General features: G+C 39.7%; 1 non-coding gene and 3 pseudogenes across 1 annotated transcript; 1 reads left to right on the plus strand and 3 right to left on the minus strand.

The window, feature by feature from the left end:
* Nucleotides 1-1962, minus strand: part of LOC145657966 (voltage-dependent L-type calcium channel subunit alpha-1D-like) — a 4138-nt pseudogene extending 2176 nt beyond the window's left edge.
* Nucleotides 1963-5678: 3716 nt separating this feature from the next.
* On the minus strand, nt 5679-6316 carry LOC145657967 (polyadenylate-binding protein 1A pseudogene; annotated as a pseudogene).
* A 12335-nt stretch (nt 6317-18651) lies between these two features.
* Nucleotides 18652-52157, plus strand: LOC145657968 (eukaryotic translation initiation factor 4 gamma 3-like; annotated as a pseudogene).
* On the minus strand, nt 19101-19174 carry trnai-aau (transfer RNA isoleucine (anticodon AAU)). Its single transcript has one exon. It is a non-coding gene; the product is annotated as a tRNA-Ile (tRNA).
* Nucleotides 52158-72089: the final 19932 nt, after the last annotated feature.

The following is a 72089-nucleotide window of genomic DNA, read 5'->3' on the forward strand; positions in this document are numbered from 1 at the left end:
TCCTCTGTTGACATTCATTAGCAACCTCATGCCACCAGCTGCACAACTTGCAGCTTCAGGGTCAGGGCCATGTCATCACAGACATGTATGTTGCAGTGAGGGCTTTTAAAACAAAATTGTGCCTGTGGCCAATTTTATGGCCAAACCATAAAAATGCAGAGCTCTACTGCCATGTTCCCAAGTGCACAGTTTGCTGAAAAACTCAAGTTACTCAGTGCCGAGTGACCTGGCAATTTGCTGACTTTGATGCCCAGAAATGTAGGTTTTAACTGCTTAGTAATCCTTTTGCAGTTGATATGGAAAGCCCACCAACTAACCTCCAAATGGAGCTGCTTGAACTCCAGTATAGTGACACGCTGAAGTCAAAGTATGACGCTGTGGGCGCTGCACAGTTTCCACATTACATCCATGACACAATGCCCCAGCTGCTCCAATGCTCTCTATGTTAGGCAGCACATATCTGTGTGAGCAACTATTCTCCTTGATGAAGATGAGAAAAACATCACACAGGAGTCGTCTCACTGATGAACACCTTCACTCAATCCTGAGGATTTTCTCAGCTCAGAGCCTGACCCCAAACATTGATGAGCTAGCATCCAAGAAGAGATGTCAGGTATCTGGCTTGGACCAGTGTGCATCAGAGTAGATCAGAGAGTAGCAAACTGAGCTTGAATGAATGTTTTCTTTATGCACTTTTCCTCGCTACTCCAAAGCATGGACTTGAATGGGTGGATTTTCATTGAAGGAAATTATTATTATTATTATTATTATTATTATTATTATTATTATTGTTAGCCTGTGAAAAAAAAGGTTACCATTGAAATTTAACTCATAAGGCTACAAATAAAGAAAGAGGCATAAGATTTTTAAAAACATTTATTTAAAAAATGAATGCCACAGATGTCTTTGATTTGACATTTGATTTCACGTGTGTCTATAGTATTAAACTTTGCTTGTTCCAGATTCAATGTTTAAGCAAAACATTGTCCAAGTTTTTAATTTTTGCCCACTGTGTATTTGAGTTTGACTCCCCTGGCATAGGACAATAAATAAATAAATACAATGACAATGTTCCCCAACTCTGATGATTTTTTATTTATTTTTTTCAACAGGACAATGCTCCATGTCACACAGCCAGGTCAATCAAAGTGTGGATGAGGGACCACCAGACCCTTTCATAGCCAGCCCAATCTCCAGACCTGAGCCCCAATGAAAACCTTTGCAATGTAATCAAGAGGAAGATGGATGGTCACAAGCCATCAAACAAAGCCGAGCTCCTGGAATTTCTGTGCCAGGAGTGGCATAAAATTACCCAACAGCAATGTGAAAGACTGGTGGAAAGCATACCAAGATGCATGACAGCTGTGATTAAAAATCAGGGTTATTCCACCAAATATTGATTCTTGACTCATCCAAAGTAGAAATATTAGTACCGTGTTGTTTGTAAATGCTTGTTTTCTTTGCATTATTTGTGGTCTGAAATTTCTGTAACTGTTTTGTTATTTTGACCATTAGTCATTTTCATAAAGAACATGCTCTAAAATACAATATTTTTATCTGGAATTTGGAAGACATGTTGCCAGTAGTTTATGGGATAAAACAAAACTACTCAGCCTGGTCAAACTCATACACATCAATTGTAAAACTAGAGAAACTGATCATTTTGTAGTGGTCTCTCATTTTTTTCCAGAGCTGTAAATACATTTAAGTGCTCTGGGGAGCCAATTGGTGGCCACTTGGAGACCTAAGCAGGCGTTCATTTCGCTTATATGGCGGGACAAGTGTTCTGTTGTTATCCAACCTATCGCAGTCCTACAAAGAGTTAATGCACTTATGATTTCTGATGTTTATTTTAGATGCATTTTGGGTTGTACATGTAACCGGGTGATTATCGGTTGTGCCTACACAAAGCTGGTGGAACAAATAGGTCGTGGTACCTTTAAAACCACCAGGTGGTGCCATCGCGATAACAAGCGGGATTAACATGTTTATCAATAAACGAACAAGGAACATTTTGCTCCTGTGAGTTGCCTTTTTGTGAGTTTTAAGAAAAAGGTGAAAAAACCTTGGATTATTCCCTTACCAACACAGTAAAGATTTAAGATTTGTTTTAGCCGTCTAACAAAAGGGTTGTTGAATGATTTTGTGGGTGTGTGCGTGCATGAGTTGTAAGATAAAGGTTGGAGTTTTCCATCAGTGTTGCAGGTTCACCTTCCATGAACCTTTCTATCTGTTTAGGACCAACCGGAAGGCAGTTGTTTTGGGACTTTATTTTAGTTTAGTTTGTTGACGCTTCTGTAATAAGGGACATAGAAAATAATTGTATACGGTCAGTGGAAAAGTGAATATGTTCTTTTCTGTTTAGTTAGTTTGTGTAGCTACTGTGAGTGAGCGCAGATAAGTTCCAGTGTTTAGCCTACGTGTGTTGTGGAGTTTAGCACATGTTAACAAAGTAAGTACAGGCACAACAGGTCAGCGATCATTTTAGAAGATGCTTTCTAATTGTAATCCTTCACACTACAGTGTGGAAGCATAGTTTGTTTTTTTGTTTTTTTTTTAAATTTCCAAACAGCCACTGACATATTATGTGTACACTAGCTTGTGTGTACTACAGGAAGTTTAAAAAAGAGAAATACATATATTTTCAATTGATGTGCCTGGTTTCCTCTTACTCTCATGTATGTATAGGAAAGGAATGTCCCATTGGGTCTCAAATATTCACAGGCCATAAAACTTGCTACCAGGAGTGGAGTATTCCAAGTAGCTAAGAGGAACTAAAGGGTTTTTTTTTTATGTGCAAGTATAGAGTGAAGTACCTAATGCGGTAGTGCTGAAGAGCAGGTTGGCATTTAGTGGGAGACCGAGTGGTGTTCTGGTGTCTGGTTACAACTGTTTTGATACCACGTCAGAGCTACAGAGATCATCGTTGTGACGCAACAGGACAACGACAGGAACTTTAGGCCAGAGGGACTGTGCCAGCCAACTCATCATCAACTCCTATCCTTCACCAAGCTCGTAGTAGGGACTGTAAAGACTGAAGTTTGTACAGTATCACAGTCAGGTGAACAAGAATCACAGTTGCAAGAACAAATTAGGGAGTTGCATACTAAACATGAGGAAGCTATGGCTACGATAGATTTTATGTTTATGTTCCCATGGAGAAGCATATTCCCCCATTTTGTGGCGAGCTTGAGAAAGATGGTAGGCCTGTCGATGATTTCACTGAAGATGTCGACCAGATGATAGGAATCAGTCTGACCATGACCAGTATGATTTTATGTCCCTGCTAAGAGGTCTGGCTCTAGAAGAGGCATGTATGTGCAGCAGTGCTGACCTTGATAATGCTAGTGACTAGTTAACCTACCTCAGAGAAGCATTTTCAGACAATCACAGTGTACCCCAACTGTTGCATTGTTTTTACAGCTGTAAACAGCAGGAGGGTGAAGACATAAGAGAATTTTCACATGCCTTGGCGCAAGCCCTTAGCTTGCTACTGAAGTGGTGTCGTAGTTGATGAGAGATTGGCACTAAGGGATCAGTTCATAGAGGGAGTCAGATTCTTCTCTTAGGAGAGAGCTTTGCAGATATGTGCAAAACAACCCAGAATCCTCTGTGATGGAGGTGCGGGAGGAGGCTTATTTGTGGTTTCTAGAGGAGTCCTTAGTTAAAGCCAAAGCTGTAAAGTTGAGAGGTGGTAGTAGTACTAGTCGAGCACAGTGTGCAGCTCATAAAGTGCAAGAACTAATGTCAGTCACTCTGGAGGACGTCCTTAAAGTGATAGCAGAGCCGTGCCATAGTTGAATTAACTAAAGCAGCTAAAGACCTCACAGTACAGAAAAGTAGTACTGCTAGCAGACCGAATTCACAGCCAAAGTATCCGTTGGATGTGCAACCAGTCTGTTTCAAATGTGAGGTTCCAAGGCATATTGCAAAGAACTGCCCACAGAAGTGAAGCATAAGAAATGCAAACCCAGTGTTCTCTAGCTCCCAGGGAAACGAGACCCCCCAGTTGTTGTTCCCCCAGATTGCCTGACTCACCCCATTTACTCAGCTAGTACACAACCCTCCTGTGATCAATTATTGCAGTGTGTTATTGGAACATGTCCTCTAGTAGAGCTCAAGATTTGCAATGTTGTTACTCCTTACCTGTTGGAGAATAATAATCAAGTGAGTACTCTTACGGAGCAATTTTTCTGAATGCATTTATATGGGGAAGATGAGGATATGTTGCCCACTATAGGTTGTGTTAAATTGACAGCCACTAATGGGCTCAATACACCATACCCTGGGTATCTCGAGCTGGAGGTTGAGGCAATGGGCCTAAAAATTCTATTTGTAATCCTTTACACTACAGTGTTGGCGGCATTTGTATTCTGTATAGCTACAGCACCTCTACTTAACACTCATGTTGTAATCTGATCTAGAAAGTTGCCAGCCCTTTTAAAATATTAGGTTTATAGTATAATAGTTGAATTAAACAGACACAGCTTTAATCGCAATTATTTTCATGACGATTAATCTTAAACCAAAAAATGAGCTCACTGAGAGCTGTAGTTCTTTTTACAGACACACCCAGTAAAACTGCTTGATCAATTCTTGATAGCCACTGACCTATAGGATCAATAGACTAGTACAACCAAATAACCTTTAATGTGTTGCTTTACTGCAATGCATTTTAGAATTGAGATGTTAGTGTGTTCTGTTCTTGAAAAGGTTACAAAAGCAGCTGGATAAAGCTTTGATTGACATGCTAGTCATGGACTAGAATCTAATATGGTTATAATAAATTAATTCAGGACAAGTGCAGCATAATACATTTTTTAAATTAACATTAGTATAAAAATGTGGGTTCTTTGTTTTATTCTTAGACATATGATGGTGCCTCAATAATGCTTAACATTAACCTGCAATAAAGAACAGGACCAGCTATTCTCTTGTACTAATTCTGAAGTTTGCATCTTTATTTTATATTTGAATGTTTAACAGCTGACTGGGGATTTAGGAACAACACCCTCCCAGGGCAAGGCCTTCACCAAAGGCATGACCATGGCCAGTGACTTGGGCAGGTCGGCGGTGTTCTACACGACGCTTGGGGCAGACACTTGGGACTGAGCGGTCTGCATGTGGACGAGTCTAAGTCCTGCACAGTCACGCAGGTGATGACGTTTGCCTATTGGCTCACGCCGCAGCTGGAAGGTGGGGCTAAGGAAGGGGAGGAAGGATTAAACCACAAGATGAGCAACAGCAGGGAAACTGTTAGGAAGGATTTCATAATGGATTTAAAAAGACTTGAGTTGCAGTGGAGCAGCAGGTGGAACAGCAGGGGTGTGAGAGGTCACGGCAAGGGCACCTGGTGGGCGGGACCTAGGCATCGGTGTCGTCCTCGTCCTCTTGAGTCGCTGGGGATGGTGATGTTGCTGACAGCCAGGCCGGGCGTGAGATGATGATCGGCTGTGACAGGTCGCCGATGCCTTGCATGGCGGAGGAAACAGGCCTGGGACAAAGGGGCACGTCAACACTCAACACACACCGCACACTCGAGTGAACACACAGCCTATCACCAAATTGTGATGCCAAAGAGCCATCCAGCACTTGTTAGAACAGTTGTACCCACTATGCAGACCGACATACTAGACCAGTAGGTCTCAGTTCCAGTTCTAGGGTTTCCTTGCGTTGTATTAGTGTGGGGTTTTAGCCTTAATGCTAACCATGTCGTCCATGTCCTCTCTAAGGTTCTTGATGTACGCACTGGGGAACTCCTTGGCCCTGGCTCCCATCTCAGCCTCACACTCCTTGCGAGACCTGAAGCAGCCAATGAACACTTTGCGGTCATTGAGCATCATGCCATTAAGTTTCTCAATGGCTCTCTCCGAAGCCTCGCCGCTCTCAAAGTGTACAAAGCCGTAGCCCTTAGAGCCGTTCTCATCACAAATCACCTTGCAGGAAAGGAATGGCAAAGTTGCAGAATGTGTCATAAAGGGCTCCGCAGTCAATAGACTTGTCCAGGTTTTTGAGGAAGATGTTGCCAATTCTGCTCTTCCTCAGAAAGGGGTCTTTCTGGGACCACATAATGCGCATAGGCCTGCCTTTGATGACGTTAAAGTTCATCATATCCAAAGCACGCTCAGCATGGCTGCTGAAGGTTCACATATGCATATCCAGGTGAGCAACTGGTCATCATGTCCCCACACACTCGGATGGAGACAATTAGACCAGCAGGGCTCAGTTTCTCGAATAGCATGGCCTCCGTAACGTCTGAATGAAGATCACCTACGTACAACAAGGCCATCGGAGCACTTGGAGCACTCGGATTCATCTTTGTGAGGGACGTCGTTGAACCTTTCTGGAAATCGTAGGTGAAAGTAGTAAATGAACAAAATAAAATATTAAACGACTTAACCAAATAATCTAAATACACAAATTATACAACAGTTTTCCAAAAAGCAACAACAATTCAACAGAGCCAGGGAAGTGTCGATTGACCAAAGCGATCAAAGGAACACTTTAGCTTTAGAATTCAGATGACAGATGACAACTTAGTTGTTACGTAAGAGTTATTTTATGTAAATGTTTATTTTTTAATATTATCCAAATGCCATTTATTTATTTATTTTTATCGTTAATGATTAATTATTCAATTATTTAAACTGATAGCCTTAATAACATGAATGAGAGGCTTGTTTCTCTACTAGCCTATTAACTGTACTAGACTTTAACAATGCCTTACATTTCAAAATATTACCCAGTTAAAGTATTTTCCAAAAATCGTCCATATGCTGGTCACACTGGATCATTTACCACATGGCTCAAAATAAATTCTTTTACATTGATAAGCACAGCAACATTCATGGCAACAAAAATCTATCACATTAAAGATAGTTAATGGGATTAAATCAGTTTGCCTTGAAGAAGGCATTTGTTCTTTGACGTTAAAAATACTCGCCTGGAATTAAACCTAGTAGAGTTCCACAACGAGGTGCAATTTGTAAAAGGACGTCTTTTTCTCTCAGAGTAAGAAATCTGCAGAAATAAATACATCAGTTAAATTTTTAAATATATAGGTTAAAAATCCAAGTATAAAGAGCAGATATATTATCTGTGCTAATTAATGAATGTATTTAAAGTATACATTTAGTAGGCCTAAAAATATAACTGGTATGTAAATCATATCTAAATATATTTATTTAGAGTAAATTACATGCGACATATTGAAGATTTTGATTTTTTTGGCCCGCTACCACCATACCGCCTCATCGGGAACTGTTACACTTTATTTTTTATTTTTTTTTATTTATATCTTAAAAATAATCACCTGGAATGTAAACCTAGCCGAGGTCCACAACGAGGTGCAATTTGTAAAAGGATGTTTTTTTTTTCTCTCAGAGTTAGAAATCTGGAGAAATAAATATTTTAATTTATTACCCCCCCATCAGAGGACCTTTAGAGCTTTATTATTAAAAATAAGACAGACAGATGAACAGACAAACGCAAAATGTATATATAATATTTTTAAGTATTCGCCATCTGCACCATTACAGGAATAGTGTGTGTGTGTGTGTGTGTGTGTGTGTGTGTGTGTGTGTGTGTGTGTGTGTGTGTGTGTGTGTGTGTGTGTGTGAGTGTGAATGTGAATGTATGTATATGGTTATGTGCGAGTACATGTATGTTGGATTGTATATGTACACGTATTAGAGTGTGATATTTAGCGTTTATGGATTGGCTCTGTATGGATTTTATCAAAGGTGTCCAGTCTAGATTATTGGTTCTGTTATTGATTAATTCTGAGAATTATTCTATTGATATATAGTCTATTAATAGATTTTTCTATTGGGTGACACTAACATTATTTTTTGTTTTCCAGTTCATGAGTATGTTTTTTTGTTTGTTGTTTTTTTGCAATAATATTTTTATTATATCAATATAATAATGTTATACATAGTATCCTGTCCTATTGGTTGATGATCTGTCTCCTAGGAGACATAAAGATGGTGTTGGATGGATATGGTTATTTAAAGCATGGGATATGTTGGTGATGACAACTTGCCAAAATTGCTTGATAGATGTGCTCTGCCGAGTGGTATGAATGTAATCGTCAGATGTGTTTTGAGTAAAGTATGTACAGATTGCTGAGCTTGTGAAACCAATTTTAAACATCCAATGTGTAGTATAATGTACTCTGTATTATTTTGTACTGAATGCATTGTAGGTTAGTGTTCCTGTCATGTGGTAATGATTATTACACATTTTAATCCAAACTGCGGCATCGGGGGCTGGTAATAAATCTTCCTCCCATTGTCTCGATGGGAGAGTAACTGTGATATTTGATTTCACTATTATTTTGTATATCTTGGATAATAGGTTTTTTGTATTAGGAATGTTTATAAATTCTGATATGGATGTAGGTATCGGAATTGATTTTTGAACACATAGGTGATCTTAGCTGATGGTATTGTAGGAATTGGGGGCTTTCTATACCATATTTTGGGGCTAGTTGTGGGCATGACATGAAAGAAGTCTTATGATAAATATGTTTAAGGTGTGTAATGCCTTTTTCTATCCAAGATGTAAAGTTTAATATTTTTGTTCATGGTAAATTCTGGATTTTTCCAAATGGGAGAATGACTAGTTTGTGTGAGTGTGGAGTTTGATATCTTGTGGAATTTCCACCAGACTGTTAGTGTCATGGCCACCTTCAAACTGTTGAAACATGGATATTTTTGAATATGAGTCTGGGCACATTTGAAACACCTGCCGCAAACATTACTGACATTATATCTTGTTTATGTGATTGGCTGTGTTTCTCTAGCCACAAGTACTTTTTGATTTATTTATTTTTTAATTTGGTAATTTTATATATAACAGCAACAAATGACATCTTAAGTTTTATGACAAAATGTGCAAACAAGCTGGCCTGAGAGGTGTGTAGCGGGATATGACTCAGTGCATCTCTGGTGCTGCTTTTGATGAGTACAGTGTCATGAGTGTGTCTGTCCAGCAGTGCAAAGAGGAGATACAGCTTCTTCTCCCAGAGGTTTCCGATAAATATGTAGATATGTTAGTATGTAATAGAAAGACAGCTGCCCATCCTCATAGTCTAGGTACATGCCCACATTCCTGGGCAATTGTGTCAGGGGCAGAGGGGTCTCAGGCTTGGTGCAGGTGTACAACTTCTGGATGCTCCTCCAGAGCACCCAGAAACCCTCACAGTGGGTTTCTCAACTTGCTCAGACTCAAATCTGAATATCGGCGTCCGAAAGGTCTTAGAGAGGAACAAAAAACACAACTCATTTGATTAAATTGTTCCAGTATAAATATGGTTATCAAACATGCTTTTAAAAATACACTTCCATGGAGATGGTGCCCTACAGGGTAGTGTTGGAACAGTGTGTACAGGCTTAGTGTCATGTTGTGGCCCCGCCCCCTCCTCAAACATCTTGGTGTGTGTGTGTTCGTCTGTGTTGCCACACCCTCTCGTGTCGTTCACCTGTTCTCTGTTATGTGTAATCGGCTTGGGTGTATATATGTCTCGTGTGTCATAGTACGTGTGTTGGTGTTTGAGATGTGCATAGTGTTTGAGCTTTGTTGTATGTTTTGCATGTTTGCAAAAATAAAAGTGCGTTTCATCGTGCCTCGTCCCCGCATCCTGCTTATCCTCGCAACGTCACAACTAGACCACTTTAGATGTAACTTAGAACCTCCAGTGACCTCTGTATGTGTTTCTTTAGTTGTATGAGCTCCACTGGAGGACTCTGAATAGTTGACAATGGAAGAGGGGTATATCAGATTCACCCCTTCTGCCTCGGTGTGACAGATTAACACACTGCATTAACATTTAGAAATAAAAACATATGGTAAACACAGTCTAGAAAATATTACCATGTAACAATTCATTCAGTATATGAACTGTTTTCTGTGTCCTTATGTCTATAAATTAAAAGTAATAAAACATTTAAATGATAAATAAATTACATAAAATGTATAAATGTTCACAAATAAGAAACTACATTGGTCTGCAATTTTCTCCACAGATTCAAGGAACTCATGAAAGTTGGAAGCTATAGAAACATAATACAGAATTATAGACTGACTGATGTGTGAGCAGAAAGATCACTGTGATGTTCTCATATCTAAAGCACTCAAAGCATTGATGTTATGTAAATGAACTTTGATCTGATTGGTTTAAGGAAATAGATTCACCTACTTTGAAGTTCAAGTTTTTATCAAAAGGTTAGAACTGGTTGACTATACTTTGTCTGTTCTGCAACAGGAAATTTAAACATTTATATCCAAAGTATTACACGATAGAAATCAATTCAAGACTAACCGTTATTGACCGCTAGATGGCGGAAGATACGAAGAAATAAATGAGTCCAGATCCTCCTGCCCGACTTTACGGTGAGACTCTGCTTTTACGTCATTAAAACGCTAAAGAAAAAAGGCCGCCATATTTGTAGTTCCACAACGTGAAAAGGCGTCATTTTGTATGCCAACGAATGAATAAACACCATGCCATGCCTTGAAGACGACGAAATTGCAATCTATTTAGCTAGCCATAAGAATAAGAATAGCTGTTTGATTTACATACTCACAAATATATTGCATGTACATACATCTACATTTCAGTCGATCAAAATGTTTCACGTACTTAGAACCGCAACTTTATGTTACAGTGGTCATATCAGAGATATAATATAAAATATAAAACGCAATAGGTGTCGTGTTCTGTAATAGAACATTTTAACATTTATATCCATATTACACTGCAGAAATCAATTCAAGACTGTAGAGTCGTCGTACCAAATGACGTAAACTCAATATAAACCGCTGACTTAATTTAATGAACAGTATTAAGATAATGAGTGAGTACAGCGAGTCTCATCTTACTGATGCCTGTTCTAACTGAACATAGGCAGACTCCTGCATGCTGACTGGTCTAGTCACCAAACACCTGCAGCTATGGCAGCTCGTAGCAGGCAAACAGGACAGTCATTTATTCAAATGATTTACACTGACAACAGTTCTGGAATGTTACCCCTGCTGACATCAGAATTAATAAGATTCAAGTTCAGCAAATGTTAGCGCATTTGACAATGGGACAGAGACGGAGCAGGACGAAAATCCACCCTCTGCCGACTGAACAAGAGCAGCAGAGGATGAGCAATGACTGGCCCATTAGACCAATCTTGAAGCGTGTGGAATTCTGTATAGAAAGTGCGTTATAAGTATAAAGTGTTACAGTAAGTGTTTTGGCCCCTGACTGCCATTAGGACAAGCCAAGACAACCGCTCACTACGTTAGCTTATCTACTTGTTAAATCAGCCTGAAATTAAGATACAGATAAAAGTGTTGATTTTTATACTAACATTTTAACAACTTGAGCCAAAGTATTCAGAATGTAAATGTTTGGTCTAGCAGGTATGGCCCACAACTGATGCAGAGAGTGCATGACATGGCAGAGGGGATTCATGTTGGCAAAATGCCCTCCTACGAATTAGTCTCAAATACTGAAGCAAAAAAGAGGCCGAATTCACCTGATGGAAGTAAGTCTAAAAGGGCTTCTTGATGATGTTACCCTGGTGACTTGCATACTTTCCAGATGCTCAACAACCATTAAAAGTAGTGCATTGCTAAAAACTACTACTTGTTGTGCTGGAGGTGTTGAAAATATGGTTTCCTTGTCATTGTCAGTTTGATTTTATAAGGTTCTACCTGGGTATCGATAGGAGCTGAAACTGTGCATTTGTTGCCCCTCTGAGGAGATGAGCCAATGAGGAAGATGCCCGTGTTCAAATTTGGCTCTAGACCACGCTTTGAGCCGGTGCACTTTGTCAACGGTTGAAGTTGCAGCAGCATTGGCGGAGTGGGACGCAATGGTGAGAAGGAGAACGAGAAGGATCTCAGGAGTGAGAAGCTGAACAGCGGCAAGCAGCGAGAGGCTGGAGACAAAGCCTCTCCTCTCCCTTCTCTGACACAAACACAGTCACGTGTTATATACTCACATAATCCAAAATCCAGCATCTTTTATTTGCTGTTAGCTGGCAAAGAGTAATCAGTATAGTCAGATTCCTTTAATGTAAACACTTGGGAAAATTCCTGCCATGAGATCACTTTGGACACAGGGAAGATCTGATATTAAATATTATGACAGGGTGAGGTCATGACTGCTTAAAAAAGTTTATAATGAAGGTCATGAAAGGTCAGTTTTGACTAATTACAAAAAACAGCATGTAAACATTAGAATGGGAAATTCAAGTGGTCTGAGCGAAGCGAACTGCGAACGAGGCATAGACCAGACTAGCCAGGACCAATATTTTGAAAGGGATCAGAGGAGGATGACATCAAGAATAATTCTGATGATCAAGTGGCGCACGGTCAAGCAAATTGCAGCCAGATACAATGCTGTTGCTCCAACTAACATGTCTGAATGCACAGGTCATCGTCCCTTAGCACATTTGGATGACCTGTTCAGATGACCTGTTCGAGTGTCATTGCTGTCTGAGGCAAACAGAACGGCAAGGCTCCAGTGGGCAGAAGAGCAGAAAACTAAACAGTGGAACATCATCTTGTCAGATGTATCCAAAATTCTGTTGCACTATGATGATGGGAGGGTAAGAATTTGGCATAAGCAGCATGAAATAACGAGTCCTTCCTGTCAGGTGTCAGCAGTTCAAGCTGGTAGAGGTGGCATAAAGGTGTGAGGAATGTTTTCTTGGCACACCATGGGTCCTCTGAAATCAGTAGACATTTGAACAGAAGGGCTTACCTATGTACTGCGACCGAGTGCATCCCTTCATGCAGCTGCTTAAACTATGGCAGAAGGACACTTTCAACAAGACAAGAAACCCTGCCACAAGGGTTGTATAATCACGGATTTGTTCCAGTATTAAGACAGCAAATTTTCAATGTTTCCCTGACCTTCACAATCCCCAGATCTTAATCCTATAGAACATCCCTGGGTAAAGGTATAACAGGCAGTTTAGAACATGTCAGTCCCTCCATGTAATTTGAGAGAAAATATCCTATGAAGATTGGACCAATATTCCTGCAGGGTATTTTCAGCATATAGTGGAAACTATGCCAGAAAGAATTGCTGCAGTTCTGGAGGCCAAAGAAGGTCCAACATGCTATTAAATGGGTGTACTTAAGCCAGATACACTGTGTCCTATAATGGGATGTTGCTAGAATGTATGTGGATGTTGTTGGAATGGCCGCAGAGTTGCGGCAGCAGTACAGGTAGTCTGTAATCCTTTCCCCCATCCGAGTGAGTTTGCCCTATTACACGGGGTCGAGTTATGATGTGAATGTTTAATTACACAGGATGGATTGTGGGCGACGGAACCGAACAGCCTTCAGGATTCAAATAGAGAAAGGTGAAACTTCTCCAGCCTTTGAGTTAATCACAGGACTATCGCATAGCAATTAGGGATAACAGAACAGCTTTCGGGGGGTTTGGGTGGGGTGCCTTATCCGCCCCTTTAACAGAGTGGTCACAATTCAAATTTCCCTTCTTCCATTGTTTACAAGGCATTATACATGTGGTTTATTTATAGTGCACGGAGTAATATGCAGCGAGTCTGGTCTGTCTGCTTTGGAAGAGAAACATTTGGCCAAAAGAGCAAGACACAGCCAGGAGGATGATTGGTAAGAGCACATCATAATATGCACCTTAAAGCTGTGCTCTACAGCTAGGTCCTGTTCCATGACTGCATATATAAATTTACTACTGACATTGCCATTTATATCTGGCCATTTACAGTGCACTCTTGCTCAATGCAGCACTTGAAGCTGATTTTCCATTGTGTAGTTATTATGTTCAAGAGATGTTTGACCCGGTCAGGGTGACACACTTTAGTGAGGGCAGCAGTATCCTAGAGGACACTACAGACAGTGACGGAGACATCTCAGAGCGCGAGGTGAGAGGTTGAGTTTTTTGTTACTCTCTCTACGACATACTTTTCATGCCAGGTACTATTGTCCAGTTCAGCCCAATTTAATTTACTGCCTTGTATTATCATATATAAATTGCTGAACATCTTATCACTCAGTTTCAAACATCCCCTCAGCTGTTTTAAGCCATTTCGGTTATTCAGAAGTACTGCTAAATGGATGTGGTGGGAAAATGAGAGCACATCAAACACAGACAGCTTTATGCATTGAGTAGTAAAGAGTAAAAGTTTATTGAGTTTGTAAAGGGAAAGAAATGTGAGTTCCACCTTCCAACTATAACTTTTCTAGGATACGTGATCAGCCATGGTGAAATCACTACGGATGATAAGAAGATCAAAGCCATCTTCCAGTGGCCCATTACTATTATAATTAAAAAACTCCAGAGATTCTTGGGATTTGCAAACTTTTACCGATGCTTCATATGGAATTTTAGCAGCATTGCAGCTCCTCTCACAGCCCTCCTGAAAGGAGCAATGACCAAGTTACTTTGGAATCAGGAGGCTGATCAAGCATTCAGGAAACTGAAAGAAGCTTTTACCACGACTAGCATACGTCGACATCCTGATCCTTCCATTCCATTTGTCGTGGAAGCTGATGCTGCTAACATCGGGGTAGGAGCTGTACTTTCACAACGATACGACAAGTCCAAGTTACAATAGATGATTAAATAGACAAGTGTATATAAAATAGATGATGGAATAAACAAGCCATACAAGACACAGTCATCCCAATGGAATGTCTGTCGGGAAAACATTACCTACCTTGTGCTGTGACCATCTGTTGAAGTGGGCTCATTCTTCGCTGGTTCAGGGCTATGACAAGCGATATTTATAAGTATGTTTCTTTATGTTCAATTTGCAGTCAAAGCAAGATGCCTAAGACCCTACCCACAGGAAAGCTCATGCTTCTTCCCGTACCAGAAAGTCCTTGGTCTCACATCACCTTAGATTGCGTTACTGACCTCTCTGTCCTCACTGTAGTTGATGGATTCTCCAGGGGTGTGTGGTTCATTGTGTTTCCGAGTATGCCTACAGCCTGCCAAACTGTGGAAGCCTTGTTTAACCAGGTGTTCCGTATATTTGGCATCCCAGAGGACATAATATCATATTGGGGACATCAATTCACATCTCGAGTTTGGGCTTCCTATATTGAACACATCGGGGTAGCTATTAGTTTTACATCCACAGTCAAATGGCCAATTCCTACATTGTTTTTATATGAACAATCCATCAGACCGGTCCAAGTTCCTCTTATTGGCAGAAATGGCCCAAAATTCACTTACTAGTTCATCCACTGGCTTGACTCCTTTTTATTGTATTTTAGGTTATCAGCCTCAAATGTCCCATGGACTTCCATATCAGCTGGTTTCCCCGCTGTGGATGAGTGGATGCAGCGGAGCGAAAGGGTATGGGAGGAAACAGATCAGTGTATTGTATGAGTTCTCTGAACGTATAAGGAAATTGCGGACAGGCACAGAGGGGAGAACCCGATATACCAACCTGGTGACAGAGTGTGGCTCTCTACACAGGACTACCGCAAGCCGGGGTCATGTCGCAGGTTAGGTCCCAAGTATATCGGTCCATATGAAATTACCAAGCACATTAATGAAGTCACATATCAACTCAACTTACCTGCTCACTTTTGTGTTTTGAGGTCATTTCATGTGTCCCTTCTTAAGCCTGTTGTTCCTGTTGTGGCCTTTGGATGAGATCACCCCTGAGGTCACTCCTGTATTAAGTATGTTGGTTGCTGTCATTAGAGTGTATTGTTTCTGAAGGTTTTTTTGCATTATGCAATGCCTCTTCGCAGAGTGTGATTTTCAAGAACTTTAGTAAGCAGATGACTTATTTGCATCACCTTTTTTGGTAGGACAAAGCCCATCCATGAGCCAAAGGAAGCTGAGGTAGGCCCCATTCCATGAAAACACAGGGAGTGTGTGAACCAGGATACCAACACAAGCATACATGCAAGCTGACACCTACCCTCCCCTTGTCCAGTGGTTTGGCCAGTAGACAACTAATGAAAAACATTTCAAAAGCGTTTATACAGAAGCCAATGTTCAAATGGCTCTCTGTGCAGTGAGGAAACATATCATAAGGAAGTGCAAATTCCACTAAAGTTTAAGTAGGATCACTGAATTCAAAGTCTAGAGCACTATTACACTATGACTTCTAACAATAGCGTAAAAACAGTAATGTCATTCGTTTTTAGGAAAGGAATGTAAAAGTTTATGAAATATTCTTAAAAAGAGGACAGTTTGATGAGGAGCTTGGTCTTGCACAGCTACCAAAACCCAGGACTGAACTAGGAGTCTTTTGATATTCAATCTAACACTCACCCAGCTGAGCTATTTCAGCTAGTGACTAAATACTTTTGCCTGGTTTCGATCAAAATGTTACCAATGAATGTAGCTCATGTTCATGTCAGAGGAAACTGTCACCTTTATCCCTGGTGAGCTAGTGGCTAGGATTCTCTTTCAAACTTAATTTTTATGTGGAATAAAAAGAAATATGAATACCTCTCTTTATGACCTCCTAATGCTCATGGATACCAAGTCCAGTATGCATACAAACATCGTCAGTATACTAGGAATACAGAGTTTGAAAAATGTTTGTCAGAAGCATCTGAGCTTTATTGCTGGTGGGTGAGTGGCTAGGATTCAACACTTTCACCACTGCGACTTGGGCTTGATTCCTGGTCAGGGGACGCTCTTTTTGCTCACTTAAAAAAGAAGCTTGTATGTGAAAAAACAAACTTCCTTTGAGTCAGATTTTAACTGACAGACTAAGGATAACAGTTTTAAATTCTACAGTCCTCCACTCTACCAACTAAGCTATTGAAGGCAACAGACATGTAATCCCATAAGTCCAAACACCAGTATGTTGGCAAGAAACACGGCCAGTTATGGATGTTTGAATTGTTAAGTTCATTTGACACAAAGAAGAAACATTGCATTGTACGAGTTGGAGATGTTCAACAGATATCTCTTGATTACATTTGGATGCATACTGGACTTTGTGTACAATCAATAACTACTGGTACTAACTCAAAGTATGTTTCCCCCTTCAGTTTTATTTTATGCCAGAATAAAGACTTTCTGTCTTTAGAATTCTACATGACTCAAACTGAGATGCAGCAGATCACTTAGCTAGAACAAAGGGTCTTGTACTACAATAATGACTTTTGCTTTATTGCCCATAAGGTCCACCTCTTTTTTCTTTAACGCTCAGATCATCCCGTAGATGTTAGAATTATTCTAATGAAATTATAATTAACATTTTAAAAAATTCCTTAACATCACTCTTAAAATAACTTTTACCTTACAAATGATTTCTTTACCAGCAAATTTGAGTTGGTATGAATTCATCTATTAATTTTTCGTTATTATTTCATTAAATACATGCCCCCCCCCCGCCCCCTAAAAAAAGAATAACAGTCCAAATGAAAGGTCTAAATGAATCTTTGCAGTAACAACAGTCTTTTATGCTCTTCCAACCACCCCACCTCCCCCCAGTGGACACACCATGCTCCAGTACATGATTCTGGAGTGCTGTGCTATCTGTGCTCCCCACTAACTCTTCCTACCTGCTGGGGTTTCTCCTTCCTGGACCTGCCTTAAAATGCTTAAAATGACAGCACCTTGCCCTCCATTTACCTGCAACATTCTGCACTGTCACAAACAATATTTATGTGCAGATTAGCAGATGAACCTCACCTGGATGATCCACATTTCATTTCTTTGTACTGTTATAATAATGAGTTACTGTATTTCTACCCAGGTGTTCTATCCAGGTGAACTGTGCTCTGTTTCTATCTCCTATGATGTCTTTGTGTAGGAATGCTGTAGTGTATCTTTCATGCTTACAATTTGTCAGCCATCCTCTACCCAACTCATCTTTGCCCAGGTTTATCCAGGGTTAACCGAAGGAGGATGAGTTCCCTTTTGGATTGGATTATAAAGTGAATTTCATTGGTGAGTACTATATTTTTTGGTATAATCTAATCTTTACAAAGCAGTGACCAGAAAGGAAGAGCTGGATGAGGCTTTGGTCCCCATGATAGTTAGAGACACACAGCCATTTAGCATAGTTGAGGATAAAAGCTTCAGGGACTTGGTAGCAAAATTGGATTCAACTTATATTCTCCTAACTAGGAAGGTATGTGTGGTGACATGGATACATTATGAGAGTAGTATTAAAAATATATATAATTATTTTCTTCCTTCCCTTTAGACTGTAAAGGCCATGGTTGAGGCCAAATGTCAATAAGAGAAAGAGAAGGCCAAAGCTGAGGTCCAGAAAATTCCTGCAATGAGTTTGTCAGCAGATATGTGGACATCTCTTAATGTGGATGCCTTCTTGGCTGTGACCTGCCATTTTATAGATGACAACACATTTCTGAAGTCTACACTACTTGGTGTTGTGAAATTCCTGCAGGCGCATACGGCTGAAAATTTGGCCTGTGTGAAATCCTCTCTTATGGAAGAATGGGGAATAAAATAAAGTCACATGTCTGGTTACTGATGGCACATCTAATATGATTGCCTGTGGAAATAGCTGAAGCTGCCTCATGCGCTTCAAAAAAAAAGAAACTGAGGTTGAAACAAGGTGTTGGAGCGATTAGTAGAACTCAGGGAGCCTGTGGGGGCAGATTTGGCGGGTTTACAAACTGATATTCCTGCGCTGATCTCTGATGTATACAGTAATGTATGTGGGTGACGGTCTATACTATATTCTTTTCACAAGGCAACTGTGGAGCTGTCAGACCTCAGTGGCAGGCATAATCATATCCCAACACATTTCAGACTAAACGATTTGAACTCCCTGGCACTTCCAGACACCTAACTGGCTATAATTTGATGGGGAGGATGCAGGTTGTCTGCATGCCTCTGGAATGGCTTCTTTGACCTATTCACACAGCGATCGAGAGCCTTACACTAATGCCAGAGTCCCTCTGATTTCATACTTTTCTCTGCATTGTCCAAGATTTGTAAACAAGCACAAATCCAGGGGTAAAGTTTTGTAATCAAGAACACACTCTCATGTACTTGGAACATGTCTTAGCAGATTGTGATTTACAAGCAATGTTATAAGCAACACAAGTTCAAACAGGTGGTTTGTTGACAAGGGGTCATTCATCAAACAAAACCCACATGGCCCATATGGGGATCGAACCCATGACCTTGGCGTTATTAGCACCACGCTCTGACCAACTGAGCTAATCGGCCTTTCTCTGTTCATTTCGCAGTTTTTGGTGGAGCACTGAAGGGAACCTTTCCATGAAATTGTAGACTTGGTGTCAACGAGATTACGGCCACTTTTTCGACCGAGCATAGGTGAAAGTTGACACTTATTGTTCCCTCTGACAAATGGTTATTCTGCAGCCAACTTTTGAATTAAACTTCAAAAGCAAATGTGGAGAAGCTTTTGTTAAAGAGCAAATCAGTGCAGTTGTACACAGTGACGAAATCATCAATTGCAAAGTCCACTGAGCTTTATTGCTGCGAGTTACATAGTGCTGTCTATTACACCATGAAATCTGCCATAACAACAAAAATGTAATGTCTGATTCTGTGAGCCAAGGAATATAAACCTTTTAGGGACATATTTAAAATATCAGATTTTCTGCCTGAGCACAGAGTAGGCATTTTTTTCTAGCTTTAACCATACGTCCTCTTTCTTTGGAAATCTGTGTCATTGCTGCATGAATAAGCAAAAAGATTTTGAGCAATTTTTTGTCTGGGTCTAAGGGGCAATTTATTCAAACCAAAAGATGCTATTTTAGCTAGTTTGTCAAATGAACATGTCAAACCTACAGAGACAATGTGTCTAGCTACAGAGCTCTGCAAGGTTTAATTCTTGGAAGTATTTGAAGCCATAGAAAGTTATTCTGTAAGCATTGCTTAACTCAATAAAAAGAGACAGTTAGAGCCAATGGCTGCCAGATCTAACATAGCTCACATTTTATAGTGTTTGCATAGCATATCAGAATCTGCAAGAACTATTCCTGTCATTTCAGGAATAAGCTTTTTTGACTTCACAGCTAGATGAAATATTTAGGGTGGATGCAGGATTTGGTATGATCTCCTAGAGAATTGCCATTCCACTGTGTCTTCAGCTTTTGTCCGATCTGCAAACAAGTCCCACTCTAGGAGAACTAGGTCAAGTGGTAGAGTGCTCTTTTAGTATGTGAGTGTTAGTGGGATTGATGCTCACATTCTCAAGTCTAGAATTTGTAGTTTTTTTCTATGATGAAATCCTTTCTGATAGCAAATGTTTTCGGGACCTGCTAATACGCTTATGCCATGCACACATTACGTGACTTTTGAAGTTTTCAAATTGATGTATGGCTCACACTGCACAACTGTATGTCTTGGAATCTGGAAAGCTTAATTTGTGGTATCTCAGTGGCAGACATAATCAGTGATAAACCACTGATATGTCAACTGGTCTTAACACAGACAGATTTAACTTACTCTGTTGAGACTGTGTCTAACTTAAACCTTTCCTTCAAATAGAAGAGATCCTTGTTGCAGAGGTAATGTTTTTACCTTTATATGGTTTTCCCACTCATAGTCATGCAACACACAAATGCAAACCTCTCACAGACTGTCTCACACACATCCAGTTATTCATCTGAACACATGATGTTTCTGTCTCTGTACCGCTATTAGTTATGCAATGGTTCCTCAATACTAGCACTAACTGAACAGGGTTCTGTATAAATATGATCTTTATAACAGCTGCCATAACAGCAAAAATGTAATGTCTGATTCTGTGAGCCAAGGAATTATTATTGATATTGTGAATATTTAATAACCTCCAATGCCAGCAAATTAAATTTAACAATATTGTGAAAATTGTAAAAGATACTTTATTCATGTCCTCATTGCTAAAGATTGTATCGCTTTATCACAGCGATACGCTAGTTAGCTAGCTAACAGTTGAGGTCAGCGAGTGTCAAACTCGGGGCTATAAACCATTCCTTGTGGAACCATTTCATTGTTCAGCTTTCAACTTTGATCGTTTAGGTGCTGGTAGTTTGTTAGCTAGCTAACTGTTCAGCAATAGAAAACCTACTTTTGTATGATTTAGAGACCCAAATTCACAAACCTGTGGGTTTTCAAATGTATCGTTCTCTCTAAATAAGCAAAATGAGTTAAGCCATTACTACAGCTATCGGACTGTTTGAACTACAATATTCGACTGTTCATTTATTGTTAATTAGATTAAATTAACTTTCATAAACATTCTGTATTAATAGAATGTAGTTTGTAATGACTGATTAACTGTGTATATTCAACATGAAGCTATTCATATAACGTTTCAAGTTTGGTTTATTTGTAACATACATGTATTTGTCACTTTCATTTTTAGGCTGTAAAATGAAAGCTCCTTGCTCACAATCATTGCTATAGTTTGATCAAATTCAGTTATATATATAAACTCCCTATTCAATGGGAAGAAACCAGTTCATGTCATTGTGAATTGCTGGTTCTGTAATCAAAACACTGAGGTTCCATATGAGAACAGAAACTGCTGAGACTGTCCATTCTGTGTGCAGTACAATGGCTTCTAAGAGGTATTGCTGTATTTGAGACATGGTGAGGACATATTTTAGTGAAAGTCTTCCAATGATGCACCCTTACCTGAACCATTTTATGCTGTTGCTGCTGTTAAAAAATGCAGAATGGTGATTATAACGAACCGATCCTTGCACAATATATGGAGCACCTCAACCATGGGGTATCAGCTGGTGTCCCTGTGCTTGATGCATCCAAGACTCAACCAGACACTGAAGATCAAGCAGCTGGCTTCCTTCACTCCCAGAGAGGAAGTAGGTTTTCCATTTGAACTGTTGCCTTCTTAGTTAAGACGTATGCATTGTTGATTGCAGTGCCAGAGCTGTGAAACTGTGCAAGGTAATGCATGTCCAGTGCTGGACTTGGGCAAAGATTGTGAGTGGGTCTTCAAGGGCAAACAGGATCTGATGGCCCACATGTAGTTTGTTATTATTCCTAAATAACTAAGTTTACATGGCTATTTGAAAGAAGCTGATCATGTAAGCAGCAAAGACAGAATATCATTCTCTGACTAAGGATTTAGTTGACTCATGTTTAACCCAACTAAACTGTGGTCCTGGCTGATTTTAGTTGGACTATTGAGCCACTGACTCATGCACAGAGTTTTCTGAGTATTTTGCAGTTTCTTACTGTACTGAGTTCTTACTGAGTATAACGTCAACTTTGATACATTTGTTTTCTTTTCACCGAACAAAGCCTTCAACTTTGACTGTGGTGACATGAAATCCAGATGTGCAGAGTGTTTTTTCAGTAATGCATCTTTTGCCCGTGCATTTTGATTGCAGTGTTAGGAGGTCATAACTGCTGATCAGAACTTTGGACAAGAGGGCTTATCCTCATGGCTCTCTGACTTTCATGTACAACAACAAACAATATTTTCTTATTTATTTTTTTCCAGTTGTAACAAACCGTTCTGCTGTTTTTTAACTTCTGTCAAATTTTTAATGGTTGTACAGGACAATTACGATGGAAATTGAGGTGTACAAGTGCCACCTTGAACAGACCTACGAGTTGTGCGGGCCTGTCAGACAGCTAAGCAGTATGACATCCAGCACCAGAACCGACAGCTGCGGGCCCTGCTTTTCAACCACCAGCTCAGATGCAGCCAAGATGCAGACAAAGAATTCATTAAGGTGAGTAATTATTGTCAATGGTTGTCTTAGAATGGTGCTAAAGTGCTTAAGATAGTTTTTGGCGATTCTCTAGCCAAGAATTCTCAAGATCACATCTAGCTGCATTCCTGTTGGGTGTGAATGACAGTTGCTCCTTCCCAGTTGATACAAAGTGACGATAGAAAAAAAGGCGTACACGGAACTGGTAGTGAACACTGTCCTTCAAGTGCATATAAGTGCATACAGTGTTTGAGCCTGCAATCCAGTTCATTACCCTGTCCAACAGGCTCCCAGGTTCCCCTCCACATCTTCCTTGTCAGAGATAAAAATTGATATAAAAAAATGGATACTTGAATACTTTTAGTTACTTTTTTGTTCCTGGGTACCATGCTTTTTAAAGCATTGATTATTTCAAACATTGATTTATCTAAGATAAGCAAAGACCTGTTCTCTCTTGCTGCATTTTGTGGGGTTTTTTTTTTGTTTTTTTTTGTTTTGTTTTCTTTCCAAATGAAGCTGTTGTTTTCATTTTTGGTGGGTTTCATACTATCCACACCAGCTTCCAGGTTTCTGTCCTTTTACATACCAAGCAATCAGCTTCCTTTCTCTTTGCTACAGAGCACCTCTTTTCTGTCCACACCTGCTTGGCTGGTAGCTCTCAGAAGCCTTGCCTTCCTCACCTGTGCTTTTCTGGTTGCGCTGGCCATATGTGGGTCTGGATGTGACTCTTTCCCACACAGTTCACATGAGTCTTGATTCGTCCTGCTGGTTCTTCATGTCTGTGAATGTGAAAAATCTAACTTTTTTGCTTGGCTTCAAGCAGTGATCCTTTGATTGTATCATTCATGATTCATTTAGGATTACAACCAAGTGGTTCAATATCCAGCTAGAGGTGTACTCAAGTGAGGTAATAAAATGAAATTATTAATGTAATAATATGATGGCAGGAATTGTAAAAGACCAAATTAGGCTTCAGAAGTAAGCAGGAAGTGAGAATGACCAAATATGGCCTCTGTGGCAAGTCCAGGATTGAGGCCAGGATACCACCTAAAGGTACAATTTAAAAAAAAAATGGTTTTGTAACTTGATGAAAATGTATAAATATTGAACCCACCTGAGACTGTTAGACATTCTGTGGTCAATACCTCGTCTGTATGCAACATTGAGCTCAGAATAAAGATGGCACCGGCTATTCCCTTCAATTAATTACTTTATTTTCTATTTAAAGTGTACTTGAGAAAAGGACTGGAATGTGGGAAAAATCTAGGAACCACACAAGAATGTCTGGAGATAAAAATTCATGGCTGCATAGCCATACCTTAATGTGAGAGATCCTCCATTTCAGAGTCTGCTGTGTGAGAGTCCTGTGCCTTTTTTCTCTAGCTTGGAATAGGACTGTTGCTTCTGCTTCTTAAAGTTTTCAATCAACAAGGACGGTGGCTCCACCTGCAATGAACCATGAGCTTGTTATATTGAACTGCACAAGACAGTAAATTAACTCTTGTATTCATTCTGTATGAAGTGCGCCTCACTTGAGATGTCAGCCAAAGTTTAGCAGTAAATATGGTTATCTGCAGTTAAGTGTGTTGCTATTGATAGACATCTTCAGCTAAAAATAAGTCTTCCTTGACCCTAATCCACCAAGCCCAGATACAACACAGACATGCATGTGCTGTAGTTGGCTTCAAAACATTCATTGAACTTGTCAGCAACATGGTCCAGATTCCTGCAGCATGTGACATGCGTCTGCACGCATCCTGCCCCCACAGTCTCTGCCTGGCTCCCCCCACCCTCCTCCACCCCCAGTTTGCTCTCTCATCCTGCCCACCAGCAGCTAATGTCCGCCGCCGCAGCGCAGCACCTCCCACTGTATGCTGCATGCTCCTCTGTGTGCCTGTGGTAAAACCTCGCCAAGTTTAGTGTTCTAGCCACTGCACTCCCCTCCCCAACTCACACATCAATCTCAGAGGCAGATGGATTCCTGTCTCCCAGCCGCATCCCAACTTTTTGACCTGTACACATACTTGGATAAATGTTCTCTGTGAATACAAAACAGCAAAATTTGTCTAGTGTACCGGAGACCGCTTGGAAGTTTTGTAGACAGATGAGGCCGGGCTGTGCTAGCTGAGAGAGACGATATTTGAGCTTGAATCTGACTAGCACATGCACAGAAGCATAGGGTATTATGAAGGCTCTGCATGATATCGTGACCCAAGGTTGAGCTTACAGTAGGTGGCCATATTGCCTCATATCAAGGGCAGTGTACGTTGGAAGACCATAGCAGAGACGTGTGACCGAACTATGTGCACCAGCGCATAACATGCCGCATTCCTTGTTTTCTCCCATTTTTGAGTGAAGCTAATTGATAGTGCCATCTGCCATCTCCTTTTAGAAAGGCAGTGCAGTGCCTTGGCTGTTGATGTGAGTTGTTTTGTCAAAGGAAAGAATTGAAAATGTGAGCGGTGATCTCCATGTAATACTTAGGCTTTAATGCCCTTTACCACTCATTCAGTGCTTGTCTGTGTTTATGTTTTCAGTGTTACAGTGTGATTTTATTTAGGTGAAATTTGTTTTCAGTCTATCTGCAGTAGTGCACTTAAAGGGCCAGGAAGGTTAGTGGAACACATTTGCTCTGCCTCTGACCTCACAATTCCACTGTAACAACAGTGTTCAATTCCATCATTTAAAAAAAAACAAAACTTGGTTTGGTTTAAATTTGTTTAAAGATTTGTTTAAATTGTGTGTGCCAGTGTATGTGAGCGTGTTACAGTCTCTCTGACCCTCCACACCCATTAGTGCGTTATTCCACTAGCTTCTCTCTCGTTCCTGCTTCAATATTCAAGGGAGGATTGAGATCCATTCAGGTAATTTTGCAGTCTTCAAAAAATGCATTGAAAGACATTCCAGTAGCTCAGTGGTGCACCTGCGCTCCACTCTGCTCCCCAGTTCGGAGGATGCCAGCACCTATGCTTAGTCTTTTATGTTTAGTCTTTTTTAGTCTGTTTCTCTATATTTCCTTTGGACTCCAGTGCTTTTTAATAATCTGTTTTGGACATGGTATGGCTGCTCCATTACCCAGCAGCCCATACAAAGGTTCATTTCTGCCTGCCTGCATAACTGCTGGAGGGAGGATTTTATGTCCAGAAAATGTTAAGATGGCAACAGCTCGGTGGGAGACAGTATGTGAGAATCACCTCTTAGGCTCATTTTACTGTTTCTCATGTAGAAGGAATTCCCTCACTATGTTCCCATTCTGAGCATCAAAGCCAACTGGGATGGGGGTTTGTCACATTCTGAATTCTAGCTCATGTCATATTTTGTCAGCATTGGCTTTGATAGACTCAGGTTATCGGTACAAATTTACATTCAAGATTAGTTGTCTTTTACATATATATCCCCTCTCCTGCAATCATGGCTAATTAGCTGCATCCGTCATTGTAATTGTTTAATTTTTCATGCTAGTTCATTCACCCTTGTATTAGTGCCATGCATGTGAAACAGACTCTTGAAAGGTTTTCTTTTTGTATCTTGCATGCCTAGCATAATAGGACATTCAAAATCCCTTAAATTTTAAACTTTTTTTTTTAATGTATATATCTCCTCAACATTCCCAGTACAACTGCTGTAGAGTCCACGACTCAACTCTTGACTAAAGTCTTCACTCCGAGCGTCTGAGTCGGCTGCTGCGGCATACGCCACGCTGCTCTGTGACCCTCACTCTCCACTCCTCTCCTCTCCCAGCTTTTCCAGATCCCTCAGATGCAGACAGCCCAGCCTGCCGTTCCAAGTAACAGCGCTTCCTTTCGACCCGTGTCCAGCCAGCCCATCATGATGTTCCTGACACCCATGCCCTTCACCTCATCCCAGACCGGCCAGTACTACGTACTCCAGTACTACGTGCCTCAGGTACCCAGAGCAGAGAAAAGCGCCTGTGCAAATATGTACACAGTGTAGCAAATGGGTTGAAAATCTGTCTATAAACAGGTTGGCCAGCAATAAATAAACTGCTCCTAAAATGTGTAGATAAAAATATGTTTTATCTTGGAAGCAGAAATGAGAAGTTCTAGTTTAGTTTTTTTTCAGTGTAAAAACTAAATGTTTTTGTATTTTTTGTTTGTTTACTGCTTTGAATATCTCTTAGGAGTGTCCTATATGAATGGCCATGTCTGGTGCTAGGCCCTTTACCTCTGCTGTTCTGTTTCATTCTCAGTATCACCACAGTGGCCTTCCTTACGTGGGACATCCCCAGCAGTACTCCGTCCAGCCCACAGGACCCAGTACATTCTACCCTGGGCTCTTTCCTGCAGACTGCCCACTAGCATATGGTGAGTTTGGACTTCGCTTTCTCTACCCCCACCTGGGAAACCTACATGCGTGCTCTCACTGATAAAGAGACCTTTCTTCTGGGTATTCCTGCTGGCTGAAACTGGTTTTTCTTTTGCTCTCTAACTGAAACCAGTGCTTTTTTTTGGTCACCACTAGTGGCAGGGCCTTCATACTATCCTGGCCAGATCATATACACCAAATCTCCATCCATAATAGTGCATACAGCTCAGCAGCCTCCACCCACTAAGAGGGTAAAGAAAACAGTGAGTATTCCCCATGCCTCAGATGTGAAATTAATTTAATTGTGGATTGACTAGATGCAAATAACTTGCTGTTCGCTAAGATCCGTATCCGAGACCCTAACCAGGATGGCAAGGATATCACAGAGGAGATCATGTCAGGAGTAGGCATTAGCCAGAACACAAGCCCACCAGTGGGACGTCCCTGCACTACCCCTACTGCTCCACAGGTAAGCCGTTCAGTCCCACAGCCCGAGCCCCTGATCGGCTGCAGGCCGCTGCTTCGCGTCATCCACTCCACAGGTCAAAGTTCTCTCTCATCTAGTCCTCCCTCATAATAAGCTCTGAGCTGATTGTTTGGTTGTTTGGCTGGCTTTCATTGTCTTGTCCTATTAAAAGCATACATTTAGCATATGCAATCTTTGTCAGTTACAGGAAAAAAAAATACTGTTGGTGGGTTTTTTGTTTGTTTGTTTTACATTCTCCTTACTATAGAATTAACAGTCGACTGTTCGGTGACTTTGCATGCTGAGTTGTAACACTGATTATTAGTATAATTGTGGCAAGAATCAAAATCAACACTAGCTAAAATGACTGAATGCATTGGAATTTATTATTCCAATAGCACAATTTGAATGGGTCTACGGTACCTTAGTGTGTCAGGTCCTGTTATTTCTGTTGAACATTTGATGTTTGGGGGCACATTTTTACATCATTAGGCCTGCAGGCTATGTGGTAACGGCTATGCGATAAAAATTGTATTTGTTTCCTTTCCAGTCCAATACAAATTATAAATTACAAATGTATCAAAATGTAATTAAAGTCATATTTCAATTAAATGTATGTAAATACTGTTCAACAATATTTCTACTCATATCTACAGGTGGAACCTAAAGATATGAATGTCAATGAGAGGGATAAGTGTATTGAGGACCTGGAAGCCGTGTTTGCTAAAGTGAGAAAGTCTGCAGTGGAGCAGAGCAATCCTAACGCTTGTTTTCCATAAATTCTCACAATGCTATGAACTATGCATTTCAAGTAGATGTAATTAAATATTGCTTAACACTGTTTCTCTTCATAGTTGGAGGTGAAACTGAATTCTATTATAAAGATGGAATATGGTTCCTGTGAACATGATATGGGCCAACTGATTGAGGAGATGGAATCCACAGTTGCTAGAGTGAGAAAGTCTGCAATGCAGCAGAGCAATCCTAACACTTGTTTTCCATAAATACTAACAATGCAATTAAATATGCATTTCAAGTAGATGTAATTAAATATTGCTCAACACGGTATTTGTGTCTGCAGGCGGCCAAACTGTTAGGATTAGAAGCCGTACTTGCTCGGGAGGATATGGCTGCATAACCTCTGATGACAGCAATAAAGAAATACTCTGACATTTTTCAGTCTAATCCCTGCCTATGTTGTCTGCAACACAGTCAATTATACCATGGATAGTAATTATATCTTATTTTTTTTTGTCTCACAAACATTCTGAATGTAACATTTCCTACAGCTTTAAAAATACAATCACCATACTTGGCACCCACACTATTTTTTCATGTCCACTTACATCTATGTAACTTAACAATCACAATTCATTTTTAGACAACCAATTTCCAACCTCTATATATATATCGCTCGGAATTCAACAGACACCTGACTCAAGTATTTTTATTTTAATTTCCTCCATGTTGTTTATAATAGGCCTACAGTAAGAAATCCTTTTAAAGGTGATCGCCATTTCTACCACTGTATACTGTTGAAGCATACAAGTTTTTATTCATTGAGAGATATGTCATTTATGGGGATTAGGTACAGCGTGTTTTGTTCAGGACATTCACGACGATATATGTTCTAAATGGGATTGTAAAATAACTAGCTAGCTAGCCATGTATTTAGACAGAACCTGAATTGTGTTACATGGGGATTTTTATCCTATGTTTTTAAGGCTGCATTATGTACAGCCTAGCATAAATAAATACGCAAGAATGCAGAGCACAAATAGTCCATAGTTTATTTTCCCTTCTATATAAGCCCGCAGGTTCATAGGTGACTAGCTTTTATAATGTCATGTGTAATTTGAGCATAATGGTGGAAACTTCAAAGAACAATATGGAAAAAAAAGGAGGGTTGTTTACATAATTGCCCTTGAAAAAGTTTATAAGAATTAAACTCTTGTGTACCCCTCAGACATTCTCCAGAGGGTCCCTCAAAAGCATGTTTATATTTAAGTTGCAATAAAGGACAGGACCAGCTATTCTCTTCAACTAATTCTGATATCAAGTGGAAACAAGTTGTCAGGTTCTGGTCCGCACCGAACCAGGAACGCAGACATAGACACGTACACACATATCCGCACAAATCACCTACCACGACCACTGCTCGGTTCACAATCACACACTTATCAACCATCACGATCACCTGCTTCTAATTAACTCTCTCCCTATTTAAACCCCTCATGTACCATCCTCCAGTGTTTCCCATTTAGCATACTGTGGACTAAAGCTGAGCCTGTCTTCATGAGCTTCCCCACATCTGTGTTTTTAAAACTTTTTGGCAGTGCTTTGTGTGACTAATATCCTGCCTTTTTATCCCTCACCCATGTCTTGCTCAGGTGTCAATATGTCACATAACTAAATTAGTGTTCTATTATTTTCTTAGTTTGTACAAGAAGTACAAATATGTAGCTATCTAACATTTATAATGTGTATTGTATCTTATTTTGTTAACATTAAAATGTAAAACCAAGTGAAAACATTTAAATGTAAAAACAGGTTTGACACTGCTTTGGATCTAGTGAAAATACTAGAAGCTGTCAAAACCATGACCTGAGCAGTTTGCATTTAACACATAGAGAGAGAGACAGAGACGATGTACGACAACAACCAAAGGTATTCAGATCTTAAGGGAATCCTTTCACTTAGTCTTCAATTATGCACTCCATAGATGTCATGAGGGACAGCCTCACAAGAAAGGAGGCCTGGTGCATGGCATGCAGTGGTGCCTATCATGCGAACACAGAGAGAGACAGAGACAAGGTAGCAGACAACAACCAAACGTGTTCAACTGCTGTCAGGTCTTTCTCAGTAAACTTCAGAGAATGAAGTACAGGGCAAGCACTTGAACATGCGCATGTTCTTCCCTGGATACAGACACTTTGCCTCAAAGACAGTTGCCTCACAGGTTTGTTCCAAAATGACTTCCCTTGTCCCTTATTCCCTTATGCAACAGGAATTGAAAAGAAAGGTGTGAGCAAGTATACCCTCCACTGACAAGCTCCTGTTGTTTAAGTGTGAATGGATTCTGTGACTTGAACAAGTCTGCTCCTTCTCTCATCCAATATAGAAATTGCTCACCGAACTACAATGAGTGAACAAGGTCTAATGAACTTGCTGTGAGAATGATCTCAGTAATTAACTCAAAAAGGATAGGCTCAGAAGTGATTTTTTTTTTTTTTAAGTAGGAAGGATTTTGATATTTCAAGCTTGCCAGCAGAACTAGCTAGCCTAACCTGGGATGACAGCCAATGCACAGCATCACAGCTGGGGGAAACGGATGTGAAATGTCAGTTTAATCGGCAAGGCTCAAGGCAACAGGGTCCTGTCCCTTGACTGAGGTTGATCTAGAGGTATTTCAAGAAACTTATCAAGCGCACTTTAGTGGCAAAGAACAATATTTTCACTTGAACAGGGACCACAGATTAAAAGTCTGATGCTCTACTGACTGAGCTATTCAGGAGAGAAGCAATATCAGAAACATTACAAGTGCAATGTACATGTATGCAAAGAAAATTGAGTTCATGTGTATCGCATTAAGATGTCAATCTGCCTATGGAACATAACACCTCTTACGAGGCTCGATTTTTGCTCTCAAGCTGCGATGGTTTTGTCATGTTGTCTAAGAGAAGAGGCTTTGGTCGGTGGAGTGAGTCTTTGATAACTAAGATTGTAACTAAGATTGAAACTGCTCACCGCACTACATCGAGTACACAAGGTGTAATGAACTTGCTATGAGAATGATCTCAGTAAGTAACTCAAAAAGGATAGGCTCATCATGATGCATTAGCTAACAATCGGCACTCATACACAAGTGTGAATGTTCAACATTCATTCAAGCATCTCGAGGTCACAGTCTGTAGTGTGTACAAAAGGAATCTAAAGAAAAGGTTTGAGCAAGTGCATCCTCCACTGATAAGAGATATAACTTTAGACTCCAATTGTAACATTAGAAAAAAGATGTACATACAGTCCATTTGTTTAAAATGTTCTTTGATGTGAAGCTCATATTATTTTGCCCCCACTTACGCAGAACTTGATTGTTGGAAGAATACAACAGGGGAACTTTCAGTTGTACTTCACATGACTGACACTGTGTAGACTTTAACTAATGTACAGTTGTGTAGCTTTAGAGTTGTGTACAATTGGAGCAAGTGACCTAAGCAACATGTATTGCATACACAGTTTGCCTTAACAAACCTATCACTTCATCATGGTCAGAATATTTGTTATAGATACATGTAATGCTTCAGCATTGCTACTAGTTCTAATACACTCAAACTAGTGCAACAGAGTGGGTGATGGTAATGGTACTGTTAGAAGCAAACCTATATGACTGGGGTTGGGCTTCCACACACTGTCCCTTTCTCCCAATTCACAGAGCGGAAACGACTCGTTTTCAGCCTGTTTTTTTTTTTTTTTACACAACCAATTTCCAACCTCTCTATATATATCGCTTGGAATTCAACAGGCACCTGTTGCTACTGCACCTTTAAGACGGATGTAAGATAAATGAGCTCCTTTATGATTGGCTGCCCTGTATTGTGCTTCATTCAAAAGGTACTCAGAGCTGAAATGCCTGAGAAAGGCAATTTAAGTGGGTGTGCTAAACCTCTATAGGCTGAATAGGCAGAGATAGGTCAATAAAGTGTTCTTGTGACATTAGAAATACAAATTTCAAAAGGGGCATTTTTGGCAGCTTAACTGACATAGTTAAGAATTTTAACATTTAAAATATATATATTAAAAGGAGAATGTTACTTATTTCACTCTGACTGTAAAACAGTGCATATTTTGTTAAATGGGATTTCCATCCCATGTTTTTAAGGCTGCCTTATGTATAAATAAATATGCAAGAATGCAGAGCATGAATAGGTCAGTCTTCCATTCTGTATCACATACCTACCCTTGATAACACCGTGGTAACTGGAAAAAAAACAACCCTTTTTACTCAGTTGTCACTACTTCCAATAGACTTCACGCTAATCTCATAGAAGTCCGCCCCTTTCCGTGTCCTCCGGAAACTGCACTTCCGTTGTGTTGTGACAGGATTTGTTCCTGAAGTTGTATGCGTTTTCTAAATTTGTACCGCATTTCTAAAGTGTGTTACCACTTTGATGAATATGCTTTGTGTATTTGCAGCACGATGGGTTTTCCAGGACACCGTAATTTATGCATGTTTAATTCCATCTTTTATTCACGTACTAAGCCCAACTCTATAGGCTAATATTTATGAAACCGAGATAACCATAGAAACGTCTTCATCTGTGCTTGATAGTTTCACGGAAAAACGGAACTGCTGCTTGTCAAGCTTGTTTCATCAGGTTTTATATCATCGTCATGACGTGTTTGAATTGATCCCAGGCATATGCAGTCCTCATCAAAATCCATGCATGTCCTAGGCTGTGAGTAAGGTATGTTCTCTCTCTGGTCACAGTTGGCAAATAAATTATGCATATAGATTGTGGGGAAAACACTTTAGCACGTGTTCTCCAAAGAAGTGTCTTAATATGAGCTATCTAGCTAGTTCCAATGTCAACTGTAATCATAACACTGGGTTTCTCTCTGTGCTCAGGTGTCTTATTCGCATGCCAGTAACATGTTAGCGATATTGCAGTAGTGTGAATTTTTATGTTGCCCGTGATGAAAGGTGACAGCGAATAAAAATCCAAACATTTTTTTTTGTTCAGGTCTTTTTAACGGTCATAACCGACACATATTTATCTAACAAAAAATCAGGTTCCTCTAAATGTGTGGAGGAACTGCTGTGTATATTTTTGTTTCCAGTGGCCTGAGTACCTAAAATATGTCACCATTTTAGGAAGCAGGAAAGCAGGGCTGCTTACAAACATGACATTAGTAAATTATTTTTGGGATATTTTCATTTATGATTTTCCCCTTTTTGTTGTTTGTTAGCTTTTTTACTTTCATTTTTTGTAGGGACTGTGATATATATTTTGTTATTTGAATGCATAATATAGCTTTGGGGCTCCCACAGACACTTGTGTATATACACATATTAGGGGAGATTTTTTCATTGGTTTGTATATGTTTTTGAAGGAATGCACATAGTTCTTATGTTTGAGCCACTTTAAAGATATTTTTTGACTTGTATCAGAAAGGAATGCAAGCATTTATTCATATCAACATTTTCCTTGCAGAGTCATTTCAAAGACGATGCAACAGAATAGTTTTGCTTTTCTATTCTGTACTTTGTTTATTGACAGGTAATTCCACCCTCAACTTTTTAGGGTGCCTCCCCATAATTGCTCAGCTCTTCTGTGTAATAAAAGCAGGATTGGTTTGTATATCACATTGGTGTAGGTCATTTTCACTTGTTATATAAAGAACATTCTAATGGCTTTGGGGGAGACAAACCAAATTAGTCCTTTATAATTGTAATTATATATTACTTTGCTTCATTAGAAGTTTGTGATTATTCCTGTTATTCATCAACTTAGATACCGTGATTTACTGGGGTAGGTCAAATTAAAAGATAATTGCCTGCTTATATTAGGTAAAGAAAGTTTTTTATGTCATAGTTTTCACTTACTATGATTGGGACAATACATCTTTTACATGAGGATGGATTTTATCAAAGCATGCTACATTTGTTACTGTTTTCACTTGAACAAGGAAAATCATACTCAAAACAGATATATAAGTGGACAGTCAGGGTGAAATAAGTAACATTCTCCTTTTAATGTTATATTTTAAAAAAATATTAAAGGTCTTAAGTATGTCAGTGTTTTCGTTAGTCTTTTGGCCAATGTTTTTTTTAAAAAGAGATAAGGAGATACCAGAACAAAATAGAAAAGCAAATAATAGAGGAAGATGGCATGGGATGGAGGGATGGAGGGATGATAAAAGACAGGGGTAGTAACGGATAATTTATTCTATTCTCTCAGCTATTCTCTTTAACTAATTCTGAAGTCTGCATCTTTATTTTCTATTTGAATGTTAACTTTACGACTAGCTGATTGGGGATTTAGGAACGACACTAGCGTTGATTTTGATTCTAGCCACAGTTCTAGTAATAAGCAGTGTTACAACTCTGCATGCAAAGTCACTGAACAGTTGACTGTTAATTCTGTAGTAAGCATAATGCAAAAAATACAACAACATATTTTGTTGTGATTGAAAAAATTACGTCCTAAATACATGCGTTGTAAATACATTGACATTAGTATTTTTAATTAATTTCTAACATTCAGAGACATTCAGAGGTATTTCTATTAAGCCCAGAGTCAGCTACGTCTCCACTCTCTAATTACTCAATGAACCTCAATGGTCTCCCAATCACATCTTCTCTAACAGTTAAAGATCTTGGAGTTATGGATCCCAGTCTCTCGTTCGAAGCTCACGTAAATAAATAATGTTTCTAGGACCCCCTTTCTCCACCTTAGAAACATTTCAAAAATTAGGAGCATGCTCTCCACACATAATGCAGAAAAGGTAGTCCATGCATTTATTGCTTCAATATTGGACTACTGTAATCCCTTACTATCTAGCTGTGCTATTAAGTGCCTAAAGTGCCTAGCGAGTTCAAAATGCAGCAGCCATAGTTCTTAATAGAGCTAGAAAATTTGATCACATCAATCATATCTTAGCTACTTTACTTTGGCTCCCAGTAAAATTTCGTATTGATTATAAACTACTTTTAATAATTCCAAATGTGCATTAGACTTTACAGTAACCTAAGACAACCCTTTTGCATGAAGGGAACTGGTAACTATGCTCACACTCCATAATGTGCAAAAGATATTTAAAGTGTTGGACAGTCGAAGCATTATGTGTGCGTGTGCGTGATGTTATTAACGTGACAGTAAAAGCTTACCATTTTTAAATGGGGGCTGATCGACTTTCCACTTATGCAAGACTTATGTCAAGAGTACATGTCAAAAATTAGAGACGAAATGAGGTGCTAAATGCCGCAATTAGGCATACAGCAGTCAAAGGCAATTTGGAAACACACTTAGAAAACAAAGATCATGATCTTTGATCATGATCAAACTTTCAAAAAGCTTATCAACGTGACGAGAATGTGAGGTTTAGGTTCATCTATAGTGTTACAGTATCAATGTGAAATATGGATATCGAGGTCAGCATCACGTAAGAATGTATGTGTGAAACATCTTTGTCGCCATAAATGTTGTGTTGTTACATAATTAAGCAGTCCATCCAGTTTCATTTACTTGATTTATTAGCAACCTGTGTCCACTGTCTAACTCAAGTATTTTTATTTTTATTTCCTCCATGTTGTTTATAATAGGCCTACAGTAAGAAATCCTTTTAACTGATTAATAATTAAAAAATATCTTTCTTGACTATAAGAATATAGCTTAACCACTAGAAAGATTAAACATCCAGTGAGTGTGTATCCTGGCATGTTAATGTAAAAGGCAGCTCCTACTGGATTTGGGGAAAGATTAGTAAAAGATTTCAAGTATCTGCAAAGCAGAAAACTGCCTATTCAACAGGCATAAATGATGTGCTACCGAAGTAGTTGTGTTATTTGCATAGTCTAATTAATATCATTAGATCAAGTTCTATATTACCTATATTGTTATATTACAATTTTGCTTTTGCTTTTTTGCTTCACAATTGTTACACATAATTGCTGCACCTGATACGAGTATAGGAATTTCAATTTATTCATACTGGATATAAGAATCATTAATGGCTGCTGAGTGAAGCACTTTCATTGAAAATTCATCCACCAATTTTTTTTTTAATTTTTTTTTATTTTTTTATATAACCAGAAACAGGGCACATCAGCCAGGAATACATTCCAGCTCTGTTTTAGAACACTGGCTGTGATTCATTACATTTTGGCAATTGTGAAAACAAACTGGATGATACTTCTAAAAGTAATTGTGTTTGCAGTTTATTTGCATTTAAATCTTATTTAAATCTTGAACCAAAAATGTATCAGAGAGCTCTAGTGTTTTTCACAGACACACACCCAATTAAACTGTGCTTGACCATTTCTTGCCCTCTATATCATTCTCTGCAGTTTACTGAGAAAGACCTGACACTGGGTAATGCCATTGTCTATTCGAAGGCCAAAACAACAACAATCTTGGTTATCAAAGATTCACTCCACCCTGACCACAGCCTCTTCTTTTAGAAGCTATGAAAAAACCACCATCGCAGCTTGTGAGCACAAATCTAGCCTCTTAAAAATACTCGCCTGGAATTAAACCTAGTAGAGTTCCACAACGAGGTGCAATTTGTAAAAGGACGTCTTTTTCTCTCAGAGTTAGAAATCTGCAGAAATAAATAGATCAGTTAAATTTTTAAATATGTAGGTTAGAAATCCAAGTATAAAGAGCAGATATATTATCTGTGCTAATTAATAAATGTATTTAAAGTATACATTTAGTAGGCCTAAAAATATAACTCGTATGTAAATCATATCTAAATATTTTTATTTAGAGTAAATTACATGCGACATTTTGAAGATTTTGATTTTTTGGCCTGCTACCACCACACCGCCTCATCGGGAACTGTTAGACTTTATTTTTTATTTATTTTTATTTATAACTTAAAAATAATCACCTGGAATGTAAACCTAGCCGAGGTCCACAACGAGGTGCAATTTGTAAAAGGACGTTTTTTTTCTCTCAGAGTTAGAAATCTGGAGAAATAAATATATGAATTTATTACCCCCCATCAGTGGACCTTTAGAGCTTTATTATTAAAAATAAGACAGACAGATGAACAGACAAACGCAAAATGTATATATAATATTTTTAAGTATTCGCCATCTGCACCATTACAGGAATAAGTGTGTGTGTGTGTGTGTGTGTGTGTGTGTGTGTGTGTGTGTGTGTGTGTGTGTGTATGTATGTATGTATATATCTATGTATATGGTTATGTGTTTGTACATGTATGTTGGATTGTATATGTACACGTATTAGAATGTGATATTTATCGTTTATGGATTGGCTCTGTATGGATTTTATCAAAGGTGTCCAGTCTAGATTATTGGTTCTGTTATTGATTAATTCTGAGAATTATTCTATTGATATATATACTCTATCAATAGATTTTTCTATTGGGTGACACTAATATTATTTTTTGTTTTCCAGTTCATGAGTATGTTTTTTTGTTTGTTGTTTTTTTGCAAGAATATTTTTATTATATCAATATAATAATGTTATACATAGTATCCTGTCATATTGGTTGATGATATGTCTCCTAGGAGACATAAAGATGGTGTTGGATGGATATGGTTATTTAAAGCATGGGATATGTTGGTGATGCACTATATTGGACTGTTTGCACTTGTGTAGCATGTTGTCTGTTGCACTGTTGTTTTTATGTTGCACCATGGCCCTGGAGGAACGTTGTCTCGTTTTTGTTGTGTACTTGTATATATACCTGAAATGACAATAAAACCACTTGAACTTGAACTCGAACTTGATGACGACTTGCCAAAATTGCTTGATAGGTGTGCTCTGCCACGTGGCGTGAATGTAATCGTCAACTGTGATTTGAGTAAAGTATGTACAGATTGCTGAGCTTGTGAAACCAATTTTAAACATCCAATGTGTAGTATAATGTACTCTGTATTATTTTGTACTGAATGCATTGTAGGTTAGTGTTGCTGTCATGTGGTAATTATTATTACACATTTTAATCCAAACTGCAGCGTCGGGGGCTAGTAATAAATGTTCCTCCTATTGTCTCGATGGGAGAGTAACTGTGAGATTTGATTTCACTATTATTTTGTATATCTTAGATAATAGGTTTTTTGTATTAAGAATGCTTGTTTATAAATTCTGATAAGGATGTAGGTATCGGAATTGATTTTTGAACACATAGGTGATCTTAGCTGATGGTATTGTAGGAACTGGGGGCTTTCTATAGCATATTTTGGGGCTAGTTGTGGGCGTGACATGAAACAAGTCTTAGGATAAATATGTTTAAGGTTTGTAATGCCTTTTTCTATCCAAGATGTAAAGTTTAATATTTTTGTTCATGGTAAAACCTGGATTGTTCCAAATGGGAGAATGAATAGTTCGTGTGAGTGTGGAGTTTGATATCTTGTGGAATTTCCACCAAACTGTTAGTGTCATGGCCACCTTCAAACTGTTGAAACATGGATATTTTTGAATATGAGTCTGGGCACATTTGAAACACCTGCCGCAAACATTACTGACATTATATCTTGTTTATGTGATTGGCTGTGCTTCTCTAGCCACAAGTACTTTTTGATTTATTTATTTTTTAATTTGGTAATTTTATATATAACAGCAACAAATGACATCTTAAGTTTTATGACAAAATGTGCAAACAAGCTGGTCTGAGAGGTGTGTAGCGGGATATGACTCAGTGCATCTCTGGTGCTGCTTTTGATGAGTACAGTGTCATAAGTGTGTCTGTCCAGCAGCGCAAAGAGGGGATACAGCTTCTTCTCCCAGAGGTTTCCGATAAATATGTAGATATGTTAGTATGTAATAGAAAGACAGCTGTCCATCCTCATAGTCTAGGTACATGCCCACATTCCTGGGCAATTGTGTCAGGGGCAGAGGGGTCTCAGGCATGGTGCAGGTGTACGACTTCTGGGTGCTCCTCCAGAGCACCCAGAAACCCTCACAGTGGGTTTCTCAACTTGCTCAGACTCAAATCTCAATATCGGCATCCGAACCGTCTTAGAGAGGAACAAAAAACACAACTCATTTGATTAAATTGTTCCAGTATAAATATGGTTATCAAACATGCTTTTAAAAATATACTTCCATGGAGATGGTGCCCTACAGGGTAGTGTTGGAACAGTGTGTACAGGCTTAGTGTCATGTTGTGGCCCCGCCCCCTCCTCAAACATCTTGGTGTGTGTGTGTTCGTCTGTGTTGCCACACCCTCTCGTGCCGTTCACCTGTTCTCTGTTATGTGTAATCGGCTTGGGTGTATATATGTCTCGTGTGTCATAGTACGTGTGTTGGTGTTTGAGATGTGCATAGTATTTGAGCTTTGTTGTATGTTTTGCATGTTTGCAAAAATAAAAGTGCGTTTCATCGTGCCTCGTCCCCGCATCCTGCTTATCCTCGCAACGTCACTACTAGACCACTTTAGATGTAACTTAGAACCTCCAGTGACCTCTGTATGTGTTTCTTTAGTTGTATGAGCTCCACTGGAGGACTCTGAATAGTTGACAATGGAAGAGGGGTATATCAGATTCACCCCTTCTGCCTCGGTATGACAGATTAACACACTGCATTAACGTTTAGAAATAAAAACATATGGTAAACACAGTCTAGAAAATATTACCTTGTAACAATTCATTCAGTATATGAACTGTTTTCTGTGTCCTTATGTCTATAAAGTAAAAGTGATAAAACATTTAAATGATAAATAAATTACAATAAATGTATAAATGTTCACAAATAAGAAACTACATTGGTCTGCACTTTTCTCCACAGATTCAAGGAACTCATGAAAGTTAGAAGCTATAGAAACACATAATACAGAATTATAGACTGACTGATGTGTGAGCAGAAAGATCACTGTGATGTTCTCATATCTAAAGCACTCAAAGCATTGATGTTATGTAAATGAACTGTGATCTGATTGGTTTAAGGAAATAGATTCACCTACTTTGAAGTTCAAGTTTTGATCAAAAGGTTAGAACTGGTTGACTATACTTTGTCTGTTCTGCAACAGGAAATTTAAACATTTATATCCAAAGTATTACGCGATATAAATCAAGTCAAGACTACCCGTTATTGACCGCTAGATGGCGGAAGATACGAAGAAATAAATGAGTCCAGATCCTCCTGCCCGACTGTACGGTGAGACTCTGCTTTTACGTCATTAAAACGCTAAAGAAAAAAGGCCGCCATATTTGTAGTTCCACAACGTGAAAAGGCGTCATTTTGTATGCCAACGAATGAATAAACACCATGCCATGCCTTGAAGACGACGAAATTGCAATCTATTTAGCTAGCCATAAGAATAAGAATAGCTGTTTGATTTACATTCTCACAAATATATTGCATGTACATACATCTACATTTCAGTCGATCAAAATGTTTCACGTACTTAGAACCGCAACTTTATGCTACAGTGGTCATATCAGAGATATAATATAAAATATAAAACGCAATAGGTGTCGTGTTCTGTAATAGAACATTTTAACATTTATATCCATATTACACTGCAGAAATCAATTCAAGACTGTAGAGTCGTCGTACCAAATGACGTAAACTCAATATAAACCGCTGACTTAATTTAATGAACAGTATTAAGATAATGAGTGAGTACAGCGAGTATTGTCTTACTGATGCCTGTTCTAACTGAACATAGGCAGACTCCTGCGGGACCTAGGCATCGGCTGCCAGATCGAACATAGCTCACATTTTATAGTGTTTGCATAGCATATCAGAATTTGGTATGATCTCCTAGAGAATTGCCATTCCACTGTGTCTTCAGCTTTTGTCCGATCTGCAAACAAGTCCCACTCTAGGAGAACTAGCTCAAGTGGTAGAGTGCTCTTTTAGTATGTGAGTGTTACTGGGATTGATGCTCACATTCTCAAGTCTAGAATTTGTAGTTTTTTTCTATGATGAAATCATTTCTGATAGCAAATGTTTTTGGGACCTGCTGATATGCTTATGCCATGCACACATTACGTGACTTTCAAATTTTCAAATTGATGTATGGCTCACACTGCACAACTCTATGTCTTGGAATCTGGAGTCCTTAATTTGTGGTATCTCAGTGGCAGGCATAATCAGTGATAAACCACTGATATGTCAACTGGTCTTAACACAGACAGATTTAACTTACTCTGTGGAGACTGTGTCTAACTTAAACCTTTCCTTCAAATAGAAGAGATCCTTGTTGCAGAGGTAATGTTTTTACCTTTATATGGTTTTTCCACTCATAGTCATGCAACACACACAAATGCAAACCTCTCACAGACTGTCTCACACACATCCAGTTATTCATCTGAACACATGATGTTTCTGTCTCTGTACCGCTATTAGTTATGCAATGGTTCGTCAATACTAGCACTAACTGAACAGCGTTCTGTATAAATATGATCTTTATAACAGCTGCCATAACAGCAAAAATGTAATGTCTGATTCTGTGAGCCAAGGAATTATTATTGATATTGTGAATATTTAATAACCTCCAATGCCAGCAAATTAAATTTTCACAATATTGTGAAAATTGTAAAGGATACTTTATTCATGTCCTCATTGTTAAAAATTGTATCGCTTTATCACAGCGATAAGCTGGTTAGCTAGCTAATAGTTGAGGTCAGCGAGTGTCTAACTCGGGGCTATAAACCCTTCCTTGTGGAACCATTTCATTGTTCATCTTTCAACTTTGATCGTTTAGGTGCTGGTAGTTTGTTAGCTAGCTAACTGTTCAGCAATAGAAAACCTACTTTTGTATGATTTAGAGACCCAAATTCACAAACCTGTGGGTTTTCAAATTTATCGTTCTCTCTAAATAAGCAAAATGAGGTAAGCCATTACTACAGCTATCGGACTGTTTGAACTACAATATTCGACTGTTCATTTATTGTTAGTTAGATTAAATTAACTTTCATAAATATTCTTAATTAATAGAATGTAGTTTTTAATGACTGATTAACTGTATATTTAACAGGAAGCTATTTATATAAAGTTTCAAGTTTGGTTTATTTGTCACATACATTTATTTGTCACTTTCATTTTTAGGCTGTAAAATGAAAGATCCTTGCTCACAATCATTGCTACAGTTTGATCAAATTCAGTTATATATATAAACTCCCTATTCAATAGGAAGAAACCAGTTCATGTCATTGTGAATTGCTTTTTCTGTAATCAAAACACTGAGGTTCCATATGGGAACAGAAACTGCTGGGACTGTCCATTCTGTGTGCAGTACAATGGCTTCTAAGAGGTATTGCTGTATTTGAGACATGGTGAGGACATATTTTAGTGAAAGTCTTCCAATGATGCACCCTTAACTGAACCATTTTATGCTGTTGCTGCTGTTAAAAAATGCGGAATGGTGATTATAACGAACCGATCCTTGCACAATATATGGAGCACCTCAACCATGGGGTATCAGCTGGTGTCCCTGTGCTTGATGCATCCAAGACTCAACCAGACACTGAAGATCAAGCAGCTGGCTTCCTTCACTCCCAGAGAGGAAGTAGGTTTTCCATTTGAACTGTTGCCTTCTTAGTTAAGACGTATGCATTGTTGATTGCAGTGCCAGAGCTGTGAAACTGTGCAAGGTAATGCATGTCCAGTGCTGGAATTAAGATAATAGCTCTAAATAGTCTCTGACTTGGGCAGAGATTGTGAGTGGGTCTTCAAGGGCAAACAGGATCTGATGGCCCACATGTAGTTTGATGTTATTCCTAAATAACTAAGTTGACTAAGTTTACATGGCTATTTGAAAGAAGCTGATCATGTAAGCAGCAAAGACAGAATATCATTCTCTGACTAAGGATTTAGTTGACTCATGTTTAGCCCAACTAAACTGTGGTCCTGGCTGATTTTAGTTGGACTATTGAGCCACTGACTCATGCACAGAGTTCTCTGAGTATTTTGCAGTTTCTTAGTCTACTGAGTTCTTACTGAGTATAACGCCAACTTTGATGCATTTGTTTTCTTTTTTCTTGCAGTGTTAGGAGGTCATAACTGCTGATCAGAACTTTGGACAAGAGGGCTTATCCTCATAGCTGACTGACTTTCATGTACAACAAACAATCTTTTCTTATTTATTTTTTTCCAGTTGTAACAAACCGTTCTGCTGTTTTTTAACTTCTGTCAAATTTTTAATGGTTGTATAGGACAATTACGATGGAAATTGAGGTGTACAAGCACCACCTTGAACAGACCTACGAGTTGTGCGTGCCTGTCAGACCGCTGAGCAGTATGACATCCAGCACCAGAACTGACAGCTGCGGGCCCTGCTTTTCAACCACCAGCTCAGATGCAGCCAAGATGCGGACAAAGCATTCATTAAGGTGAGTAATTATTGTCAATGGTTGTCTTAGAATGGTGCTAAAGTGCTTAAGATACTTTTTGGCGATTCCATAGCCAAGAATTCTCAAGGTCACAACTAGCTGCATTCCTGTTGGGTGTGAATGACAGTTGCTCCTTCCCGGTTGATACAAAGTCACGATAGAAAAAAAGGCGTACACAGAACTGCAGTGAACACTGTCCTTCAAGTGCATACAGTGTTTGAGCCTGCAATCCAGTTCATTACCCTGTCCAACAGGCTCCCAGGTTCCCCTCCACATCTTCCTTGTCAGAGATGAAAATTGATATAAAAAAAATGGGGAACAGTTGAAATGACTGAGCCAATACACTGCACATTTCACCTTGAATACTTTTGGTTACTTTTTTGTTCCTGGCTACCTTGCTTTTTTAAGCATTGATTATATCAAACACTGATTTATCTAAGATGAGCAAAGACCTGTTCTCTCTTGCTGCATTTTGTTGGGTTTTTTGTTTTTTTTTCCAAATGAAGCTGTTGTTTTCATTTTTGGTGGGTTTCATACTATCCACACCAGCTTCCAGGTTTCTGTCCTTTTACATACCAAGCAATCAGCTTCCTTTCTCTTTGCTACAGAGCACCTCTTTTCTGTCCACACCTGCTTGGCTGGTAGCTCTCAGAAGCCTTATCTTCCTCACCTGTGCTTTTCTGGTTGCGGTGGCCATATGTGGGTCTGGATGTGACTCTGGAGACACATCCTCTCTCCACAACAGCCCGCACACTCTCAGCGGGGGAATCATCCCATCCAAAGAAGCCCACCAAAGTGACACTGAAGCCAAAGCAAAGAGCATCACCAAAACTATGCAAATGTGGAATGACCTGGTGGGTCTTCTGCCAGAGAGAGGCAATAGAGAATATCAAGCTGATCTGGTAGTCTGGAAGCAACCACCAGATGGCTGTTGCTTCTGTTGGCCTTTTGACTTCCATCAACATCTACTCAGGCAGTAAAAAGAAATGGTGTACTGGGAGGTAGTAAATCTTGCTAATCAGTACTTGTTTTTGGCCTGTGAAAATACAAACAAACAATACACATATTCAAACACTTCTGAACTACAATTGCTTATCAGGATTTACACAGGCTTATGTTCTTAATACCTCTTTGCTTACAACTTCATCAAAGCGGTTTTGTTCTACAGTATGTGCAAAGTCTACTTTCCCACACAGTTCACATCAGTCTTGGTTCGTCCTGCTGGTTCTTCATGTCTGTGAATGTGAAAAATCAAACTTTTTTGCTTGGCTTCAAGCAGTGATCCTTTGATTGCATCATTCATGATTCATTTAGGATTACAACCAAGTGGTTCAAAATCCAGCCAGAGGTGTACTCAAGTGAGGTAATAAAATGAAATTATTAATGTAATAATATGATGGCAGGAATTGTAAAAGACCAAATTAGGCTTCAGAAGTAAGCAGGAAGTGATAATGACCAAATATGGCCTCTGTGGCAAGTCCGGGATTGAGGCCAGGATACCACCTAAAGATACAATTTTAATAAAAAATGGTTTTGTAACTTGATGAAAATGTATAAAGATTGAACCCACCTGAGACTGTTAGACATTCTGTGGACAATACCTCGTCTGTATGCAACATTGAGCTCAGAATAAAGATGGCACCGGCTATTCCCTTCAATTAATTACTTTATTTTCTATTTAAAGTGTACTTGAGAAAAGGACTGGAATGTGGGAAAAATCTAGGAACCACACAAGAATGTCTGGAGATAAAAATTCAAGGCTGCATAGCCATACCTTAATGTGAGAGATCTTCCATTTCAGAGTCTGCTGTGTGAGAGTCCTGTGCCTTTTTTCTCTAGCTTGGAATAGGACTGTTGCTTCTGCTTCTTAAGGTTTTCAATCAACAAGGACGGTGGCTCCACCTGCAATGAACCATGAGCTTGTTATATTGAACTGCACAAGACAGTAAATTAACTCTTGTATTCATTCTGTATGAAGTGCGCCTCACTTGAGATGTCAGCCAAAGTTTAGCAGTAAATATGGTTATCTGCAGTTAAGTGTGTTGCTATTGATAGACATCTTCAGCTAAAAATAAGTCTTCCTTGACCCTAATCCACCAAGCCCAGATTCAACACAGACATGCATGTGCTGTAGTTGGCTTCAAAACATTCAATGAACTTGTCAGCAACATGGTCCAGATTCCTGCAGCATGTGACATGCGTCTGCACGCATCCTGCCCCCACAGTCTCTGCCTGGCTCCCCCCACCCTCCTCCACCCCCAGTTTGCTCTCTCATCCTGCCCACCAGCAGCTAATGTCCACCGCCGCAGCGCAGCACCTCCCACTGTATGCTGCATGCTCCTCTGTGTGCCTGTGGTAAAACCTCGCCAAGTTTAGTGTTCTAGCCACTGCACTCCCCTCCCCAACTCACACATCAATCTCAGAGGCAGATGGATTCCTGTCTCCCAGCCGCATCCCAACTTTTTGATCTGTACACATACTTGGATAAATGTTCTCTGTGAATACAAAACAGCAACATTTGTCTAGTGTACCGGAGACCTCTTGTAAGTTTTGTAGACAGATGAGGTCAGGCTGTGCTAGCTGAGAGAGACGATATTTGAGCTTGAATCTGACTAGCACATGCACAGAAGCATAGGGTATTATGAAGGCTCTGCATGATATCGTGACCCAAGGTTGAGCTTACAGTAGGTTGCCATATTGCCTCATATCAAGGGCAGTGTACGTTGGAAGACCATAGCAGAGACGTGTGACCGAACTATGTGCACGAGCGCATAACATGCCGCATTCCTTGTTTTCTCCCATTTTTGAGTGAAGCTAATTGATAGTGCCATCTGCCATCTCCTTTTAGAAAGCCAGTGCAGTGCCTTGGCTGTTGATGTGAGTTGTTTTGTCAAAGGAAAGAATTGAAAATGTGAGCGGTGATCTCCATGTAATACTTAGGCTTTAATGCCCTTTACCACTCATTCAGTGCTTGTCTGTGTTTATGTTTTCAGTGTTACAGTGTGATTTTATTTAGGTGAAATTTGTTTTCAGTCTATCTGCAGTAGTGCACTTAAAGGGCCAGGAAGGTTAGTGGAACACATTTGCTCTGCCTCTGACCTCACAATTCCACTGTAACAACAGTGTTCAATTCCATCATTTAAAAAAAAACAAAACTTGGTTTGGTTTAAATTTGTTTAAAGATTTGTTTAAATTGTGTGTGCCAGTGTATCTGAGCGTGTTACAGTCTCTCTGACCCTCTACACCCATTAGTGCGTTCTTCCACTAGCTTCTCTCTCGTTCCTGCTTCAATATTCAAGGGAGGATTGAGATCCATTCAGGTAATTTTGCAGTCTTCAAAAAATGCATTGAAAGACATTCCAGTAGCTCAGTGGTGCACCTGCGCTCCACTCTGCTCCCCAGTTCGGAGGATGCCAGCACCTATGTTTAGTCTTTTATGTTTAGTCTTTTTTAGTCTGTTTCTTTTTATTTCCTTTGGACTCCAGTGCTTTTTAATAATCTGTTTTGGACATGGTATGGCTGCTCCATTACCCAGGAGCCCATACAAAGGTTCATTTCTGCCTGCCTGCATAACTGCTGGAGGGAGGATTTTATGTCCAGAAAATGTTAAGATGGCAACAGCTCGGTGGGAGACAGTATGTGAGAATCACGTCTTAGGCTCATTTTACTGTTTCTCATGTAGAAGGAATTCCCTCACTGTGTTCCCATTCTGAGCATCAAAGCCAACTGGGATGGGGGTTTTGTCACATTCTGAATTCTAGCTCATGTCATATTTTGTCAGCATTGGCTTTGATAGACTCAGGTTATCGGTACAAATTTACATTCAAGATTAGTTGTTTTTTACATATATATCCCCTCTCCTGCAATCATGGCTAATTAGCTGCATCCGTCATTGTAATTGTTTAATTTTTCATGCTAATTCATTCACCCTTGTATTAGTGCCATGCATGTGAAACAGACTCTTGAAAGGTTTTCTTTTTGTATCTTGCATGCCTAGCATAATAGGACATTCAAAATCCCTTAAATTTTAAACTTTTTTTTTTTATGTATATATCTCCTCAACATTCCCAGTACAACTGCTGTAGAGTCCATGACTCAACTCTTGACTAAAGTCTTCACTCCGAGCGTCTTGAGTCGGCTGCTGCGGCATACGCCACGCTGCTCTGTGACCCTCACTCTCCACTCCTCTCCTCTCCCAGCTTTTCCAGATCCCTCAGATGCAGACAGCCCAGCCTGCCATTCCAATTAACAGCGCTTCCTTTCGACCCGTGTCCGGCCAGCCCATCATGATGTTCCTGACACCCATGCCCTTCACCTCATCCCAGACCGCACAGTACTACGTACTCCAGTACTATGTGCCTCAGGTACCCAGAGCAGAGAAAAACGCCTGTGCAAATATGTACACAGTGTAGCAAATGGGTTGAAAATCTGTCTATAAACAGGTTGGCCAGCAATAAATAAACTGCTCCTAAAATGTGTAGATAAAAATATGTTTTATCTTGGAAGCAGAAATGAGAAGTTCTAGTTTAGTTTTTTTTCAGTGTAAAAACTAAATGTTTTTGTATTTTTTGTTTGTTTACTGCTTTGAATATCTCTTTTAGGAGTGTCCTATATGAATGGCCATGTCTGGTGCTAGGCCCTTTACCTCTGCTGTTCTGTTTCATTCTCAGTATCACCACAGTGGCCTTCCTTACGTGGGACATCCCCAGCAGTACTCCGTCCAGCCCACAGGACCCAGTACATTCTACCCTGGGCTCTTTCCTGCAGACTGCCCACTAGCATATGGTGAGTTTGGACTTCGCTTTCTCTACCCCCCACCTGGGAAACCTACATGCGTGCTCTCACTGATAAAGAGACCTTTCTTCTGGGTATTCCTGCTGGCTGAAACTGGTTTTTCTTTTGCTTTCTAACTGAAACCAGTGCTTTTTTTTGGTCACCACTAGTGGCAGGGCCTTCATACTATCCTGGCCAGATCATATACACCAAATCTCCATCCATAATAGTGCATACAGCTCAGCAGCCTCCACCCACTAAGAGGGTAAAGAAAACAGTGAGTATTCCCCCTGCCTCAGATGTGAAATTAATTTAATTGTGGATTGACTAGATGCAAATAACTTGCTGTTCGCTAAGATCCGTATCCGAGACCCTAACCAGGATGGCAAGGATATCACAGAGGAGATCATGTCAGGAGTAGGCATTAGCCAGAACACAAGCCCACCAGTGGGACGTCCCTGCACTACCCCTACTGCTCCACAGGTAAGCCATTCAGTCCCGCAGCCCGAGCCCCTGATCGGCTGCAGGCCGCTGCTTCGCATCATCCACTCCACAGGTCAAAGTTCTCTCTCATCTAGTCCTCCCTCATAATAAGCTCTGAGCTGATTGTTTGGTTGTTTGGCTGGCTTTCATTGTCTTGTCCTATTAAAAGCATCATACAATCAGCAACAAAATCTGATGGTGTAGTTTGATTTCCGGCCATTCTCTCTTCCTTCTTCAGTGATTCGGTCACACCGTTGACCCTCCTCCGTCATATTTGACTGGTTCCAGTAGCTTGTGTGATTGTGGCTGTTCTGATTTAAGAAGGCTTCTCAGATGTGTTTTGATGTTCCGACTTGCCGTGCCTATTCTTTTGTCTGCCTCCATCTTAGTTCTCCCTCACAGCCACTCGAATCCTCCTGATCTTCCCTCGTGTTCCCTCTACACAGACAGCCCACATAAAGGCCCTGTAAGAACGATTCAGCCAAACCCTGAGCACCTCAGCTTCTCTGAGGAAAGGCCTCTCTGTAAACTCTAATTATGCTGTGCTGTGCTGTGCTGTGCTGTGCTCACCCCCCCACCCTCGTTGCCATTCCCCTTCTTCTGCATGTGTGTGCAGTATCTCTCTCTCTCTCTCTCTCTCTCTCTCTCTCTCTCTCTCCATCTTTTCTGTCTTTTGCTAGTTTTTATGTCCACACCCTCATTATCCTCACATTTTCTACCTCAAATCCCAGCAGCTGAACAGCCAGGTAGCAGAGCAGGGGAATGTCATGTATAACGTGGACAGTGCTCAGGTCCTTCCTGCTCCTGTGGACTTGAAACCAGGTCAGGCTTCACTGTCCCTTTCAACCCTCTAACTACATCACACACACACAGCTGGTTTAGGGCTAGCTAGCACATGCATGAACTTCCTTATGAAACTAGTACTAGTTTTGTGGATGATTTGCTTTTGACTCCACTGATTATTATTTTATTTGAATTTTTTTCCCCTTTTTTGGTGGTTCAACTTTCCCAACCCTCATCTGTGATTGGCTGTAGATGACGAGCCAAAGCTTGAGTGTGCAATGCTGAAGTCTTCATCACCAGCACTACGGCCAGTCGAGCCTCCTGTGCAGAGACGAGAGCCCGGCAGTCCTGCTTTTGCTCCTGCCCCTGTCTCTGCACATGGACCCGTCCCAGCTCCAGCTCCCACTCCTGCCCCCACCCCAGACTCTTATCCCCCTGAGAAATCAGAGCTTCCTCCGCAGATGTTTAACCAGCTGATGAAGCAGGTGATGGACCTCACCATCGACATGGAGGAGCGCCTCAAAGGCGTGGTTGACCTGGTTTTTGAAAAAGCCATCGATGAGCCCAGCTTCTCTATGGCCTATGGCAATATGTGCAGCTGCCTGGCTATGGTGAGTAACATGTTCCCATACATTGCTGCTGAAGTTCCATACAAAAGCAAATGCCACACAGAAGTGAACTCTGTTTGAACCACTCTAAACTGACATGGAGCTTTAATCAGCTTCTATTTAGTAACAGAACTCTCAACACTGTCTTATACCCAAGTGTTTCTCCTACATGTCTTTCCTGTGTAGTTAAAAGTGCCCATGGCAGACAAGCCCACCAGCACTGTGAGTTTCCAAAAGCTGCTGCTGAACCGCTGTCAGAAGGAGTTTGAGAAGGACAAGGTCAACGATGATGTTTTGGAGAAGCTGCGGCACCAGCTGGAAGCGGCCACTTCAGTAAGCAGCACTCCTGTCTAGTTTACCCGACTCACCAACCCACAGATCAGGAGAAAGGGGACTGAAATCGGCAGCAGTGCTGGGAGGCGGCCTGGTCGTTATCGGGTCCAAACGCGCTGTTTCTTGCTTTTGTCTTTGTTCTGGTTACTCCTCGCAAGGCCAGCGAGCGGGAGAGGCTGGAGGAGGATCTGGAGGAGGCGAAGGACAAGGCCCACAGGAGGTCCATCGGCAACATCAAGTTCATCGGGGAGCTGTTCAAGCTGCACATGCTGTCAGAGGCCATCATGCACGACTGTGTGGTCAAGCTGTTCATGAACCACAGCGAGGAGAGCCTGGAGCGTCTGTGCCACCTCCTCACAGCCATCGGCAAAGACCTGGACTTGGAGAAGGCCAGGGTAAGCAGGCCGCGGGCCTGGTCTGGGTTGATTTAATATTCTCAGCAGATGCTCAGCACTTGCATCGGTTTATCTTTAATATGTCATGTAAAGGTTTACGGGGCATGTGTAGATGAGTGCTAGTGTGCAGTGCAGCGACTGTGCCTATTTTGTCCAGATTTGGTCTGTGTTGCGTTTTTCACAACAAGTACTTTACACATCGAAACTGGATGAAGAAGTTTTGGATATTGTATATTGACTGTCAGTTTTGTCTCTAGTAGGAACAGCAGTTGTGATGTTGACAGTTCAGTCACCAACTAGTTTGACAGTTATATGTGTTCAATTTTCCTGGTCTTTTTTATTGTGTATTTTTTTCTCCATGCACGCTTTTAACCAAAAAACAAGCATGTTGAAATGTTGTCTATAAAAGTTTTGCTGTCAGTGTTTTCTGTTGCTTGCCTGTTGCCTGCACTCTGACTACAGGGTAGCCAACTAATTAGGATCATCATCTATAGTGCGACTAGCATGCTGCGCTGATATCAGTGTATTATTAGGCCTTGGCAATGATTTTAAAAGTGTCCAAGTTCATGTTGTTTAGTGAAGTTGTTAGTGTGGTTGTTAGCTCTGCTCCTACTGCAGCTGACAAAATGAAAGGCTTTTATTGAGGACTGGTCAGCTGTTAGAAGGTTTTGCTCTCACAGCCTCCTCCACGTTTGCCGCCTCCTGCTGCTGCACCCTGGATTCCCCAAAGCCAAGTGCAGCTGATGACAGCACAGATACACCCACAGTGGCAGTGAACTGCTTTACAGCACTGACCAACGTGCAAGGCAGCAGGGTTTGCATAAGAGTCATAAACGTCTTGCGACATGAGTTCAGCTGAGAGCACACCTGATCGAATCGAAAAGGGTAGAATACCTGAAATTTTTCTACGTTTCTCTTACACTCTCTCTCTCTTTCTCTCTCTCTCAGCCAAAAATGGATCACTACTTTAAATATATAGAAAAGACAGTGAAGGAGAGGAGGGGTTCCTCACGCATTCGGTTCCTGCTCCAGGACGTCATCGACCTGCGACTGGTTAGAGACTCTGCCTGTGTTTGTGTGTTTGTGTTTGCCATTCCAGCGCATGGTGATGCAAAAGTATGCATCTGCTGATTTTGCTTTTCTAGCATAACTGGGTGTCGCAGCGAGCTGACCACGGGCCCAAGACCATTGAACAGATCCATCAGTAGGCCAAACTTGAGGAGCAGAGGAAGGTGCACCAGCAGCTGCTGTCCAAACACAACAAGAGGCAAAGGTGTGGCCCTCAAATCTGTGACAGCCTTTTTCACCTGGCTGTGTGAGGCCGAGGACAAGTCCAAGGACAAGTGACAATTGCTAAAACACAATATAATAATTCAAAACAATAATAAAACTGTGTGACAAAGAAACAAACGTTCTGACTCTAATGTATTTTTGTTTTTTCCTTTATGAACTGCAGATAAAACTATATTTAACATTTGCAGATGTTCAAAACAAAAGGCAGAGGTGAATATAGAAATAATATTATTTATTTTTATTTTATTCTTCCTTGGTTTCTTCTGAATTCAGATATGCTCTGCCCACTAGATTTCACTTTTTTTGTTTGTTTGGGTTTTTCCTAGGATTTTCACACCATTCTGAGTGAAATTGGTGTCAAAATATTTGCAAGAGTCTGAATCTCAATAATTATTTAAACAAAAACCTGACATAAAAATACAGCTGTCCTATTGCAGTCTAATATTAGTAGTACAAAGTAGTAGTACAAAGGTTAGGCTTTAACTTTAACTTTAACTAGCTGTCACTCCTGAAGGACATGTTCAGATTTCATGAAATTTAAAAGACTTATACCAGTATTGACTTTGAGGTAGCTTACCAAATGTAGCAGTTTTGTCAATATGGGGCATATAATAATATGCAAATAACTGTTTCTCAACAACTGCTCTTCTGATCAAGATGAAATTTTGCATACTGCTTCTGTAAGCAAGCTGGAGGATTGCTAAGGCTGAGTCAAACATTGGCTAATGTTTTTCAGGTAATTGGCTAATCATTTTTCAGTGGGCTTCAAAGGATGTAATGTAATTTAGTAAGAACTGGCTTCAGAGGACTGCTACAACGTTGATTCTTGTAGAAATTACTTTGAATTTAAATATCCTACTGCTTTTTATGTTGCTGATGAACTGTAACACACTAGTCGTAGGACCTTTCTCCAATCTTCACAAATTTGGTATCAAAATATTGATGAGACTGAAACATGTTGATATTTGTATGGAGTATGGCCCCTACATACCTATCAATCCTTCCAAGGTGTACTGATTCATTCAAAACAGCTGAAAAAAAAATTAAGACTTCTTTGAGTAATTCTTATGAAACTTGACATGAGTATTGATTTATGGACTTTAAGCTAGCATGGCAATTATAGGACATTTTTGCCAACAGAGCCCCTCTGACTTATGAAAAGGTATTAAAAAAAAAAAAAATGAGTCAATCCCATTGTGTACCAATTGTGCATGAGAAATGCAGTTTATACAGTGCAATACTTTGTGACTATTCCATAAAAAAGTTCAATACGTTTCGTAAACCTTTTTTTAGCCTGATTTTTGATACCTAAATTAGTTGGGCAAATGCACCTTTCAAACAAATCAGTGACCTTTTGATCTAGAGATACCCTTTCAATGTAAAAAATGCAGATCTTCTTGTAAATAATTATCAAAAATATGTGTCTTTAATTATCAATCCCCAAGAGCAGGATTTTTATTAATAGGCTAAAACTTAGCCATAGAGTGTTAGATTATCACCAAACTTCAATGGTGTATATGAACATACTGTGAATGCAAGTACATTTGGGGTGAACTGACCTTCTGGGGGAACTATATTTCTTAGTCATGTCGAATCAGAAAAAATAATATTTATATAAAGCAATTCAGCAGAGAAAATTGAGAGATTGGTTTCAAAATACAACATTCCTGGAAACAAAACCTCAAAACCAACCACAAAGGCTGGTGAACTTAATATGGGATGTCATCAGCAACCAAGTTGTGCAGATGTGATAAAATGATTGGACCCCTTAATTGCCAACTGCAGCTATAATAAATGTAATTCTAATGTATGTCATGAATTCCCTAGATGAAGGAAATTAGACATTTCAATAGCAACACACCTCCCTTGATGGAATGACTGGGTACAGAAACTAGTTGACCAGAAAGGCCAGAAAAATAGCACAACCACAGCCTTCAAACCAGACAACAAACCTGCTTAATGCTGACAGTTTTATTTTTTTTCAAATACAAAATACAGACTCACTCTCATTAAATAACCATTTGATGAACTAATGCAGAATATAAATTAAGACAGTGACACAAGCTTTACTGTAGTTACTAAGCATTTAGGTTTGGGTGTTCTTAGGACTTGGTGGGATGGTTACGAGCAAATATTGGCATATTAGATAAGCAGAAAAATACTATGGATGGGTTCAACACATGATGTGCGTACTCGTTTGACTTTGGATCTATTGGATCCCGCCAATAACTGTTGAAAAGAAAAATGACCACCTGATTGCTAAAACATATAATGGAAATAAATGTCTTATGCAATACGAGAATTATGGAAATCGGGTCAGCTTTGGAATAGAGAGGAGCGTTAGGCACATACTAATAATATTAATACATTTTCAGAGACACACAATATCCATCCTGCCAAGGACAGGCAGTGATCAGTGAACCAGGCAGCCAGTAAGAGAAATAAAATCACCAAGAAAGTCAGGCTTTTTGCTGTTTTTTTTCAAAAAAATGTCCTTGACAGAACACAAGATATGACTGAATGAGCAAAGTTACATTTATATAGAGCCTTTCAAAGAACATACAATGCTTTCCAATGAACACACACAGCTTCTACATTCAGTCACATGCTGGATATTGTGTTAAATTGTTTGTCAGTGGCTTACTGCAGGGTGACTGTGTGTAAAATGGGGAAGAGTAACTCCACTCCAGCCTCCTCTATCTCACAGTCATGCAGAGTGAGCTGTGTGTGTGTGTGTGTGTGTGTGTGTGTGTGTGTGTGTGTGTGTGTGTGTGTGTGTGTGTATGTAGGTATGTATGTGTGAGCTCTCTGGATGACCATGGAGACGACTGTGCAGTCCTCGGTGCTCAGAGTCAGAGTGTGTGTCTGTGTGTTTGCTGTCAGTTCCAGAGCAGAGCTGCAGGAGAAGTCCAGTGTGCTGCAGAGCAGAGAGCAGATCTGCTGCTGCTGCCCCCTGCTGGAGGTCAGAGACACTGTAGCAGTGGAGCAGCCTCAGCAGCAGCCTGTCAACACTGAGAAAACAAAACACACACACACACACACACACACACACACACACACACACACACACACACACACACACACACAAACACACACACAGTGGCAGGGCAGTTAATTTCAGATTAATATAAATATTTCACCCGAATTTACCAATTACCATGGACTGTAATGTGTTGATTACCTGACACAGGAGTCTCAATAAAACCTAAACAATGCTGGCACAAAATGACATCTTGGAAACTTTCCAAAACACACATAAATGAATATATAAGTGTATGTAAATGTATATAAGTTTTTATAACACGCCCAGTTTCCTGCTTATTTTCAGCCACTTTTTGGTAACTGCATTTATATTATGTCAAATGAGATTTTAATGCTTTAATTTTTGTGTATTAAGAAATGGTACTTGATCAATTTATGTTATTTATCCTCATATGGAAAGATTTGCTTCCATATTTTCCATATTTCAAATTTTGTGGGAAAAAGATGTCTGGAGATTTTACAGTCTCTTATAGCCTGCAAGTTATAGGACAGTGCCAGACCTGTGAAACAGTGCCACTTCATCCAGTGTTTAGACGACGTTTGATGCTTAGACCTCATTAGTCATATGCTAATAGTAACTTTGATACAATCTTCAATACAGTGTTGAATCAATGTGCTTTGCAATAGTGAGCTTTGATGCCTCAGTATCTAACATCCCATCACTACACTGGAGTTCTACCATATGTATTCTTTCTCTGCCTGTTCGTTTTCCATATTGTTCTCCGTTCCCGTGTTCTTAATATCTGTGTTATCTTACTTTTACCTCTATGTTTTCTTCTTCCTGGTTAGCCTCACTTTGTTTTTTGTTTATCATGTATTCTGGTAACCTGCTCTTGGATAATGTTTCTGCTCCTCCTAATAAACAAAGTTCGACAACACGCTTGTGTCTTGCCCTGCCTGTCTCAGCATTACAGCTAATCTAAAGGTCAAAGCATAAACTTCACTGGCAGATACACCTATATTTAAACATTACCACGTATGTACACAGTTTTCTAATTACATTAACATATTAACAAATAAGCAGACATCTAGTTTCTGGACATCTGAATATTTTCAAAAATTTGATTCTTTAAAAGGTGGGTTTAAATGATACAGCACTACAAAAAGCATGCCAACCATAGGCAACAAGCAATCCTTGAATTAGAATAAATTAATATTTCTGTATGTGGGCAAAATAATAATATGATTCTTAGTCCACGTAATATTTAGGCTCCATGCATGTAAATATATCTTTTATTTAAAAATGAACACATTGTCTATTTTCACCATTAGTCGCTTTGAAACCATTTAAGCCCACTACACTCCATTTAAGATGACCTTAGAGTGTTTTAATGAGGAGTTCCTTCAAGTACAAACTTGCATCAGTTTTCACTGTACTGGCTGCAAGTAAGAAATTATGATATGCAAAATAAATGCTGTTTGATGGAATAAATGAATGACAAATATGAAGTTACGATGTGATCATAAAATGGCTTAGGCTAATGTGTCCATGTATTCTTACAATCCTGGCAGGTCATGTGTGACTGGGGTTGGAGCTTTACTGAAACAGATGTTTTACATCTTGTTCTGGATTATAATCTGGCTAGTGGAATTGAGAGCCCTTTCCCCAATGGGAGAAAATGATTTTATTGTTTTATGTGAGATCATCCTGAGCAGACCATTCACAAATCAGAACAGTTTCCTGTGGCTACAGTGAGGACCTCAGCTGATACTGGAATATTCACCCACTGCTTTGATATGCTTATCTCACAGATTTCACAACAAAACCCCAGAATATCTACAATGTAGATGAGACAGGATTTGTCACTGGTCCATGACAAATCCTGTAAGATTATGTAGCAGACTACAGGTGGAAGTGGGAGGGAACAGATAACCGTCCACATCACTGGGAATGTTGTTGGGCAGATTCATCATCTACAAAGGGAAACGGTTGTACAATTCTTGGTGTCAAGGAGGTCCAGACCGCAACCCCATTTTTGTGACAGAACATGGACGGTTGGACAAATTTCTTCCTTAAACTATTCACTCAGATCTCAGACTGATCATTTCTCAGGGTTTTAATATTTGATGGTTAAACCTCGCATGTGACTCTGGGACTGGGGGACTAGGGGGCTTCTTAACATTTTTTCTACTCCTGAACCTCTTACTGAATAAATGTTGAGCTGTTAATCCTTTCAAAACTATACATTTTTAATATTTTGTCAATAAATCATGACATGATCTTACTTGGAACTTAAATGGACTTAAATGATGCAACTGTACCTATTAAGATGATGCCAGACTTTGCACCTATTTAAGAAAATATCTTTATTTACATTATAAAACAGACATGAACTAATAAGCACATTTTGAAATGAGAAGTTAGACATTCATATTATAAATCAATTAAATATCTATGAAAAATGCCTGGAAAATTATTTTGGCAGGCTTATTGCATGCAGTAAAGGAGTAAAGTTATGTTAATATGGAAAGGACATGAAATTCTATACCATACAGCTATTTTTGAAAGAAAGACTTAATTCCTTTAAATCCTTTCCATACAATCCTAATTCGAAATCTCTTCTTCTCACATGTTCTTGCTTCCGAGGCTCCATTCGCTTCTTTCGATGTCTGCTCTATGTCTTTTTGATGACGTTTCAGTTTCTTCTTCCCATGTGTCTTTTTCTCCTTGAACTGTTTCTCCTGTGCATTTGGTGCTGGCCTCACATCTGAGTGAGGCAGTAGTGGACGGCAAGGCCTGTAGGGTCTGGATGATGGGGCTTCTTGGAACCAGTGGGGCTCACCAGGTGCAAATCTGGTAGGCTGTCTGAGGGAGAGTGAGGGAAACCTGTTGTCTCGTGGTTTGGGAGACTCCAGGGGGAAACTGGGCCTTGGGCTTTCCAACTGTGAAAAAGCATTTAATTTAGCATCACTATTAAATACATGCATGTGCACACACTTTGATATACTATCAAAAATATAATGTAAGTGATATTGTAGTGCCATAGGCAATCCATTTGTTGATATGCCCTAACACATTTATGCTCACTATTTACCTGGACTTTAATTATAGTTGCTTATTTCAATCTAAAACCATCTGCTGTGTATAGCAGAACATTGCTTCATTGGATGTGCACTGCAGTGTAACTAAGTGTTTCTCTTTTCCTACTTTCTCAAGCTGTGCTCTCAGCCTTCTCAGTTCAGCTTTGATCTCCACATTCTCCCTCTGCAGTTCTCGCACTGCTAGCTCGAGGTCTAGACCTCCAAGACACCGCCCCACACGTGCAGCCTTCCGTCGGTTGTCCTCCCATGTCTTTCTCCGACATTCACCCAGGGTCTCTTTGCTCAACTCCTCCTCCACCTTATGGATTCCCATTTGGAACATACAGAGACATATGACCCAGCAATGTGTATTCGGTCCCTAGAGATCTTCAGCCGACAAAGATATATATATATATATATATATATATATATATATATATATATAGTTATTCTGTTCTTCTCTGCGTTCTTTCTTTCTTTTTCAATCTGAGATGTTGCAGAGCCTCATTCTAATCCCTAAAAGGCAATCTCTATCTAAAAAGGGCTCATATCAAAATTTAAAGTGGTGTGTTAGTTGTAACAGTCGCCAGCTGTGTTGATAACTCACTCTACGATGCGCTGACACGGTGGAATCTTCCAGCTGCTTACCGTCCTCCTACAAAACAGAAACCTGCTTAACACACTGATATCCAGCTCAACAGGAGGATGTCTTACAATGTAGGTCGGCTCTAAAGTGGGAGAATTGCTGCAACTAACTTCAAAAGGATGAACGCTGTTCTGCCAAAAATGCATCTCACTTTTGTAATCGTATCTTTTTTAAATGTTTCTACTACTGTTTGTCTTGTTTATTCTGACTAGCAGTTGCTATCACACCACGCGACTAGAATGTTATACGTATGACGCCGCATGGTTACAGAATTCAAAAGATTACAGCTCGGACGATATTGAACGCGCGTTAAAATACGCTCATGAATGAGTTTAACAGACACCTGTTCATTTCAACACAATGGGAGAAATTACTCTGCTCACAGATCTTAGTAACGCGTTAGAGGAAAATTCGCTGCTGCACTTTAAAACACAGCGTTTTTCTTAAAACACATAAAAGGTGCAAGATCACGCGTTGTCGTGTGAGCACCTCAGTCGTAAAAAGGGCTGAGTTGTCATGAATACGTTATGATCAGGAGTAGTCGGCCGTACTGCTGCGGCATCCGGTCAAATCAACCGTCCTCTAAGAATCAGCGCAGTACTAGTTTTGGTAATAGCAGCATCTATGGACATAAACGGCGGCGAAACGGATGGTTTCTTTCTCGTCAACTTTATAGTCCATCACACCTGCTCCTATAGATCGGGATAAAATCTCCATACCAAAACCTCTGTGCATTGGCATGATGAAAATTTAGAGCGCGCAAATCCTTCACTTCTGAAACAGCAGAAATTATGTAATTTTACACAGATTAAAAAACCCCTCAACGCTAAAGACTGCTGTTGACGGAGTTTTAATGTAAATATAGTAGGTTGGGGAAGTGTAACGATGAGCAGTGTGTGGAAAAGAGTGAGATTTATTAGGGGCAAATCCAAAGTCCAGGGTCAAATTATTAACATGGAGAGTCCGAGAATTCACGATAAACTAAAGTAAAGAAAAGTGCACGAAGACAAACCAGGGATGCAGGCTATAACATTGGGGCGAGGATAAACATTCAGGCTTATATTCACATGCACTGAAGCCTCGATTAACAAACAGCAGCTGGACTTACAATAAATAGCAACAAGACTAAACTAAAACAGGGCTTAAAAATATGGTCACATGAGCATTAAACCAGACACAAGTGCAAATTATGAGGGGTGCAGAAAACGAAACGAAGGAATGGAACCACAACAAGGGAGTAAATCAAAATAAAGACACTAGACAGGGAAACCGTGGAGACATGAACGCTAGGAGGGTGGTCAGTGGTGACAGGAAGCTTGTTTCAGTCATGGATGTCTTTGGCAAAATGAATGCAACTAAAATGCTTTCCTCATGTGTTCTAATAACCAAATAATAACCAAGTTCTTCTTTATTTCTAAATAATATGCCTTTCGGAAATTGTATAACTGCTTGTGTTATATTACTTTCTTTTATTCAGAAACACAGGAGACTCAGGTGAAAAGTGTGATGGAAATTATACACTTATTATTATATCCTAAAACTTGTCTCACCTAATCGTAGTCATCAGTTTATTAGATAAATGCATACCTATTTTTATGTTTGTGTTTCACATGTTCCATCCCTTTTCTCTTCTTTGAAAGAAAAATTCCTTAACTTAATCAAAGACTAGGATTAAAAAAATAAAATAAAATAAAATCATAGACAGGTCAGCTGAGCCCACTCCCTTGTCGTAATGTCCCCATATTGACAGTTAAATACCACATATTAAATACAATAGACACTGGAGTGTCTTGTTTTTCTCTGAACATTCCACAGTGCATCTAGAATTTTAATAGTTGTTTATTTCTGCTCAGTTTTTCTGCTCTTATTTGAATTTGTTTTTGTCTTAAGGAGAAAAAAAAGGCGTCAAACGAGACCTGTGACCCCTGGGGGAAATCGTGGATCAGATGCCTCACACCAAGTCACTGTGTAAACAACACCAGGTTCATGTTTTAGTGTGAGGAATGAGTGCAGGAGTGTTTTGAAAGAGCAAATACAAACACTAACAAGAAGAGAACAAAGAAAACAGGAAGGAGAAGCTCCTTTCCTTTTTGAGTTACTTACTGAGTTCATTCTCATAGCAAGTTCATTACACCTTGTGTACTTGTTGTAGTGCAGTTAGCTGTTTCTATATTGGCTGAGAGAAGGAGCAGACCTGTTCAAGTCACAGAACCATTTACATGTAAACAACAGAATCTGGTCAGTGGAGGATGTACTTTCTCAAACCTTTTTAACTGGTATCTCACCTCTGTGTCTCTCTGTGTTCGCAGGACAGGGACCACTGCACACCTCGCACCAGGACACCTTTCCAGTGATGACTCCCCTCGTGTGGAATTAGTTCACAGCTGTTTAGTCTTATACTTATCCACAACTAGGATTAGTCCATTTACTATTTCTTAGAAGTGGGGATCAAGAACATTGGAAGACGTGAGTAGTTTTTTGGAGCAATAAAGATCAATACATAAAAACAGGCAAATGACCTGGTTATACCCAAATACATCAATAAACACATCAAACAAGGTAATGCTTAGGTATGAATTTTCTTGACTTCGTGACTTATTATGAAGCTTAACTTGTTATGAACTGTCACATGTGATAATGTTCACACATTTAGCTGCAATTCTTTGTTTAACTTCAGAGGGTTAAATGGAGCTCACTCAGATGATGGTGTTGACTGCTTCAAGGATTTTCACTAGAAGTTATATAACTGCAAGTTATATTACCGATGTCTAAGTGTATGCAGCGCAGAATTCTTTCTTCGTAATGTAATACATGTCCTATTTAATTCTACAATATAAACAAGTTGGAAAATATTTGTGTAAAATAGATTATGATTATTTTTGGAACATAAAGCCATGCAAACATTGTAAGTGGACATCAAGGAAAAATATAAAATAAAAGAATAGTATAGCATACAGTTACAGGGTATGCCTGTTTTCATTGATTACTAGGGAAGCTCTTTGTCTCCCTCTTGTGGCCATTGTTGTCTGAGCCAACAACCATATCAACATAAGTGACATGAAGTTACAGAAATTAATTAAAACTAAAACGTATTTTTATAAACACGATTTGACAGTGTGTTTTACATATTCTGGTTGAATATGACATTTATGTGTACAAGATTATAAAAAACACAATCATACATTTACCTGATACTTATATCCAAAGTGACTTACGAGTGAGTATATCTTGAGCAATTGAGGGTTAAGGGCCTTGCTCAGCAAACCAACAGTGGCAACTTGGCAGCAGTAGGGCTGGAACCGATAAGCTTCTGATACATGTCAAGTATCTTAACCACTGAGCTACCACTGATCACTGCTGGGGGTAACCATAAATGTTAGAATTTAAAATGTTGGATACTAAACTATTTAAAAAACATTTTGGAACATTTATTTATTTCATTTCCCTTAACCTTTGACAGCACGGCTAGTCCAGACCTCTGTATATGCATCTTCTTACCCCTTCTCTCTGCACACAAAAAATAAAACGCATTGAGAAGAGACTAATTGCCCAAAGGATAAAAAATAAAATGACATATATAATGATAAAAGGAAAAGGTAAATAGATAACAGTGGATGTGTTAATATAAAATCAAAAGTCATCTAAACAGAACTCAGTGCAATAAGTGTGTTTTGAGATGTTTTTGTTTTGCTGTTGGTTTAGGTTTTTTTTCTGTTTTTTTTGCTTTCAAGTGCTAATGCCATTATGAGTTGCTAGACCATGAAGACATTTAAAGAATAATAAAATAATCTGATTTTGCTGTAAAAGACAGATGTCATGTTCACACTGCACAACTTCACTGCTTAATGTGATCTCCTGTTTACATCTGGCAGACACGCTTATCTATAGCAACTTACAGTTTCAACTATATTACAGAGCTAGGTCCATATAGCGGTAGGAGTTTGACTCAGTTCAGTTCAGCTCACTCAGGCTTTCATTTCTGTTGTCTTGTCTTCAGGTTTTGTTTCATTGTCCCTAATAAGTCCAACTTGTGCTTGTCTACTCATGTCTCACTGTCCTCCTTTGCTTGATGTCACAACTTCATTGATACCTAAAGTGAATGTTGGAAATATCACATGTTCTTTGAGTAGGAATCAAACATCATTGCTCTAATACACTGGACTGATAGTGGACTCTGCCGAGGTACACCTACCCCTGATGTTGTGATGTTACTGAGCCTCATCCTGTCTCAGATGCCTTGACTACTCCCATCATCCCCTGATGTCCCCTGTTGTAGCCCACACCACCTCCACCCCAACCAGCTACTCTCTTTTGCCCTTAATGGACGTTCTCTTGCGACTTGGGTCTCGGACACATGCACACAAGTCTAGAACCTCCAGAAAGTTGGACTAAACATTAAATGCTTATTTTATTTTTTTATTTATGTCTCTCTTTAAACAGCCAGAGGAGGATGGGACCCCCTTTGAGTCTTGGTTCCTCTCAACGTTTCTTCCTCATGCTCTAGGGAGCTTTTCCTTGCCACTGTCACCCTTGGCTTGCTTACTGGGGGCTTGGACTTGGACATTTGAAAAGCTGCTTTGTAATAGCACCTGTTGTAAATAAAATAAAATAAAATACAATTTTAAAAAGTACTTTATAAATAAATTTTGAGTATTTGATTTTTATATGTAATCTTAAAATGTATAAGATAACTAAAATTTGTTTTTTAATCATTACATTTTTTCACTTAAAACAAAAATATAATTTGGATAGTCCCAATAATCTAGAAAAATCAAATCTCATCATTACAGTGCCAACAACACATCAGCATCACCAGACTTCAAAGCACTTGTCTGAGAGGAAGATTTGTATGCCTGTAATTCTGTTGTTGAAGAGCCTATAAAATCAAAATAGGCTTTTAAATTTGAAATTTTAAACTCAAATAAATACAGCCTTATTTTACATGCCTAAACACACACACACAGTTACCTCACAGTGTGAATATTGTTGTTGGTGGAGAAAGTATCATAGATCCTCTTTGCTGACACATCAGTGATGTCATTGTGACTGAGGCTGAAATAAGATGGATTATAATTACCACATTGTTCAGGATTCCCAAACACACCTCCCTCTACTAAATCACCGCATAGTAGTACAAACACCTGTAGATTTATATAGCAATGAATTAAATTAATGAACGAATGAATGAATAAACGAATGACTGAATTAGCAAATGAATGAATAAGCAAAGAAATAAATAGTATATTTGTGTCAGTGGACCTGAGTCATTAATGGCCAGATAATTATGCATTCTGACATTTTAAACAAAATATCATTTCTTTCAGTTCTTGTACACATGACTTGTTATCTATCAGGCATGAAACTGTAAATCATAAAGAGTCTGTTATGCCTTATTTCTCTTTTTAATGAGAACATGTGTTTCTACAAGCAGTCTGGATATTTTGTAGACCACAGAGGTCCATCTTGCCAAGTACAGGCAGTGATCAGTGAACCAGTCAGCCAGTGAGAGAGGTCGTCATTTCCAAATAAAATCACCAAGAAAATCAAGCTTTTTGCTGTTTGCTTTTGAAAAAAATAAGTCCTTGAAGGAACAAAGGATATGACTGAATGAGCAAAGTTACATTTATATAGAGCCTTTCAAGGAACATACAATGCTTTACAATGAACACACACAGCTTCTATGTTCAGTCACATGCCGGATTTTGTGTTAAATTGTGAGAAAAAGAGTAAAATGTGTTATATCTATGTTAGTGTTCACTGTGCACTCAACAATCAAGACTCTCTACACATTCCTCCTCCCGCTTGTCCACTCACTCCAGGATGTGGGCTTTGTGCTGGTGTGGGAACAGCAGCTGCAGGCAATGGTCAGTGAGCTGACAGTGGCTAAGGTCCAGTTCTGACAGCCCTTCAGAATGTTCCAGAAACAGCGCCAGTGACCTACAGGCCATATCAGTCCCCACACAGAGAAGAGACAGGAACTGGAGCAGCATGGCTTTATTGCAGCTGAACACACTCAACATTCACCAACATGTAGAGTCACAAAACACTAACACACTCACATAACTACTAACATTAATGCTATTTACACACATTTTGTTTCAAATGATAAAATTCTTTTCCCTAGTTTGTGTGGTGTTGAGTCAGTGGCTTACTGAAGGGTGACTGTGTGTAAAATGGGGAAGAGTTGCCCTCACAGCCGTGTAGAGTGAGCTGTGTGTGTGTGTGAGAGAGCTCACTCTCTGGATGACCATGGAGACAACTTTGCAGTCCTCAGTGCTCAGAGTCAGTGTGTGTGTGTGTCTGTGTGTCTCCTGTCAACACGGAGAAAATAAAACACACACAGACAGTGGCTGGGCAGTTAATTTCGGATTAATATAAATATTTCACTTAAATTTACCAATTTCCTCCAGAAAGTCATTTTATTCTAGGTAAATATCCATGGATATTGCTGATTACCTGACAGGAGTCTCAATAAAGCCTAAATGATGCTGGCACAAAATGACTTTTGAGGAAACTCGTGAAAAACACATAAACGTACATAAACGTTTATATAACACTCCCTAAACAGACCAGTTCTGTGTTAAAATTCTGATTGTGAGAAAAGTTCAAGCCTGAGACGGGAGACGTGTTAGAGCAGTGGCTCAATGCTCTCCAACTCCGCCTTTGGTATGGAGGTGAAAAGCAGGCTGAGAGAGACTGCTGTGCAGTGCTGGAGGGTGAAGCGCAGGGCAGCACAGTGGACAGAGTCCAGCTCTCTGCTGTTCAGGTTGATGCAGTTCTCTGCTGAACTCAACAAGCTGGACACACAGTGAGCAGAGCCAGTCTGATAGATCTCTCTGATGATGGACATTACAAAGCTGGAGCTCAGCCTGGGGAGAAGACACACACAAACACAGACACACATTTCCAGGTCTCATGCTGTACACTATAATTAAAGTGTTTGGAATGTTACTAACTGTGTGAACAATCTGAGCCACACAACACATGACTGTATTCTCTCACCTTCTGATCTGAAGTCTGGCCAGTACAGGCAGAAGGTCTCTGGGATTTTGTTACTTAATGTTGGGGATGTGTAGTGGTCCCATGAGCTGGTGGAAGCTCGTCTACTTTGCCGTAACGTCACCCTTTCGCCTTGCTGTCTGGATGCGTACTGTCTGTCAGACTAGCAATTCATCTACACTTCTCACAGATAAAACTGCCACTAATGACGAAGAATAAACATGCTGCATTCAGTGCTCTGAAGCAGAACATAAGTCATGATGAAAAAGCAAAATGTTAACATTACTTATGTTTGTGGTAGTTCCTTAGATATAGTTTGTGATGATAAAATAGTTTTCCATGGAAGTTGCCAGTTTCCAGGTAGAAAGTAGTTAAATCCAACAAAACATTTGTTAAACAGATAGAGAGCAGTAAGAGCTAGTATGCTGAAACTACCTGTTTCAAAAACAGGAAGCTTCCTTATGAAGGAAAGAGGTTCTTATGAACCTCAGCATTTTGACAGCAAGTATTAACCATGGCTATAAAACCATGTGAATAATTCAGTTATGGGATTAATCCACAAAATAGAACATCAAATCTAATTATTTGGCCAGTACAGGGTTATGCAATATTCCTTCATCTCAGCAAAATGCAATAGCTTGACTTCCTTAACTGATTAATAATTTAAAAATATCTTTCTTGACTATAAGAATATAGCTTACCCATTAGAAAGATTAAACATCCAGTCAGTTTGTATCCTGGCATGTTAATGTAAAAGGCAGCTCCTACTGGATTTGGGGAAAGATTAGTAAAAGATTTCAAGTATCTGCAAAGCAGAAAACTGCCTATTCAACAGGCATGAATGATCTGCTACCGAAGTAGTTGTGTTATTTGCATAGCCTAATTAATATCATTAGATCATGTTCTATATTACCTATATAGTTATATTAAAATTTTGCTATTGCTTTTTTGCTTCACAATTGTTACACATAATTGCTGCACCTGATACAAGGATAGGAATTTCAATTTATTCATACTGGATATAAGAATCATTAATGGCTGCTGAGTGAAGCACTTTCATTGAAAATTCATCCACCAATTTTTTTTTTTTTTTTTTTTTGGAACTAGAAACAGGGCACATCAACCAGGAATACATTCCAGGTCTGTTTTAGAACACTGGCTGTGATTCATTACATTTTGGCAATTGTGAAAAGAAAGCGGATGATACTTCTAAAAGTAATTGTGTTTGCAGTTTATTTGCACAGTTACATGAACAACACTGGTAGCATAGTCAACAGGCTTGATGGTTTTCCAGTGCACGACACTGTGATACCAGGGCTGGCCCAAGCCTGTTTGGGGCCCTATGCAGAAATCTGAGCTGCCACTGACATAACATAGGTAAAAAACAAATAGAAATAAATACATGGTCTTTGGCACCCTCTTGGCGGCCTTAGCAGGCTCTCATTTTGCTTATACGGCGGGACAATTGTTCTGCTGTTATCCTAGCTATTGAGCAGTCCTACCTAGATTTAATGTACTTATGTACATTACCCTTAGTCCAGGTTTCTGGTGTTTATTTTAGATGGATTTTTGGTTGTATATATTATAATTAGGCTACTGTGGACAATTGTATACCGTATAGCTACAGCACCTGTACTTCACACACATGTAGTAATCGGAACTAGAAAGTTGCCAACCCTATTAAAATATTAGGTTTATAGTATAATATATGAATTAAACAGACAAAGCATTAATCACAATCATTTGCATGATGATTAAATCTTGAACCAAAAATGTATCAGAGAGCTGTAGTGTTTTTTACAGTCACACACCCAATAAAACTGTGCTTGACCATTTCTTGCCCTCTATATCATTCTCTGCAGTTTACTGAGAAAGACCTGACACTGGGTAATGCCATTGTCTATTCGAAGGCCAAAACAACAACAATCTTGGTTATCAAAGACTCACTCCACCCTGACCACAGCCTCTTCTTTTAGAAGCCATGAGAAGACCACCATCGCAGCTTGAGAGCACAAATCTAGCCTCTTAAGAGGTGTTATGTTCCACAGGCAGATCGATATCTCAATGCGGTCCACATGAAAGCAATTTTCTTTCCATGAGTGCAAATTGCACTTTTAATGCCTGATATTTCAGCCACTCATTTCTCTCACTACATGACAAAACTCTCGAAACTTTTCTCCAAAAGCACTGAATGTTATTCTAACCATTTATGGCCTTTCTCCAATCATGTACACAAAGTCCAGTATGATTCCAAATGTCATCAAAAGATATATCTGTTTGTAGCTGAACAACTTATACAATACGATCTTTCTTCTTTGTGTCAAATGAAATTAACAATTGAAAGATCCAAAACTGGTTGTGTTTCTTGCCAACATACTGGTGTTTGGACATGTGGGATTACTTGCATGTCGCTTTCAATAACTCAGTTGGTAGAGTAGAAGTTAAAACTGTCATCCTTAGGCTGTCGGCTCAACTCCAACTCACACAAACTTTATGTTTTAATGCAGAATCTGTCATTTTATATGAGCATAAAAAAAGGCTTTTTCCTGACCGGGAATCGAACCCGGGGCGCAGCGGTGAAAGCTCCGAATCCTAACCAGACAACCAGGGACAAAGCTACTGAGTTTATATGACAAGACCATTTTTCAAAGTCTGCACTCCTACTATTCTGACAATGTTTGGATGCATACTGGACTTGGTATGCATGAGTGGAAAAAGGCCATAAAGCGAGTTATTTATCTTTCTCTTTGTTCTACAAAAAAATGAAGTTTGCAAGAGTCAGGGCTCTTTTTTACCATCTGGGAAAAGAGGGAACACTGGTATCACTAACACATGGAAAGAGCTGTTATAGTATTCCCCATTTGTCTCCTTAAAACTTCTGACATTTTAGCCACTCATTTCTCTCTCTACATGAAAACACTCTAGAAAATTTTCTCCAAAAAATACGGAATGTTATTCTAACTACTCAGAAAATAGTATTTTCCTCCACCTTCTGACGCGTGAACTTATAGATGCCCTTGATTGCACGGTGTCTCTGTAATTGACAGGGGAGAGAGCGTATGCCACTCCCTCTCTCCCTAAGAGTACAGCCAATTATGCTCTTCTAGACTCTTGGCCACAAATGGCTGTGACACCATCAGTTTCAAAGTTAAACACAACTCCTATAGTACTAATAAAAGCTTCACACTCAGCTCAGCTGGGGCATGGCAGACACTGAAGGAAACTCCTCACTTCACTCTCTTCATCTGACCAGTCATTAAGCTCCACTGGTTTCTTCACTGTTTGGAGTTTCAGCACTTCTAGCATTTGTAATATTAGAATAGAATCCCTTTATTTACTAAAGGTACACAGAAATGTACACCGGTACACAGAAACTTACTGTATGTAAGAGTGCAATAGTTCAAAGCTGTATTAGTGCAGATAAATACAACTACAGTGCCATTGCAGCTTTTAATGCTGTTTCAGTATCAGGGTCTTCAGGAAGGCTCCACCTGGCAACCCTGAAGTGCCTTGCTATACTTAAAACTACACACACACACACACACACACACACACACAAACACAAACACTTAACAAGGTGAGTTCTGCTTATTTGTTATTGGAGATTTGTTAAGAAGGCTGATTGCCATTTAAAATTAGATTTCACAAACTGTAATTGTTACACTGGTGAGTTTGAGGTAGAGATGCACTTTCATTAATACTGCTTACACTCTGTTTCTTTACAACACGCATGGACGTGTTAAAGCATCTCATATGCATGGAACACTAATACTCAGAGCATTGGAAGGTTGAAAACAGAAGCTATCTGGCTCACACAATGTTTTAAATGTGCCAAGGGAAATTCCAAGTGTGGCCATCCTTGAGTGGAGTGGAAGATAAATATGTTTTTTTTTGTATTTCAAAGCAGCTGTAAGAGTATAACAGGCAGTTTAGAACATGTCAGTCCCTCCATGTAATTTCAGAGAAAATATCCTATGAAGATTGGACCAAGATTCCTGCAGAGTATTTTCAGCACATAGTGGAAACTATGCCAGAAAGAATTGCTGCAGTTCTGGAGGCCAAAGAAGGTCCAACATGCTATTAAATGGGTGTACTTAAGCCCACTGTGTCCTATTATAGGATATTGCTGGAATGTATGTGGATGTTGTTGGAATGGCCGCAGAGTTGCGGCAGCAGTACAGGTAGTCTGTAATCCTTTCCCCCATCTGAGTGAGTTTGCCCTATTGCACGGGGTCGAGTTATGATGTGAATGTTTAATTACACAGGATGGATTGTGGGCGACAGAACCGAACAGCCTTCAGGATTCAAGTAGAGAAAGGGGAAACTTCTCCAGCCTTTGAGTTAATCACAGGACTATTGCATAGCAATTAGGGATAACAGAACAGCTTTCGGGGGGGTTTGGGTGGGTTGCCTTATCCGCTCCTTTAACAGAGTAGTCACAATTCAAATTTCCCTTGTTCCATTGTTTACAAGGCATTATACATGTGGTTTATTTATAGTGCACGGAGTAATATGCAGCAAGTCTGGTCTGTCTGCTTTGGAAGAGAAACATTTGGCCAAAAGAGCAAGACACAGCCAGGAGGATGATTGGTAAGAGCACATCATAATATGCACCTTAAAGCTGTGCTCTACAGCTAGGTCCTGTTCCATGACTGCATATATAAATTAACTATTGACATTGCTATTTATATCTGGCCATTTACAGTGCACTCTTGCTCAGTGCAGCACTTGAAGCTGATTTTCCATTGTGTAGTTATTATGTTCAAGAGATGTTTGACCCGGTCAGGGTGACACACTTTAGTGAGGGCAGCAGTATCCTAGAGGACACTACAGACAGTGACGGAGACATCTCAGAGCGCGAGGTGAGAGGTTGAGCTTTTTGTTACTCTCTCTACGACATACTTTTCATGCCAGGTACTATTGTCCAGTTCAGCCAAATTTAATTTACTGCCTTGTATTATCATATATAAATTGCTGAACATCTTTTCACTCAGTTTCAAACAACCCCTCAGCTGTATTAAGCCATTTCAGGTTATTCAGAAGTACTGCTAAATGGATGTGGTGGGAAAATGAGAGCACATCAAACACAGACAGCTTTATGCATTGAGTAGTAAAGAGTAAAAGTTTATTGAGTTCTGTCCCCTGTATAACAGAGTAAGAGGACTGACGCGCAGTACGGTCCCCCTCCCCTTATACAGAGAACAGAAGAAAGAGAAAAAAAAGAAAAACGACTCCTACAGAGTATCTGCTAATTCATGTTTTGGTTAGCCTGAGCGCTGAAGGCTTCTTCTATCTCTATGGTTAGAATGGTATGTGAGCAGCTGGTGTACCTGACTCACATGCTTATCTGCAGACTGTTATGCTGTGACTATAGAAACATAAAGCAAAGTAAAATAAAGCAAAGTAAATTTCCACAAAATGAAGTAAGGCAAATTTCTACAACATTTCCCCCCTATATCACACATTATCACACATTTATTCAGCAAATAGCACTACGATGTCTTCATGTGGATCACCAGCACCGCCCATCTTGGGGAGCAGAATGTCTTCACTGAGCTGCGGTTGGTCATTGGCATGGCCGCTGAGCGCTGGCATGGTGAACACTCTAGAAAGACGTCTGACACGCAATAACAAAAAAGGAGGTAAACACAGAAGAAGAAGAAAAAGAAGAAGAATGAGTAGCAGAATGGGCAACGCTACAGCCGCTACTGGAACTGTAGGCTGCGGAGTGAAGGCAGATCACAAATGATTCATATAATCAGTAATATTAGCACTGAGATCTGGAATGTAAAAACAGCAGGAAGTGTTAATCATTTTGCACACTCCTCCTTCCTTCATGGTTAGGAGATTTAATACCATTCTATGTTGAAGCACTGCTGCCCTTATCACTTGTTGTTCTATCTTTAAGGCACCTATTGCTGCTAAGGTATCATTAACTACTTGCAGTAACTGATAAGCTAAGCCATTGATCTTTTGCAGGGCTGCTACTGTGCCACCGCCCAGGAAAAGGGACCAACCAATGGTTTCACCCGGAGTGGTCCATGGGTCCCTCAGAATTCTACCACAATAGTCTGTGCTGGTTATGTCTCTCCTCACCCTGTGCTGCTTGGCATGGGGAAGTGTATACACCTGCGTCCTTGGGCGCACTACAGCTGGATAACAACAACCAGTCCAGTTCTGTGGCAATTCACCATAGGCCACCGAACCACCGACCCACATTACATTCCAATACCCCTGCAGGGTTGTCATG

The sequence above is a fragment of the Electrophorus electricus genome, chromosome 5 (genome assembly GCF_041902795.1).
Source record: "Electrophorus electricus isolate QZ-2024a chromosome 5, ASM4190279v1, whole genome shotgun sequence".
NCBI classification, from domain to species: Eukaryota; Metazoa; Chordata; class Actinopteri; order Gymnotiformes; family Gymnotidae; genus Electrophorus; species Electrophorus electricus.